Below are 72,089 nucleotides of genomic sequence, written 5' to 3'. Positions count from 1 at the left end.
CTGATCTGCTGATTCCTCTATTGGTGACCAGCTTAAAAACCACTCAGCTGAATGCATCAAGACATCATGCTCCTGGAATTGTCAGTATTTTTGGTGTAAAATTCGTGTATAGCTTCAGTTTTCCAGCATGAATCCATTTTACATTACATTAATGTAATGTGTGGAGACATACCCAATCTCCTTTAGGAAAAAAAAGAAAGCTCTGTTTTCCTTGTCAAGGCAGACCTGACCTGTTATCTGGGCAGTGCATCTCAGCCAGCCTATTAGGTGTCTGAGACTGCAGGGAGGTAACAGCACTTCCAGTGTCATCAGTCAGGGGAGGATTTGGGATGATCCACTGTTCTGGTAATTCAGAATTTGAGGACAGGATGGGGGATTTTTCCCTCTGTCAGATTCTTAGACATATCAAGAATCAAGTTTGAGGGGTTGGGACTTCCAGAAAGGCGGAGTAAAGAGCTTGGCAGACCTTCTCTCTGGCAAACAACAATTTGGTGAAAAATTAGTCTCTGAGAATTGTCCTAAGGGCATACTGCAAATGAAGAAACATTCATTCAGTAAGAACAGGGAGGGGCTATGGCATTTGAGACATGGACAAGCTCCTTTACCCCTGCTCCCTGCTTCATGTTCTGGAAATTCTACCCCAGGCATATTATACAAGTACAGCCAAGAAGACAGGGGCTCCTCCCCAGAATCCCCCAATCTGGGATTACAGTTTAACCCCAGGAGGGACAGGCTGCTAGTTTTCTCACGCCTCTACCATAGCCCCTTGTTGCAAAAGCTCTATAGCAGGCAAACACAGCAGAGAGGACCGGGTCTCCTTTCCCCCATCCAGGCTTCACTCATAGAAACTGGATCACTCATACATTGCTGGAAGGAATGTCAAATGGTACAGCCACTCTGGAAATCAGTTTGGCAGTTCCTTAAAAACCTAAACATACAACTACCATACAACACAGCAATTGCAATCCTGGGCATTTATCCCAGAGAAATGAAGACATATGTTCAAACCAAAACCTGTACACATATGTTTATAGCAGCTTTATTTATAATAGCTCAGAACTGGAAACAACCCAAATGTCCTTCAACAGGTGAATGGTTAAACAAACTGATACATCCATACAATGGAATACTCTTCAGCAATAAAAAGAAACTATTGATCATGAAATAACCTGCATGAATCTCCAGAGAATTATGCTGAATGGAAAAAAAATCCCAAAAGGTTATATACCATATTATTTTATTTACATAACATTCTCTAAATGGAAAAATTATAGAAATGAGGAAGAGATTAGTGGTTGCCAGGGATAAGGAGGGGTGGGGGCAGGAGGAAATTGGGTGTGGCTATAAAAGGGTAACATAAGGGATCTTAGTGGTGATAGAAATGTTCTGTATCTTGACGGTATCAGTGTCAATATCCTGACTGTGATGTTGTAGTATAGTTTCGCAATATGTTACATGGGAAAAACCGAGTAAAGGGTTTTTGTATATCTCTATATTATTTCTTACAGGTATATGTAAATCTACAATTAAATCAAAATAAAAAGCTTAATTTTTTAAAAAAATTGGAAAGGATTTGAATAGACATTTGTCCAAAGATGTACAGATGGCTAATAAGTACATGCAAAGATGCTCAACATGATGAGTCATTAGAGAAATGCAAATCGAAATCACAATGAGATAGTATAGCTATAACCAAAAGCCAGACAATAACAAGTGTTGGGGAAGATGTAGAGAAATTAAAATCCTTATACATCGCTAGTGGGAATGTAAAATGGTGCAGTCACTTTTGAAAACACTTTTGTACCACATGGATGATCCTTGAAAACATTTTAAGTGAAAGAAGTCAATCACAAAGACCACATATTACATTTACATTTACACTTATTATATTTACAATTATATTTATATCAATTGTCCAGAATAGGCAAATCTATAGAGACAAAATAGATTAATGGTTGCCTGGGGGCAACCTCTGTGACTGCTAGTGGGTATAGGATTTCCTTGGGGGAGAATGAAAATGTCTAAAATTAGATTGTGCTGATGGTTGCTCAAACCTGTGAACTTACTCACAGGTAAGAACATTGCCTTTTACCCTCTAAATGGGCAAATACTGGGTTGGCCAAAAAGTTCATTTGGGTTTTCCATAGGTGCTTACGGAAAAACCGGAATGAAATTTTTGGCCAACCCAGTAGTATGGTATGTGAATTATATCTCAATAAAGCTAAAAAAAAAAAAAAAAAAAAAAGCTTGAATTCAAGCTATCTTTTTTTTAAATAAATAAATTTATTTATTTTGGCTGTGTTGGGTCTTCGGTGCTATGCATGGGCTTTCTCCAGTTGCGGCGAGTGGGGGCTACTCTTCGTTGCAGTGTGCGGGCTTCTCATTGCAGTGGCTTCTCTTATTGCGGAGCACGGGCACTAGGCGCGTGGGCTTCAGTAGCTGTGGCACTTGGGCTCAATAGTTGTGGCTCGAGGGTGGTAGAGCGCAGGCTCAGTAGTTGTGGCACACGGGCTTAGTTGCTCCATGTCATGTGGGATCTTCCCAGACCAGGGATCAAACCCGTGTCCCCTGCATTGGCAGGCAAATTCTTAACCACTGCGCCACCAGGGAAGTCCCTCAAGCTGTCTCTTTCACACTCTTTTTAAAACTTTTTATTTGGAAAAAATTTAAAGTCACAAAAAGTTGCAAGATTTACCAATCACTGACATTTTGCCTATTTTTAAGGTTAAATATCATTGGCTTCAGGCTGGTGTATTCATTAGTTTTTTCTGTAGGCCTGGGTTTCAGATTGTGTTGCTTACTCTACTCCAGTGGTTTGCAGTAGGGCCATTTGGCGATGTTTGGAGACATTTTGGAGGCAGCTGCTACTGGCATCTAGTGCACAGAGGCCAGGGAGGCTGTTAAACATCCGACAGCACAGGGCAGCTCTCCCAACAAAAACCTATCTGGACCAAAATGCTAATAGTGCCAAGATTGAGAAACCTGTTGTACTCAGTGTATTTATCAAAAAGAGAAATATTATGGTCTGGTTAAACAGTGTGGGGATTTTATTCTCAGATGAGAGCTTTGGAGTGTGGAATGTGTGTATCTCATATGATTTATCAGTTGGTCTTTCAGTTGGTTCTCTCACCCTAAACATTTGCCTGTTGCCTAAGAGGGTAGGAGCCAGACAGAAAGTGCTACAGCATCTGAGCAACACTATAAACTAATAGCCACTTAAGTATTTGGAAAAGATGATAGGGCAGCAACTGGGAAGTCAGGTGACAGCATTAACAGGGCCCAGGGGGACAGTAAATCCTGTGGAGTGGGAGGTCTGGTCCTAGTTTGAGGCAGCCTTGTCATGGCACTGGGATAAACCACAGCCATAGAACTTCAAGGATCCAAGAGGTCATTTCACACATGACTTTGTGCTATTAGCATTGGGGGGAAACTGGGTAAACAGTATACAGATCTCTCTGTATTCTTTCTTACAACTGCATGTGAATCCACACTTAATAAAATTTCAACAGCCGTTCATGATTAAAAAAAAAAAAACTCAGCAAACTGGGAATAGAGGGGAACTTCCTCAGTATGACAAAGACCACCCACAAAAATCCTTGTCCTCCCCAGTAGTGGGCTTTTTTTTTTTAAGCCATTCTCATAGGTATATAGTGGTATCATGTTGTTGTAATTTGCAATTCCCTAATGACAAATAATACAGAGCATCTTTTCATATGCTTAATAATCATTTGTGGATCTTCTTTGGGGAGGTATCTGTTCAGATCTTTTGTTCATTTTTTAATTGGGTTGTTTATTATCTTATCGTTGAGTTCTAAGAGTTTGTATAATTTATATACAAGTCCTGTATCAGATATATGTTTTGCAAATATTTTCTCCAAGTCTTTCGCTTGTCTTTTCATTATTTTAATGGTGTCTCTTGCAAACAGATTTAATTTTAATAAGGTCAAACTTATTAATGTTTCTTTCCTGGATCATGCTTTTGGTGTTATATTTAAAAACTCGTTACCAGACCCAAGGTCTTGCAGATTTTCTCCTTTGTTTCCTTCAAGCAGTTTTGTAGTTTTGCGTTTTACATTTAGGTCTATGGTCCATTTTGAGTTACTTTTTATCAATATATAAGGTGTAAGATCTGTGTCTAGGTTCATTTTTTTGCATGTGGACATCCATCACCATTTGTTCAATCACCATTTATTGACAAGACTACCTTTTCTCCATTGAGTCACTTCTGCCCCTTTGCCAAAGATCAGTTGGTTATACTTGTGTAGGTTTATTTTTGGACTCTCTCTTCTGTTTCATTGATCTACATGTCTGTTTCTTCACAAGTACCATGTTGTCTTGATTATTGAAGACATACTGTAGTAAGTCTTGAAATTAGGTAGTGTGAGTCTGGAAACTTTGTTCTTTTTCTTCAGTATTGTGTTGGCTATTCTAGGTCCTTTGCCTTTACATATAAACTTTAGAATCAGCTTGTTATTATCTACAAAATAGCTTGCTGAGATTTTGATCTTGATTATATTGAATCTACAGATTAAGTTGGGAAGAACTGACATCTTAACAATATTGAGTCTTCCAATCCATGAAAATGAAAGTTTTATTTATTTAAACCTTCTTTGCATCAGTGTTTTTCTAATTTTCCCCATAGAGTCCTGCACATATTTTATTAGCCTTATTCCTAAATTTTTCATTTATTGAGTGCTATTTTTTAAATTAAATGAAATTAAATTTTATTATTTTATTTTTTTATTTTGGCTGTGTTGGGTCCTCGTTGCTGCGTGCGGACTTTCTCTAGTTGTGGCGAGCAGGGGCTACTATTCATTGTGGTGCAGGGGCTTCTCATTGTGGTGGTTTCTCTTGTGGTGGAGCACCGGCTTTAGGCATGCGGGCTTCAGTAGTTGCGGCATGTGGGCTCAGTAGCTGTGGCACACAGGCTTTGTTGCTCCACAGCATGTGGGATCTTCCCGGACCAGGGATCAAACCTGTGTCCCCTGCATTGGCAGGCAGATTCTTAACCACTGTGCCACCAGGGAAGTCCCTACTGAGTGCTATTTTAAGTGGAATTGCTTTTTGAAATTTTAGATTCTAATAGTTCATTGTTATTATATAGGAAAGTAATTGACTTTTGTGTATTAACATTGTATCCTGAGACTTTGCTATACTCACTTTTTAGTTCCAGGAGGGTTTTTTTTTTGCCTTAAAGCGCTAGCTAGGAATTCCAGTACAATGTTGAAAAAGAGTGGTGTGAGAGGACATCATTGCCTTGCTCCTAATAATAGGGGAAAGCATCAGTTTCTCACAACTAAGTATGATGTTAGAGCTGAACAGATACCTCACCAAAGAAGATCTATAAATGGTTAATAAGCATATGAAGAGATGCTCAGTATCATTTGTCATTAGGGAATCGCAGATTACAACAATGTGATACCACTATATACCTATGAGAATGGCTTAAAAAAAAACTGCTGGAGAGGACAAGGAGCAACAAGAACTCTCATTCATTGCTGTTGGAAATCCAAAGTGGTAGAGCCACTTTGGAAACAGTTTAGTAGTTTCTTACAAAACTAAACGTAATCTTACCATATAATCCAGCAATCATGCTCCTGATTTGAAAACTGATGTCCCAACTGGCAACACAAAAACCTGCATGTGAATGTGTATAACAGCTTGATTCATAATCTCCATCAATAGGTGAACGACTAAACAAAGTATACATCCATACAGTAGAATGCTATACAGCAATAAAAAGAAGCTGTTCAAGACGTGATGAATCTTAAATGCATACCACTAAGTGAAAGAAGCCAGTCTGAAAAAAAACAACATATGTATGAGTCCAATTACAAGACATTCTGGAAAAGACAAAGCTATAGAGATGGTGAGCAGATCAGTGGCTGCCAGGGGTTCAGGGTTGGAGAGGCTTGAAAAGGTGAAACACAGGGGATATTTTTAGGGCAATGAAACTATTCTGTATGATACTGTAATGGTGAATACAGCATTAAGCATTTTTCAAAGCCATTGAGCTTTGCATTACAAAGAATGAATCTTGATGTATGCAAATTAAAAGAAGTAATTTAAAGGGTCAGAGATCCCATGATGGAATACAAGATGTGACTGAAGAATATAAATATATTCCAAATGTGTGAAACAACCTCACTGAAATAGGAAGGGGAAATAACATGCTGACCTAAGTGCTTTGGAAATGAGCGGAGTCTATATGACTAAAAGCAAGAAGAATTGTATATAAGTACCATTTTCCATGGGGGTGTATGTTAGGAATTCTGAAACTACTATACATGTATATTGGAATTGAAGAATTAAATAAATGAATGATGGGTGACGGGAGCAAGGTTGTTAGAGTGGGAGGTTATAGATAAGCAAGCGGAAGAAGCTAGAATAATACATGTCCTAATGGATTAGAGTTGGAAATATCAGTATGAACTCATGTTTAGCTTAATATAGGTACAAGTGGTTACAAATAGAAATATTTAAGACGTGTGTATATATATATGGGTTAGTATACACATCTATGTTTATTTGTTCTGTCAACTAAGAGCACCTAAAAGTTATGACACCCCAGTAACAATGAACACACCTAGAGCCCAGATCTTGGTTTCTAATACCATTCTCCAACAAAAGGAAGCAAGCCTCCTTGGAGAAAAAGCTGATTCTAGGAATGGGGCAGGCTAGCTACAATTGGAGCCTAGAACATTTTGTAGTGCCAGGAAGTTAAAAAAATAAATGCTCACAAAACCAAAAATCAAAAACCCCTACAGTGATGGTCATATGTCAAAGGGATATCAGAGCCAATGGAATAGAGCTAGCTCTTAATGGCCAAAGCTGGAACAATTTGAGCAACAAAATTAATAAAGTAGTATTGTATTATAACTCTAAGTATAAAATTCATGATTCCATACTGGTATAAATAAATGACCGAATAAATAAGTAAATTGGGGAGACTAGATATATCTCTCATGCAAGTAATTGATGTAGATATTCTGCCCTTAAGAGGATGGAACATTATTTTCCACTCCTTAAATGTGGGTTGTATGTGGTGACTTTCTTCCAAAGAGTACAGTATGGAAAGAGAGAGGAAAAAAGGAGTAAGTTTACAGTAGAGAAGCCTGACAAACACTATCAGCCAGGTGATCAAGGGTAACATCAGCAGTGATAAGTCGTATTGTTAATATGTTCCCTTGATATGATGTGATGAGGATGGCACTTTACCTCTGTGGTCTTCCTCCCCAAAACACATTACCCCAGTCTAACCATGAGAAAAACATCAGACAAATCACAACTGACAGATATTCTACAAAATATTAGACCAGAACCCCTCAAAACTCTTAAGGGTCATAAAAAAAAAAACACCAAGAAAAGTCCAAGAAACAGTCACAGCCAAGAGGAGCCTAAGGAGATATAACTGCGAATGTAGTATTGTATCCTGGATGGGATATTGATGCAGAAAAAAGACATTAAGGGAAAATTGAGGAAACCTCAAGTATGAGCTTTAGTTAACAAGAATGTATCAAGATTGACCCATTAATTGTGAAATGCTAATGATAGGGGAAACAGGATGTGGAGTATATGAGAACTCTCTGTACTATCTTCACAATAATTCTGTAAATCTAAAACTGTTCTAAGAACCTAGGGGCAGGACAGGAATAAAGATGCAGACATAGAGAATGGACTTGAGGACACGGGGAGGGAGAAGGGTAAGCTGGGACGAAGTGAGAGAGTGGCATGGACTTATATATACTACCAAATCTAAAATAGCTAGTGGGAAGCAGCCGCATAGCACAGCAAGATCAGTTCAGTGCTTTGTGACCACCTAGAGGGGTGGGATAGGGAGAGTGGGAGGGAGATGCAAGAGGGAGGGGATATATGTATACATATAGCTGATTCACTTTGTTATACAGCAGAAACTAACACAACATTGTAAAGCAATTATACTCCAATAAAGATGTTTAAAAAAATAAGATAAAAAAGAAAAATAAAACTGTTCTAAAAAAAAATTTATTTTGAAATAAAAGGAATGGGCGTGGTCCCTGTGCCACCTGAAGGGGGTCCCACTGCACCTGTGCCCAGACTGGGGGCACCATCGCCCCTTGGTCTTTCCTTCAATTTTTCCTCTCTATCCATCTCCCTCTGCTGTGCTTGTTTGTGCAGAGGGCTCAGTTCTGAGACTGTCTAAAACCACTGGGAAAATGGTGGAAAATTCACCATCATCATTGCCAGAAAAAGCGATTTATGCCTTTGTTCTTAAGCTCCCAGTTTGGCTTCACACTCCATCTCCTGTGGGTTTTTATTCCTGAATCTTGGCTTAACTCCTCAGGCTTAAGCTTTCGGCCTCAAAAATATTGGACAGTTGCATTATCTGTCCACCTCCTATTTCTTTTTTTTCTGTCCATCTCCTATTTCTATAGTAAGTGGCTACAATAACCAGATATGTACTCTTATTTGGAGTTCATACAGTCACAGATAACTATGCTAAAAATCAACAGGAGAAGAAATACCAAGAGAAGTCATCCCAGCATTAAGAGATATTCCTCTTGGTGAAGTAAATCAAGTGTTCTTTCTTGCAGCCAAAGAACTTTATACCCCAAACTGAGTTATATGTAGACATAGTAACACAAAGCATTTATGTTTTTGAAATAGTAATTTTGACCACAATTATCTTCACTCTTCTCTTATTAATACCCAGTATTCAGATGTAAAAAAAAAAGTAAGTTGAACTTCTTTTAGATTAAGTTCTATTAATAATGTAAATGTTCTTAAATATTAGTTATTATGAATAGAATAAGTAAAATACTGCATTACCAAAAAATTTAAAAATAAATAAAAGGAATGAACTATTGATACACACAACAACTTGGATGGATCTCAAATTACGTTGAGTGAAAAAAGTCAAACACAAAATATTACATTTATATAACACTGACATATAGCAATTTATATTAAAAAATTTAAATAACAAAATTACAGAGATAAAGAATAGATTAGTGTTTGCTAGGGGTTAGAGATAGAGAGAGAAGGAGGGCATGAGTACAAACGGAGCAGGAAGGATCCTTGTGATGATGAAACAATTCTGTGTCTTGACTGTGGTGGTGGTCACATGAACATACATGTGATAAAATTGCATAGAACTACTTGCACACACGTGCACACACATACACACAAGGGCATGTAAAGCTGGTGAAATTGGAATAAGCTTTGTGGATTGTACTGAAGTCATCTGCCTGGTTGTAATATGGTACTATAGTTATGCAAGATGTTACCATTGGGGTAAATGAGTAAAGAGTAAATGAGTAAAGGGTAAATGGAATCTCTCATTACATTTTTAAAGGCATTAGCTATTGCTTTTACTCATTCTTTTTTAAAAATTGACATATAATTTTTTTTGCGGTATGCGGGCCTCTCACTGTTGTGGCCTCTCCTGTTGTGGAGCACAGGCTCTGGACGCACAGGCTCAGTGGCCATGGCTCATGGGCCCAGCCGCTCCACGGCATGTGGGATCTTCCTGGACCGGGGCATGAACCCGTGTCCCCTGCATCGGCAGGCGGACTCTCAGTCACTGTGCCACCAGGGAATCCCTGACATATAATTTTTATGCCATAAAATTCACCCTTTAAAGCTTATAATTCTGTCGTTTTTAGTATATTCACAGTTATGCAGCTATCACCATTAATTCCAGAACATTTTCATCCCTCCAGAAGAAACCCTGTATGCATTAGTAGTCGCTCCCCATTCTCCCCTCCCCCTTCCTCTAGAAACTGTTAACCTACTTTCTGTATCTGTGGATTTGCCTATTCTTGATATTTCCTATAAGTGGAATTATACAATATGTGTTCTGTTGTGTCTGGCTTCTTTCATCTAGCATGTTTTCAAGATTCACCCATCTTGTAGCATGTATCAGTACTTTATTCCTTTCTGTGGTTGAATAATATTCCATGATATAGATATGCCACATTTTGTTTATTCATTCGTAATTGATAGACATCTAGATTGTTTCTACTTTTTGACTGTTATGAATAATGCTGCTAAGAATATTTATGTGCAAGGGTTTGAAAGTAGTTTTTCAATTTTCTTGGGGACATACCTACAAGCGGAATTTGGGGGCCATGTGGTAACTCTATGTTTAATTTTTTGAAGGACTGAAACAGTTTTCTAAGATGCTGTGCCATTTTACATTCCCACCATCAGTGTATGAAAGTTCCAATTTCTCCACATCCTCACTAACACATGTTATTGTCTATCTTTTTTTTTTAAATTAATTTATTTTATTTTATTTTTGGCTGCGTTGGGTCTTTGCTTCTGCTCACAGGCTCTTCTCTGGTTGTGGCCAGCAGGGGCCACCCCTCGCCGCAGTGCGCAGGCCTCTCACTGTGGTGGCCTCTCCTGTTGTGGAGCACAGGCTCCAGGCATATGGGCCTCAGCAGTTGTGGCACACAGGCTCGGCAGTCATGGCTCATGGGCTCCTGAGCGCAGCCCCAGTAGCTGTGGCGCACGGGCCCAGCTACTCTGCAGCACGTGGGATCTTCCCGGACTAGGGCCCGAACCTGTGTCGCTTGCACTGGCAGGTGGATACCACTGCACCACCAGGGAAGCCCTGTCTGTCTTTTTGATTATTGCCATAGAAGTGGGTGTAAAGTGATGTCTTATCGTGGTTTTGATTTTCTATTTCTTATTGACTCAGTTTTAGTAGCTTTTGTCTTTCTAGGAATTTGTCTGTTTCATCTCTATTATCTAATTTGTTGGCATATAATTATTCATAGTTTTCCCTATAGTCCTTTTTATTTTTGTAAGGTTGATAGTCATGTTCTCTCTTTCATTGCTGATTTTACTCATTTGAGTCTTTTCTCCTTTTATCTTTTTCAGTCTAGCTAAAAGTTTGTCAATTTTGTTGATCTTTACAAAGAACCAACTTTTGGTTTTATTGATTTTCTCTATTGTTTTTCTAGTCTGTATTTCATTTATTTCCTTTCTAATCTTTTTTTCCTCCTTTCCTTTACTTGCTTTGGATCTAGTTTGCTCTTCTTTTTCTAGTTACTTCAGGTGAAAAGTTAGGTTATTGATTTAAGACTTTTCTTTCTTTTTAAATATAGGCATTTATAGCTTCTCTTTATATTCTTTTGCAACTTCATGTGAATCTATAATTATTTCAAGTTTTTATTTTAAATAAAAACATAAGAAAAAAAGTATGTACTTATGCTATGCCAGGGGAGCTGTGTGTAGTGATGGCTCAGTCATTGCACATACCCTCAAGGAGCTTAGCCTAGTGGAGAAAGATAGATACAGAGTGATTTGAAAGATGAGGAGATGGCTGCAGAGAGGAAAAAACACGGAAGGATGTCCAGGGAAGCCATGAAGGCACAATTGAGGGCTTACATGAATTGAAGAGTGATGCTTTCATCATGGAAGTTCCGTACTCAGAGAGACCAGTCCCTAAGGAGGTTGAGATTTCTGAGATTTTTAGGGACCACAGCTAAAGCCATTTGGGACAGGGATGGAACCACACTCTGATTAAGGCTAATGTTCCTAGCTGAGGTCTTTTCTCTGCAGCTCAAATGCTCAAAGATATCCCCATCTCCTACCAAGTCACTCAGAATGTTCAATATATGCAGATTGACTGCGTCTGAAGGATAACAAGAATGGTGTTTGAACAGGAAGGAAAGGCTAGAAAATTTGTTGGAGTTGCTAATATTTTTTAAAATTTCTTTTAAATTTAATTTTGAAATAATTCCAGACTCACCAAAAAGTTGCAAAAATAGTACAAAAAGCTCCGAATACTCTTCACCCAACTTTCCTAACTCTCCCAAACATTAACAACTTGCACTGAATTGCTAACACTTTTTAATATTTATTCAAAAAAGTTTGTTTTGGACTAAGTAACACATTATTTTAGTTTATAAAGCAAAACAATATAAAGAGGTACACAGGTGAAAAATCTTGTTTTCGCCTCTGCCCTCTACCTCATCATTCTCACCCCTCACAAACACTAGTAATCATCCTTTTTTTTTTTTTTTTTGGCTACACCATGCAGCTTGTTGGATCTTAGTTCCCCGATCAGGGATTGAACCCCAGCCCTCAGCAGTGAAAGCGTGGAGTTCTAACCACTCGACCACCAGGGAATGCCCATCCATATATTTTTCTTTATGCAAAAATAAACAAAATGTTCTTATACCTCCCCTTCTCTTTCCCACCCAAAAAACTGTTCTGGACCTCACATTTATCATTTGACAATAGAGCTTAGGAAGATTTCCAAACCAGAACATAGTAATGCTTTTTTTTTTTTAATTAAAAAAGACTTGAAGGACTTCCCTCGTGGCTCAGTGGTTAAGAATCCGCCTGCCAATGCAGGGGACAAGGGTTCGAGCCCTGGTCCGGGAAGATCCCACATGCCGCGGAGCAACCAAGCCCATGTGCCACAACTACTGTGCCCACATGCCACAACTACTGAAGCCCGCATGTCTAGAGCCGGTGCTCTGCAACAAGAGAAGCTACCACAATGAGAAGCCCTCTCACCGCAGCGAAGAGTAGCCCCCACTCGCCACAACTAGAGAAAGCCCGTGCAGCAACAAAGACCCAACAGAGCCAAAAGTAAATAAATAAATATTTTTTTAAAAATAGACTTCGGTATTTATCCCATTAGTATTTACCCCATCTCTGCCCCACCGTCCTCCAGCATCGCTTTAGACATAGCTCATGCTTCCTCACTCTCTTTCCTGTCTAACCTCTATTGTTTAAATCCCCAATTCCCGAAGCATAGTTCATTCTCTGTGCTGACAAGCTCAGAGCTTTTACAGACCCCAGCCAGTATGACTGGAGCAAAGCCACCAACCCCCTGTGCCATCAGGACCATAGGGACACATTCAGAAGGGACAGCAACAGGATGATGATTGCCTTAGCATGAGCAACGCCCCAAAGAGATCACTCTGGGCCAAGAATAAAAGATGATCTGGAACAAGGCCTTGTTGCCAAGCAACCCCAGAGGGGATGAAATTAACGCAGTCTGTTTTTCATGTAACTGCATCTCAGATGAAAGCTGAGGCCAGAGTTGATCCCATGCAAAATTAATAATTACCGTGTGATTCTTTCTTTTAAATGGCTGCTGCCAAAAGGCTGAGAACTGAAGAAACCAGTCCTTTTTTAAAAGGGGTGTGGGGGAGGGAAAAAAAAAACCAGAACAAGTAAATTCAGATGCTGTGTTTTTCCATTTGAGTCTTAGGTAGGAAATCAGGCATTTCTATCTTAGACTGCTGTTGAATCTGCCTGGTGGGAAACCTGCATTAATAGTAGATCCCAAGTTGACAAGATAATATGCACCAGAGAGCTGTGGAAAGATTTTTTTTAGAGGCTAGAGAAAGCTTCAGATCACCTGAGACCCTTTTAATCTTTTCAGAAAATTTAAAATGTACTTTTCCCTGTTAGTATGTTCAGAGAGGATAAATTACCATAAAAATAAAAGATCCCACTACTTCCACCCACTGTCCCTAACTCCACACTAAAGGCTGAAGGAAGAGCACAGCTTGATACACTTAGTAACCCTTGCTTTTTGAGAGCTTATCAATATTAAAAAGACATAAATGACATAGAAAAGAAGATTCCACACCCACTCAACTTCTGCTGCATTAATTTGGGTAAATTAAATGTGTGGTTAGAGCAGAGCAATGGTCTTCTTACCAAAAGAACCTTTTTGATTATTATTTTGTGGTTGTACAATAAAACGTAACTCAAAAAAAGCATTTTTAGCTAAAGAAACTAATTTTATCAGAGAAGGAAAACTAGCTTCCTGAATGGGAGGTCTGACCCTAACTTCATGCTGCGAAGGTAGGAACCAAATTAGGTGTCTTCCTCACTAAGTGTTTATGCAGTATATTTATTATTAGCATTGAGGCAGGACACTCTGTTGCTTCCCTTCTGCCACCCACCCCCTCACCTCAAACTGGTCCAGTTTGGGCAGATACCCTCCCAACCAGCTTGCCTCTGTGAAGCAATGAGTGTTTGCTGATAGAGCTGAGCAGAATGTACTAGAACATGGAGAAAACCAGATAGCAAAAAGCATACACTTGATTTTTGGAACCTCTGTCATTTGCAGTCTCAGCAGGAAACAGATGCTACATTCAAACTGTGTGCTTTGGGCTTCTCTGGTGGCGCAGTGGTTGAGAGTCCGCCTGCCGATGCAGGGGACGTGGGTTTGTGCCCCGGTCCGGGAAGATCCCACATGCCGCGGAGCGGCTGGGCCCGTGAGCCATGGCCGCTGAGCCTGCGCATCCGGAGCCTGTGCTCCGCAACGGGAGAGGCCACAACAGTGAGAGGCCCGCGTACCGCAAAAAAAAAAAAGACAAACTGTGTGCTTTGAGGAGCATTTAATAAAGGCATTATTTACAAGGGTTGGTGGGGGAACCATAAAGGATTGATGTTTTCTTGGGCAGGTAACATTGGATTGGGAGTCATTATATGTCTAAGGCCTGAAGAAGTGAGAGAATTGGGAGGCAGAAGGGTAGTATGGAGGGGGCCTCCTTGTAAGAATGTAGGCTTCATGGGGGCATGTATACCCTGGTATCACCTGCCTCCTTGTCTCTGATCTCTGGCTAGGGTTCCTCATTTGGCTGAACCCCCCTGGAAGTCAGGGGATAAAGAAGCCTTTGAATGTAGTCAGTGTAGGTGAGCCTCCCAGGCATGGAGCATCGGGGAGAGAGGTTGTGACACACGAAAGACAGCCAATGCTAAACCTCAGTTAATCTCTCTGGTTCCCAGTCTACTCAGTCACTCATTCAGCCAGCATTACTGATCACCAACTTTGTGCAGGCACTGTGCCAGGAGATACAGCAGCAAACAAGGCAGCCCTCCTGGATCTTACAATCCCTGTGGCTGTGTCAGCTGGGTGAGGCTCAAACTACAGCTCGACTGAAGGTTTAAGATCACACAAGCCCTCCACCTCCTAGCATGGTGATCGCATGACTTCTCTTACTCCTCTTCCCTCTTGGTCAGGAATAGAAATTCTCTTGTTGCTATAAGTAGTGGTGGTAATGGGGGTGTGTATGTGTAGGTGTGTGTGCTAAGGCATGGGTTTTGAAAGCTACATAAGAGGAGCCCAGAAAAAAGAAAAAAGTTGGACATTAGGAAAGGCAGGAACAGTGGTAAAGCCAAGTCAAAGGCTCTTCACTCCAGGGCGTGGCCTTTAAGGACCCAGCTTCTACCTATGCATATGAGCTCTGCTTCCTCCACATATACCCAGCTCCCATAGGTTTTGCCATTTTTCCATGCCAGTCCACTCAAGGCCACTACATTGCCTGTTGGGGGTGACATATGGGGTAGGCCCCTGGTCCTGGACAATCAGTGGCCATTCCTGGACATAGAACAGCTTGGTGCTATTTCTCTGAGCAGGGGGCTCTGGGTAAGGGAGGCTCCCCCTTTGTAGGAGACATTGGGTGTGGCAGAGCCCACAGCTGACATGCTCAGGGCCCCTTACTACCACACGATAAGCTCCTGGAGGTCAGAGGTCAGGGACCTGGTCTTACATTGGTTTTCCAGTAGCAAAGGCATTGTTTCTTTTAAGTCAGCCACTTAGTCAATATTTACTGAATCAGACTGGGCAAATAGCCCTTAAGTTACAACTGGATACCTCAACCACATCCGTTATTGGGGATCTTTTAACACACAAAGACATTTGACATTTGTTGAGAAGGACTTTGCTGATCCACAGGCAGAGAAGCTGACCTGTGTTAGGCTGATGAAGAGACATGCTGGCAAAACATGCATCCTGTTGGGAACAATGGCTCCCTTTTTCCTGAAATGCCTCCCAGCTGTGTGTGGCCAAGCCAGGGCTAGGCTCAGATCCTTGCACTAAGGAGTGTCTCACAGTAGCAGGAGAGCAAGTGAGGCACTGCCTTCCTGCTATGGTAACCCTCTTATTTCGTTTCAGTGATACAAGTTATTGACATTGTGCAGAGAGACTGATGCCATCGATTCTTCCCAGAGCGAAGTTGGCCTTTCTGATGATAAGCATAGGACTCAAAGCTGTGTATCATGGAGGTGTTTTCTTCCTGGGTGGATTTGAGGGGTAGAATTCCTTTGGCTGAAAAATGGGGGTATGAACCATAGTAAAAGCTGCTAGCAGAAACGTCTTTGCGCTCTCCTTACATTTCTGGCCTAGAACCTCTGAGGCAGAAAACAACTGTTCTCCTTGCAGGAACAGCTGGCCTGTTCTGCAGGACACAGCTTTCCAGATCAAACTCTCAAGTCCTTGGGAGACCTGCTTATCTGGAGACTAAGCTAGACAACAACTTGAGAGTTATCCATAAACAGCAGGATTTGACCCTTGGGGCAGAGGAAGGTTTTAATTAACTTCATCTGAGAAGTTTCCAAGGCCTTTCCAGCTGTTTTGGAATGTTGTGTTCCAGGCTTTAGAGGTTAAAACTTCCATTTTCTGGAATCCAAAAGTGACTTTTGGAAGCAAAATAAGAATAGCTTTTAGACCCCAATATCACAGCACATCAGCCAAGCCTGGATCTTGCCACTAAATGGGGAGAAACTGTCCCTGGGGTCTCCTTAGGGACAGAACGGCATGTTTGACCTTAGACGTGAGGACTTGGCAGTCTTGGAGCAGACTCTGCTAACGTCTGGGTCTTCTCCCAATATCTGCGACTCTGAGGGGCAGCTGGCAAAATTAATGGCCAGCCAGGCAGTGTTGAATTCCAAGAGAGGAGAAATGTTGGCCCATCAGTACCCTGAGGCCTGGTTTTCCTGACATCTTGAAGGAGAGGGTACCTGTTGGGACTAGTGGATCCAAAAAAGTCAAGGAAAATGGTATGGGATTTTTTTTTCTACCTAAAAGGATGTGCTGCATCTTTTCATGAGTGGACATCTGATTCTTTCATTCAGGGGGTGTTGATTGAGCCCCTTTTGCCCATCAGGTACTGTCAGTGCTGGTGGTTGAAGGCTAGAGCAGTAAACAGTCACACATTTTAAGGGCAAAGACCATGTTTCATCCTCCTCCATCTTGCTTATAACAGACATTCACATAGTATTTCACTGAAATGGTTCCCCCAAATTCATAGCTTCTCCCATTCTCCAGTGTCCATTTTCTTTCCCTTCCCCCCTTTAACTGCTCTCCTATCTCACCAAGTCAAGAAAATACATTCATAGTCTTCCCTATGCAAGTTGCTGACTTGCACAACAGTTCACCTTACAAACCAAACCAGAAGAGAAAAAGAGGGAAAGGAAAGTAAAATTGGTTTCCCTTGAGCCCTGCCTGGTTTTCATCTGGCACAACCTGATTCTAAGAGGTTGCTGGTCACACTGGCAAAAAGCCTGTTTCACCCTAACTCTTTCTCCCCAACTGCCTACTCTCTCATTGAAAAAAAAAAGTTTTTTTTTAATGAATGTTTTCTGATTATGAAAGTAATAAATACCATTTGGAAAAGAGAATAAACTCTTCTCCACACCCAATACATTTAAAAAATGATTTTCCAGGGTGAATTTCTGAAGCCATGCTTGGCTCTTCCCTCCCAGGGTTTTCTGGAAGAGGCAGATGAGTAAATCCCTCCATCTCTGGCCCTTGAATCCATCATGGTACCTGTTGCCCATTGAGAGTGCTTTAGCCCCAGTGCCTGTGATTTTATGCAGATGATCATAGCTGCCCAGATGTTCATTTTACCCAGATTTTTACTAGTAAAAGTGTGGGAAGACAGGCAGGAAGTGGAAAGAGGGGCCCAGAGGTGAGATTTTATGTTTATAGTGGAATTAGCACTGGACTGGGGCTGAGCCCTCAGTTTGAGTCCAGGCTTTGCGGGTAACTAGCTATTTCCTTAAGAGCGTCTCTCAGCCTCTCTGAGTGTTTATCATTTATGAAATAATAGTTGATTTGGTTATCTCTAAGGTTCTATAAATTGCCCTGACCCATAGTTTAAGAATAAACATTTATTTGGTTAATCTACTTTCTCTTTCCACCATGGTTCTTACTCTTTTCATTTCAAAGACCTACCAGTTTTACTGTTTCTTATTACCCAGCCCCACCGCTCTTCCATGTAGTAAGAAGCGAAATGTTCTCCTTTCCAACTCTTCATGTCAGTGAGCAAACTCATCTCACTTCTTAGTCATTTCCTTGCTCTTTCTCTGTGCTCTTTCTGTTGTGTTCCCAGCCTTTTATCCCAAATGAGACCTCACAAAAGCAGGTTTGCCCCTCTGATCAAGGGCTTTAATTGACACATTCAATTAATTAACAAGTCTTTAATGTGCACCTACAATAAACAAAGCAGAGTTCAGCACTCTTAAAAAACACAAAATACGTTTAGGATGTGTTCTTAGCCTCCTAGGAGACAAGACCTCTAAGACTGCAAACCCCCTTGCTACCTTCTTGTCCTCCACTGACTTCCATGCAGCCAACACTGATAACCATCTGTCATGCTGAAACCTTTTCTTCCCTGGTCTGCTGCATCTCCACATCCTGTTTTCCACCTTCTGTTACTGAACTCAGGTTCGGCTGCTGGCTGCTCAAAAGCCAATACTCAAGAGACGAGTGTTGGTTGGAAAAGGAAAGGTGGTTTATTCAGGAGGCTGGCAACCTACAGAGAAGGCGGACTCATGACCCAGAACCAACTCTCAAGATTCTGCTTGGCCATGAAAGTTTTTAAAGGGAAAAAAGGGAAGCTAGTCTCACTTAATCATTTGGGGAGGGGGTCACTGTCTTCGTCATCTTTCACTGAGTGCAGACTTGCTGACTCCTCGTGATCTTTCTTTAGATGCTATCTTGTTCACACACTTTGCTCGCAGGATTACCGAAGGGGAAGCTGGGGAAAAGATCTAGCCATCCATTAATTACTTATTCTTCATTTCTACTTCTTTAATTTAAGAAAAGAATCTACATGTTAAGCCAGGCATTGTGTGATCAAGGACTTGCAAAAGCTATCCAATTAGTGAAGCATGGGACATAAGCTACAGGGGTTAGGTTAAATATTGCCTAGTAATCTCACATCTGTAATTAAGTTTTAAAGTTTGAGGGAAACAGAAATGGATAAAAAAAGGGCAAAAGAGCTGATTACACTTCCTCTCTCACTTCTTCCTGGCTTCCTGATCCTCCTTCAGGCCCATTCACTAAATTTGGTCCTCGGCCCTCTTCTCTTCTCAGTCTCTTTTCATTCCCTGGACCATGTCAACCATTCCCATGACTTCAGATACCATCTATATGCTGATAATTCCCTGAAATATATATCTTCATTCAGATATATTAATATGCCTGGAACAGCACCTGTGATCAAACACATTAACATATTTGTAGTGAAATATGGGATAAATGAAAACTATAACTACCCCCCCCCATAAATTCCAATCAGGTTTTACTGCCAAAATAACCAAGTTAGTTATAGTGCCGCTATGAAAAAAATTTTTTCATTTTCCAGAGATTTATGGACTTCAGAATTGCAAAAACAAACAAACAAAAAAAACCAAAAACAGAATTGCAGAGAAGATTATGGACCTATATGAAGAGGGGTGGCCTTTGTTAGTCCAGAGGGGGAAAAGGATAACAAAAACTGCTCTGCATTTCCCTTTCCACAGAACAATGAGTATCCACAAGACTTGAGGTCTCTCCTGCTGGAATGAGAGTGTAAACTTGTAAACAGTTTTTCTTGTTAAAAGTAATAATAAGATAATAAAGTCCTATCATATCTGGCTCCTGCCACTACAATAGTGGCATTATTAGATTCAAGTCCCTTACTCTACCTAGAATTTCTCACTTAGCTGAAATGCTTGGGGTTTCTGTAACCCATAGTCTCTGTACTTCCTGAATATACACACAAACACTCCTGTGTATGGCTTTAATTCTTGGGCATTTAACTAGATACATAACAATTAACGAAGTAAATTATCCAGCTCCTTTCAATGACAACTGTTTTCATACCCTAGCTTAACACTTCTCTGTGAGTTGGCCCTACAGCCTGATTATTAACAGACCTAGAGAATGTTCAAGAGGCTAGGGTGGGGGGACAGGGCAGCATGGAGAGGCTGGATAAAATGTTATTTTAGTATTTTCAGTGAGACAGAGAAAAAATTCATGCAAATATCTCTACTCCCACCCCACCCCCCTTTTTGTTTTATAAAGCCTTTCTTTGTCCAAATCTCAATTTTTGGATTAGACCCTTGTTGACTGTGTCTGCTTAAGTCCTAGATAAAGGCTTATTTGTTTGACCTGTCGTATCCGTAATTGGTCTAACTGCTCGTTTTGATTTTCCCATTGTGTAGACTGTGCTAGGAAGCTTGGCAGGAAGCACACTATAGAAATGTGGAACTGAACAGCTTAATGTGTGTAATTTGGGAAGTTCAGCAGATGCCAGGGCTTAGCAGGCTCCCGGCTTGTTCAAGACTGTTCCTGTGGATTTTCATTCTTGTGGGCATCACGTTCCTTAAGTCTGAGGGCTTGGGTCCCACCCAAACGCAGTCCACATAGCCATCTCCCAGCTGTCCCACTTTTAAAAGCCAGGATGGTAGCTGAAACTTGGAGGCTCTCCTGTCATCTCTTCCTAAGGAAGTGGAAAGGTAATGAGGTAATTGGGTTCCAGAGATGGTTCCAGTAAAGGCTGACATATAATGCTTTCTCTAGACATGAGTGTGGACTCCTAGTTGGGTTCTAGGAGATCTGAGGGATTGTCCATGCAACATCCATCACTCCTACAGTGGATGACATGTTGAGCCACCCAGATCCCCCCTCCAAGACTGAAGCACTCATTTCCCCATCTCCTGGGAAGGTTGACAGCAGCAGTCATCAGCTGAGTCCCTCTCTGAGATTTTTCCTCAGCCAAAAAGAGCCACCTTGCCCCAGGTAATGCTCCCTTCCCAGGGGCAGCGCACATCTAATGTCTGATTGATACAGGAGTAAGAAGACCTAGCTCTCTCACCTCAATTTGGGACAACTCTGAGCCAGCCCAGCACCAGAGCTCCCTGAAAGATCAGCTAATGTTTTTATTGTGATTTCACTGCAGCTCAACTTCTCCCTTTGTCCATTCCTGCTTACTTCACTTCTTTCAGGTGTTGATGCTGAGAGTACTCCCCAATAAACTTCCTACATGCAGGGCCAGGGAAACCCTACCTGTAACACCCCCTTTGTCCTGGTTGGTAGCACTGTGTTTTGGGGTCCATAACTTCTTCATGTGAAGATTCAGGAGTAAACCTTAATTAGTCTAAGCTAGTCAAGGTGGTTCCATTCACTTAGCCAGTGATTAGCTTAGGAAGGGTCATGTGACTCCATCCCAGCAAATGAGTTGCAAAGGGGAATCTCATAGGAAAATTTTCCTGAATCGTAAAAAGAGACAAGGGGAAGAAGAGACCCTTTTCTATCTGAATGAGATGCTTGTAGAAAGGAACAGAGCTGGGAAGAAGGTAGAGCCAAGAGAACAGCAGAGAAATCAAACTGAAGCAGAGGCCACCCTGCTTATGATCTTTTTGTCATCTGCGAAAAATCCCCTTTGACAGCACAGGAGGGATTTGTCACATAAGGACTTGATGATGGAGTTGGCTCTACAATCTGTGAGTTTTGTTCCAGTTCCAACTGCCCATTCCATTTTCCCACCCTTTGGGGGCCTCTGCTTTTTGAAATGTTTGTTTGTCAGGATTCTTTCTCTTGGAAGTTTCTTGATGACCCAAACTCTCTTTTTTCTGACTTCTGATGATCATTAATTTGACTTTTGTTGATCAATTAAACTGTTTCCTTCTTCTATGGCATTATGGGCATGGAGTTTATAGAGTTAATGTTATGCAATAATGTGTATGTGCAGCTGCGGGTGGAGGGAGGGTGACTTCTAAAGGAGGCTGATTCTGGAAAACCATGTTCTGGGATGGCTTTAGATGAGAAAAGAAGGAAATGGTGACGGAAAGGTTTTCAAATTGTAGAGGAATAAGGGCTTGAACCTAATGTTTGGCCCAGAATAGGGTATTCATTTTTAGAAAAGTGCATCCTCTCCTATCTGTAGTTTATTTTGACAAGTCAGTTCATAGCTGCCCCAGAGTCTGGTGCTGGAGAAATTGCCCAGCACAGCCCTCTTCTTTCTCCCACTTGCCTATACGCCCCTCTGCCTAAACACTGCTGCTTCCCTTTTTGTTTTGTTTTGCTAGTTGAGGTCTAATTCATAACCAATAAAATTCACAAATGCAAAGTGTTCAGTGTGATGAGTTTTGACAGTGGCATGCTCCCATGAAATCATCATTCCAGTCAACAGATGGAACATTTCTTTCATCTCAGAAAGTTCCTTCAAGCCTCTTTCCAGTTAATTCTCTCCTTATCCCCAAGGCAACTAGTGTTCTGATTTCTACCACCATAGATTAGTTTTCATGTCTTCTTGAATGTCATATATATTCTTTGGTGCATGAATTCTTTCATTCAACATGAAAGATGTGGTTTTGAGATTCACCCACGTTGTTCCATGTAGACTGCTTCCCTTTGAAGACTATCCATGAGGTCCATTGCTCTCAGATTTCTCTGTCATGTTTAAGGAGGAGGCCCTGCCCCTCCTGGTGGTGGTTTTATTGTGAGACAATTTGCCACGTGAGCTTCATAAGTCACTGATTCCTAAAGACAAATCAGGTGGCTCCTTTCAGGGACAGCCAATTGATCTTTCCATTCTACATGGTGATAATGATTGATGATGTCTGAACTTTTGGGAGTGAAGACAGACAGTAATTTCTCCTATGGGCTCCCAGGACAAAGATTGATAATCCCCAGGATTCTATGCCAAGATACTACCTGAACTTCGTCCTGGTGAGGACTTGGTCTCACTGCCAAGGCCAAGGGAGAAACAAACAGTTATTAAGCACAAAGTGTCTGCAGGCACTTGGTCATAAGTGACTTAATTTCCCTTCCTGGAAATTCTTTGAGATAGGTGTTACAATACCCATGAGGACACACAGGGCTTGATCTGAAAGTAGGATTTGAACCTGGGTTTGTTGGCTTCCATACCATGATTTTTTACCAGCAGCAGCCAAAACTTAATCTCCTATGTCCATTTAAGGTGCCACATGCATATCTCCAGGTGACAGGTACACCTATGACTGAATTGCTGCAGGGCTGGAGAGGACTCAGGGCTAGATGTATTTCCTTTCTCAATAACTCCTAGAGTTGGCAGGTGAGTTTTCATTTTCAGAAATGTTCTCCGTTCTTCTTAGCCAGGCAACTTTGACTTTTGGTGAAGGCCAGCAGATCTTTGTTATGCCCCTTGGAAATCACTGTTGTGTAACAGTTGTGTTTACAACTGAGAGAGTTTCCAGACCCAGGGAAGCTTTACAAAGGATGATGCCAGCAAAGAGGCATTAAGTTCTCTAATAGGTTATGCCCTGATAATCGTATTAATGGCACTCTCTCATGCTTGATGCTGCAATTATGGGCCTCTCCTCTTGAATGTAATTTTGGAGTTTGATAATAATTGAGAATATGATTTTGCATTTCTCTTTAACAAGAGTTCCGTTCCCTAAACAACATGATGCCCTTAATAGAGATGACTCTTTGTGCCCCTTCAAACTGCTGACCTTATACATCACCACAATGTCATGAACAAGCTAGACTTTACTCACCTGGGAATTCGGAGTTTTTCCTGCATCAGGACTCTGTGGGCTGTGGAACAAATCCCCTGGGAATCATGACATTGGTTTCTAGCATCTGCATCTGATAATGAGGTTTTATGTTTTTCTGCTGTTGCAAAGTCAAAGTAACCTTGGGAGAAAGGGTCTGCTTTAGGAGTCAGGTGATTTTTAACATGTGACTTAATTGTCAACATTTAAGATATTATCTCTAGTATCAGGTGTTTGGCCTCCAGAAAACTACTTTTGGGGCCTTCTTTTTCTCAGTTGCAAGTTCCAAGGGATTTGGACTAGAATTCTAAGAATTTCACCCTTTCCATCAGAAATTAATATTTTAGCTATTGACAGAAGGTGGCTATTGTTTTCATGGCCCCAACTGGAACTGATTAACAGACTAGCCAATCACTGCGATCCTTTTGAAGAAACCTGCGTCCACAGCATCTATAAGATTTGGGGATTTTTGCTTCTGATGCTACCCCTGTGCGCTTGGTTCTGTGGCATGCTGGGATCTTTTCCAGGCCTGTGGTAAAGGGAGGAGGGAGGTCCAGGGCAGAGGCACCAACCAGGCCATGGGGGCTAGCCACTGAGGAGGAAGGCCCTCATTCTGAACAGTGTCCAGAGGGCTGCAGGAGTTGGCTTCAATATAACAAAGGAGGTGGAAGCCAGCTCTGGCGTTGCAGGTCTTGGGTTTTCGGGGGGCAGCTCTGTGGGGCCTGTATCTGAACGGCAGGTTGCTGGGTGCTTCTGGACAATGAGGCAAAGGCAGTAAAAAGCAAAGGAGGCAGGTGTGGGAACTGGCTCAGGGCTTTTGTTCTATGGACATGCAGGTGCCCTAGGCTGACCAGGTGCCATGAGGCAGATGGCAGAAGGAGGGGCATCCAGGACTCCTTGCTCAAAAGCCCGCAGTCTGGCTGGGCAAAAATACCAGGTGTGTGCTGGCACCAAACAGGGCACAGGAAACTTGCTGAAGATCAACCTCTGTTTCACCAGGAAATGGGTGGTGACATGAGAGACCCAAACATGAAAGGCCCAGGGCAAAGCACATAGGATCCATCGTGTAGCCCAGGCTGCCCAACCAGCTAGGGGGAGCACAGGTCTGTGACTGAGAGGGGAGCAGGGCTATAGGAGTGACAACAGAAGCAGGGGCACCAAGACAAAACGCTTGACCTGGAAACTTTTCGTAGACCCATGTCAGACTGACAACTTTGCAGCCACAAAGGAATGGGCATATTTGCAAATATTCTCAGGACAAGTGATCAGTCTGGGCCCCTTCCACCCCACCTTCTCCAGGAAGCCTCCCAGACTTTCCCAACTCTGGCAAATTGTTCCCTTGTCTGAGCTCAGAGCTCTTATTGTCTGCACCTTACAATTTAGCACTTAATCAGACACAGCTGTGCATTCCTCTCTAATTGTTTTGTGTGTGTTTGTCCTGTCTCCGGGGCAAGATTACAGCTTCCTCTGGAGCAGGGACTCACAATCTTTTGGGAAGGGCTCCTGGGAGAGATGTGGGTGTATGTGAGGGGCTTCTGAACAAGGGAAATCACTCACATTCCTACAGTGCTTTACAGATTAGAAAGTGTTTTTACTTAAGTTATCTCCTCTATTCCTTACAGTTGCCCTGAGAGGGGTGAGTATTTTAGCGTCCTCATTTTACAGACAATGAAGCTGAGACAGAAGGGGTCAACAGCCCACCTGAGGAAGACAGAAGGTGTGTAGCAGAGGTGAGACAAGCCTGAGATTCCTGATTGACAGCCAATCAGCCAGTGCCCTGTAGGGGTTCATTTGGTGGACAAAAAAGCCCCCAGTGGAAAAGAGGGGGAGGAGGAAGGGAGGCCTCCACATGCCTTTCTCCCTGATGGGAATCTTGGGGAGGAGAAGTTAGTCAGGGGGATGTGGCCCTGGCTTGCAGAGCTCCTGGGTCAGGCTTCATAGAGACAACTGGGGCAAAACCGACTGGGCCACTGGTTCCTGCTTTCAGTGTCATTCCCTCACGCATCCTCTATCCTGCCATCAGCCCACAGTGCCCTCCCCTTCCTAGGAGTTCCTATCTTCTGAACTCCTGGTCACGCCCTCTTCCTCACTCTCTTAAGACTTTAGCTCTTGGTGCCATGGCCTTCACACCATGACCCTGACCCCAATTCTTGCCCACATGCTCCTGGATGGCTTCACTAACCACACAGATGACCCACCCAGTACCCTGCCTCTCCATCTCTGACCTTATATTCTCCAGTGACTTTCTCCTCTACTCTCCCCCATCACATCCTGGCTTTGTCATTGTCCTAAATTTCTCCACCTCCTGAACCACAAACTTAAGCATCCAAAATCTCTGACTCAACCCCCTCTCCTTCCAGCATGACTGAGCTTTGACCCCTTTGACCCTTCCAGCCCACTGACTTCTGTCCTTTCTCTCTGATCACGCATCATGTCAACCCCACTTTTGCCAAGGTTCTCAATTCCTTGGCAAAAGGCATTTGCTCCTCTGCCCTAGCAATTCCTTCATCTGAGCCTGCACCAGAGCAGACAGCTGAGCTCTGCTGGAGGAAATCACAGAGGAGGACCAAAGGGCACCTTACAAGTTCAAGCCACCAACCTTAGGAGGGTTGCCAGCCTGCCTTGCCATCCTGCCGTACCTCTGGTCATCTCAACCTTCTCACCTTCTGCAATGACTGTGTCAAACGTTCTCCATTCTCTTCAAATCCCTCACCTCTCTTGCCCCACTCCCAGTCTCCTCCCCAGAGTAAGAGGAAGTCAATGTCCCATACCAAACCTGCCTGGTTCAGTTGACCTCCAACCGCGCCCTGGCTGTTATAATAGAGGAGGTGACCTCCTGCATGAGGTCAGCCTTTCCACCCAGATTCTGGTTCCATCCTCTCCCATGGTCACAGGACCCACCTTTATTGTCCATTATCCTTCCCCTGCTGTACCTTTCTCTTCCTCTTCTCTATAAGGTCTTCCCCATTGGCATTTAAACACATTCAATTTATTCCACCCTAAAATAAATAAATATAAACTAAGATAAACCCACTGCTGACAAAACATTCTTTTCCAGCTATTTCTATCTCTGACCCTTCACAGTCAACCCTTTCAAGATTTGCCTGTAGTCAGTACCTTTCTTCATTTCTCCACTTCTCACGCACTTTTCAATACACTCCAGTTTATCTTTCATCCCTTCACTCCACCAGTCACTGCTCTGTAAAAGTCCCAATGACACCAAGGTCACCCAGTCTGGTGGATATATTCAGGCCTCATTTCCCTTGGTCTCTCAGCCATTTTGAGTGTTGTTGGCTACTGCCTCTTTACGACATATCCTTTCCCTGGCTCCATGACCCCACTTCCCGAACTCCTAGGTTTTTTTTTTCCTGCCTCTCTGGCTGCTCCTTCACCTCTGCCAGATAGTTTGCCTCTGGCCAGCCTTTAGATAAGGGTTCATCAGGCTCAGTCCTAGGCCCTCTTCTGATAGAACTCTATACTCTCCTAGGACACCATCTCACTCTCGGGACTTTATTGCTGCCTCTATACCAGCTACTTCATCCCCAGCCTCTCCACAGAGAACCAGACCCTACAGCCAAACATCTACTCAACATCTCCACTTGGACATCTTACATCTCAAACCCACCTTGACCAAATGTGAACCTTGGCAAGGTTTTCTCAATCCTCTTTCCCTGAGGGTCCCCCAACTAAGAAAACGGCACCACCATCCATCTGGTTGAAGAAGCAGAGACCTGGGACTTCTCCTTGATTCCTCCCTAGCCAAGCAATCACCAGGTTTTGTTGGTATCTACTTCTCTCCATTTGCTCAACTGCTTAGACAAACAGCCCTTTCCCTTATATTACAGCAGCAGCTTCCTAACTATCCCTCCACCCCCTCCTCCCCCTTCCCTATTCATTCTTTACATTGCAGTCAGGGTGATCTTACACCCTGGATGATCTAGTCTCTGCCTACCTCTCCAACCTCCTCCTCAACCACACCCCCCTTCGTAGTGTGAACCTGCCAGGAACTCTTTTCCACTCGCCTCTCCTCTTTGCCTGAGTAAATCCTGCTCACCCTTCAGAGCTCAATGTCACCTCCCCTTGGACTCCCCAGACAAATGGTCCCTCTACCTTGCACTCCCTTTGGCCAATATCACAACTGTAATTATACAATTGATAGTGCATTTAATTGCTAAGCTCCTTTCTCTCCAGCTAGACTGTGAGCTCCAAGAGGGAAGAGTGTGTCTGCTACGTTCACCACTTCAGTGCCTAGCCCTGTGCCATGCACCTAGTAGGTGGTCAACACATATTTGTTAAATAAATGAACAATACCTCTTTACCTACTCATGATGGTCCAAGAGCAGAGACTGCAGCCAAATGTGCATTTCGCATGGAGTAATTTAGCGGAATAGTGGAATTCAGCATTGAGTAATTCCCCCAAAGACACAGTGTAACATTTACAGATACACTCCCAGCTGCATTAATTAATGGCACTATGAAGAGAATGCCCTTATTTTTAAATTTCAGGGCCTGGGCAGCTTTTGGCAGCTGCAGAGGACACAGCTTAATTTCCTTGTTGGTTGCCAGCTGACATTATAGCAGTTCCTTTACTAAAACCCCTTGGCTGGCAGTCCCTGAAAGTATGTCTGTGGCTAGTGGGAGTGCATTTAAAGGGAAGGCATATGTGTAGAAACAATATACTGATCTGATGGCAGAAAAAAATCTTCAGATGTCAGTCTTGTCCCCTCACAGCATTTAAAGATCAGAAGAGCTGCCAGAGATATTTTTATTTAAACCAAGGAACACGGACTCAGGATTAATTATTTTGACACAGAATGAAAGACTCAGGCTTCATTTGTTTATTAATTTATACACTCTGAAGAGTTCTTAAAAGAATTTCTAATATCTTTATTTCTTTAAAAATGTTTCATTAGTTTTCTAAATTATGAGAGTTAATATAACTGGAAAAAAACAAAACTCAAAGTCAATAAGGGTATAAAACTCATCTCCCCTCCTTCTGAAACCCCAATCCCACATCTGGGGTAATGGTGGTTAACAGCCTGTCTGTATCCTTCCAGATGTTTTTCTATGAGTACACAAATATCTGACTGTTTGGACTTTACATCCCAGTCTTAGGAGAATCATGTGATCAACATAAAAGCAAAAAGGACTGAAGGCTGCAAATCAAAACTTTCCCAGATGTGACTCAGAATTCCTGTTTCTAGAGGACCTTACCCACGTGGCTCAGTGCATCCAGCAGTGCGTCCACCTGCTCTTCTTTTTCACTCTGAGTTTGGATTAAGAGTAAGGGCCCATAGTTGAGTAGGCTGAGCTCAAAGGTGCCTGAAATTACTACTTTAGCAATTCCTTCTCTTTCAACTAATTCCACCTCAGAAAGCCTTCTGAAAAATGCAAATAATTGAGGGTGTGGTGTTCTTAATTCCTTAGTCTGATTATCTAAAGGGGATTGCTTTCTTCGTGGAGAGATAAATAAATACCAAGAGACGGGAGTTTTCAAGTGCGCCTCTGGCCAGGCTTACCTCCCGGCGGAGAGCAAGGGAAAGGAGCTGACTGCACTGCACTGGGCCTTTCAAGCCAGGGCAACCTCTCCATCCGGTCGCGCCGGGCTTACCTGGGGCCCTCAAAGTTGTGTCAGCAGCAACTTGGACTCATCTAAGAATGCAGTGCCCTGGCGAGCCGGCGGGGGCGCTGGGATAGGAGGGTGCGTCGTGGTCCCCGGAATTCCAGCGGCTGGGTGTGGTTAGCGCCAAGTCCCCATCCTGCGGGGGAAATGTATGTCACTGTTCAACCATTAAGGCTGCACCTAGGTATCTGCCCAAGGGTCCGCCCTGTCCCTTGGGCCGCGACGCGGGTTCGAGGCCCAGCGTCTGGGCACCTTGCATTTCTGGCTTCCGGATACTCGCTTGGAACCTCGAGGAAACCCTCTACAGGACACCACAAAGAGAACTAAAACTCCTCTCTCCCCATGTTCTGGGCGGCTTCATAAAACCGAAGATGGCATGGCAGTGTCAAGTAGGTGTCATTTGGGCACCTAAGAGGTGGCGGCAGCTACTGGATGGGCAGAGAGCAATGGTCAAGTCCCATTTTGGCTCTGGTTCCCCCTAGCTACCCCCATCTTCCATGGTGGAACCCTGGGTTTTGCGGGGACACATCTGCCCAAGCACTTGGCGGCCGGGGTTCGGTCTAGGACCCGTCACAAACTGACTCCGGCCAGAAGACGCCACTGGAGTCCTCACCAGGCCATGTGCTTATTTTCCCAACATCAGATGTACTGAAAGAGGGGCGACAACAAGAGGGATTTAGGTTAGACTGGAGTTGGAAAATAGTTCTTTTGAACTTCGAGCCGCTCTTTTTCCCCGACGGTCTAGTTCTTGGGGTCCCCTTCCCCCAGTTTAAGCCTTTGCTTTCCAGGTGAGGGCCCGGAGGGTCCCCGGATGCCAAGAGGAGAACCAGCCTACGCGGGTCCCGCGCATCCACCGCCGGACAAACTCGAGCTGTGCCTTCCCCAAACTCGGGGCGCGGGGCGGCGGGCCTGGCGGGGGCGGTGACGTAAGGGGCGGTGCCGGACCTGATTGGCCCGTGAGGCGGGGGCGGGGGCGGGACCGGGCCGGGGAGCCCTGAGGCGGCGACGGCGGCGCCGGGAGCCGAAGCCGGAGCCGGGAGTGAGGCGCTGTGGCGGCGGTGGCAACAAGTGCCGGAGCTGAGCCGAGCCGGGGCCAGGCCGAGGCGGAGCCGTCCCACCGCGGACACCACCCGACCGCCCATCGCGGGCGCAACGCATGGAGCGAGAGCGGCGGCGGTCGCCGGGCTGAGCCGCGCGGAGCGGCCGGGTCGTGGATGCAGCCGCGATCTCCCGCCCCCGCCCCGCTGAGCAGGAGCTGCTCCCGGACAAGGTAGGGCCGGGCGGGTGTGCACTCCCGCCGCCTCCCTCCTCCCCAGGCCGGCTCTGCGCCCTCCTAGCTCTCTGGTCCCCGGCTCCCCCTCCACTGGCCCATCCTCGCTCCCTCCACAGCCCCGTTCCTCGCCGGTTCCGGCTTCGTACTGGCGCCCCAGAGCAGGAAGCAGTCTCTAGGTGGCTCCTACGGCGTTTAGGTGTCCCGGTCCTCCCCCTCGGCCCCCCGCCACCTTCCTTACCCTAGAGGAAGAGGATAACGCAACCCGCGGCAGCCTGTTTTTTGAGCTTCCTGCCCCACTCCACACACACACACACACACCCCGGGACCCGGGAACATCTCCGCCTCCCCACTGCACCCCAACTTCCGGGGAAGCGCGCGCCGGGGTGATGCAGGCGTTGGGAAGGGGCGTCTGAGGCCTGGCGTCCTCATCTGGGTTGCACAGGCGTTTTGGGGAGGGGGCCCTGCTGGATTTCGCGCTACACCCCCGCACCCCACCCTCGCACTGCGCTGCCTGCCGTGCCGCATGGGGAGATCAGGTGTTCTGTGAGCTACAGGGCCGCCAGCAGTCGCTCCCCAACCCCATCCGCCTGCCACTGTTACCTCAGGGTCCCTAAAGGCTGGTTTCTGTGAAACTTAGGAAGAACCTTTTGCTTTGACCTCTACAAAAATATTCCACAGCGCCCGCGTTGAATGATTAACCCGGCTACTTGACCGAAACCTGGGGAGGGGGAAGGGTGGGTGCTGCGGGAGCGTGTCTAGCCGGCCTCTGAGAAACACCTGGAGTGGAGGGTGGACGTGGGGCTGCTCGGGGCGGACTCCTCGAGGGCTGCGGGCGCGGGTTCTGACGGCTGCCCCGGGACGGCAGGCGGACCCTTCTGGAGGCAATAAAACTGAGTCACCTTAATTTCTAGGCCACAGTGCTTTCCACTCAGGGCTGGGGAGCCCCAGAACCTACTGGCTCCCCATCAAGTGGGGAGGAGCAGCCGAGATACTCCCCACAAGTGTCACAGCGTGAAAGCTCATCTCTGAAAATAATATATACGTTTTAAACCTAGGTTGTCGAGGAGGCTCCCTCTCCTTCTTAAAACGTAGGGGTGGTATGTTTGTCTTTTCTCCCCTGCCCCCCCATGGCCTCCTGAACTTCCCCAACTTCGTAGAACGGTAGTTTGGAACAATTATACCATATTCTCTTGCCGCTCCCCTGTTGGAGCCTTGCTGTAGATTTCAGATTGCAAAGCCAGTTGGTGAATATGGGCTTCTACTTGTTATAACAGATCCTTCCGGTGTAATTTTGCTCCAGGGAGGTAATGGGTTGGTTAAAGAGGTGGCCGACAGGGCCAAGAATGGGACTAGAAAGGCGGCGACCCAGCCCAGTCCTAGGGCTCTCAACCCAAGCCATTGCGTGGTCTCCCCCATGTGTTATCTGACAGCTGCCCCAGAGGAAGGATAGGGCTGGGCGGTCACTTCTTCCCACTGCCCTAGTTCCCTCTTCTGTTTTCTTTTTATTTATTTTAAAAATTTATTTATTTATATTTTTGGCTGCGTTGGGTCTTTGTTGGGGTGCGCCGGCTTCACATTGAGGTGACTTCTCTTGTTTCGGAGCACGAGCTCTAGGCTTGTGGGCTCAGTAGTTGTGCGCTCAGGAGTTGTGGCTCGCGGGCTCTAGAGCGCAGGCTCAGTTGCTCCGCGGCATGTGGGCTCCTTCCGGACCAGGGCTCGAACCCAAGTTCCCCGCACTGGCGGGTGGACTCCCATCCACTGCACCACCAGGGAAGTCCTTTCTGTTTCTTTTGAATAGAGGTTATTAAGACTGGTGGAATTTGGGAGAATGTTGCGCAGAGTCCCTGTGCTCTTAAGTCAGATTGGATTTTAAGACCGGGGAAGTTCGGGAGCCCTATAGCACTCTACTTGAGTAAACCTTTTCCTACTGCCAAGCCTTTACAAATGTCTTTATCTTTATTATTATTATTATTTTTTTTTTGTGGTATGCGGGCCTCTCACTGTTGTGGCCTCTCCCGTTGCGGAGCACAGGCTCCGGACGCGCAGGCTCAGCAGCCATGGCTCACGGGCCCAGCCGCTCCGCGGCATATGGGATCCTCCCAGACCGGGGCACGAACCCGTATCCCCTGCATCGGCAGGCGGACTCTCAACCACTGCGCCACCAGGGAGGCCCAACAAATGTCTTTATCTTTAGATCTGCCATTCGGAAGTACTTTTTCGGTTTGGGCTACTGCTTTTTCCCTTGGGAATCTTCCTGCAGTAGGGGCTCACTGCTCTTCATTTAGTTTTTGTGCAGATGGCATGTGTATGATGCAGGCCTAATTCTCCATAAGAGTTCTGAGTTCCCACCTTCACTGTTCACTGGTCTTGATTCCGCCACATACTGTTCTGTGACCTTGGACAAGTTGTTTATCATCCCTGCCTCATTTTCCATGTCTGGTTTTGGGATGGTAGTGTCTGCTCTACAGGATTGTTTTTGAGGACAAATAGGATAATGTTTGCCAAACTCCTAGCTCTGCATCATGGCGTGGGGGGGGGGGTGTTAAGAAGTGCTTAATAAGTGATGGTCATTGTGTAATCAATAGAGAAGTTCCTCCAGGCACCAACTTCCCCTTACCAAAAACAGTAACCATTTAGATTTGTTGGAGACTGAAATCAGCCAAATTTGGCAGATGGCAGATAGTTTTTAAAATCCAGGGAATGAGGTAATCTTTTGAGGAAAATAAACATAATATGCTTGTAAAAAATATGAATTTTTTTCCCTGGGTTTCCTGGATGGAGAGTTGAGTATATATAGGTGGCTTGTAATTTTGAAAATTTCCTTGTTTTAAAAAAAAGCCCACAATTTAGATTCCTCTAATTCTAAGATACTAAAGGTTTGCTAAAAATAGGAAAGTGGAACTGATAATTCGTGGTGGATTTTTCACTGTACAGTTTGCCCAGATGCATGGCTTAAAAAAAAAAAAAGTTACATTAGGAAATGAATGAGAACCCAAAAAAGTTAATCATTTTGCTTTACCCGGTGCATTGTTGGTATAAAGCTAAGATGTTCTGGATACAAATGTGTGGGGCTTTTTCAGCTGATGCAGGGATAAGTGAATCCTTTGTTTCTCAAACTTTGAAACTGTAGGAGAGGAAAACTTTTCTCTTTTTCCCCTCCAAGTTCTTTGGCTGATCTAATAATTAAATTGACATAAGACAGATTAATTGGAGAAAAACAAATTTCATATGTACAAGGATAAAAATATGCGACTCAAAGAAGTGACCAAAGCAGGCAGCTTTCATACCTTTTAAAGAGACAAAGAAACAAATACATTTGTGAAGAACTGACAAAACAAAGGGGTTTGGGTTTAGGGTGACTGATGAGTGAAGAAGTAACAAGGTTTGTGCAGGCTTCTCAGCCCTGAATTCCCTATCTCTGGTGATAAGAATGCCTTCTACCCTCCTGGTGCAGGGGAGGGTACCTTCCTACGGAAGATTTATCTCCTGTTTTCAGGGGGACAAAGGGGGATCAGAATGTCCTTACACTGGCTGTTTTCTCAAGTAACTTTAATTCAAAATAGTCATTGTGTCAAAGTGACATATCTTGGGGTGGCATATTTTGCTCCCCTTCAAAACTTTTAAGTTTTAATGTTTTCCGACAATGCTGGGGTTTTTTGTTTGTTTGTTTTGTTTTGTTTTCCCCTCCAACCATAATTTAGGAATGCTGAACCAGAGCTGTGAATGTACTTAAAGCACACTCTGTTCTTAACATACTGGGTCAGTGCTTTTCATTCATTCTAGCTTGCTTAATAGCTACAATATTTGACTCTACTTAGGTTTTTTTTTTTTTGACAGTTTTATTGAGCAGTTTGTTAAGGACTTTAAAAATTAATAAATATAAATGGTTACTTTTATAAACATTGAAATTATTGCATCTGGGATAATATTTGGTTATGTAATCTTGCACATGCCCCATAGTGGTGCATAAGTTATCAATACTGAAAAATTCTCATAAATGCCTTTTGGTCTTATATGCAAATGCTCAGGAGAAACTAAAATCATTTCAGTCAATTGCCTGGTACTTTTTGTTGTTGTTGTTGTTGTTGGGGGTAGGAGTTTATTAATTAATTAATTTATTTTTGCTGTGTTGGGTCTTCGTTTCTGTGTGAGGGCTTTCTCTAGTTGTGGCAAGCAGGGTCCACTCTTCATCGCGGTGCGCGGGCCTTTCACCATCGCAGCCTCCCTTGTTGTGGAGCACAGGCTCCAGACCCGCAGGCTCAGTAGTTGTGGCTCACGGGCCTAGCTGCTCCGCGGCATGTGGGATCCTCCCACACCAGGGCTCGAACCCATGTCCCCTGCATTAGCAGGCAGACTCTCAACCACTGCACCACCAGGGAAGCCCTGCCTGGCACTTTTGGTGTGTACAGAATGTTAAAACATGAATTAAACTCGGCTCTGAATTTGAAGGTTGGGTTTCTTGGCTTGCATACTCAAAAGCACCCAGTAAAGACCATACACTCAGCAGGTGTGGATCCAGCTGTCCCTCCCCACTTCCCCAAAGGTGGTAAAACTGTAACTAGGTGCTTGCCAAATATGTCTCCAAATTGTGGATGAATAAATTCCTCTCTCAGGAGAGACAATTACCACTAAGAGATATATGTATGTGTGGGGTGAGGCTTTGAGCGAAATGATGTAATGATTTCATCATCACCAGCTGATGATGAGGCTTTTGCTAGTCTGAACAAAGCTTTGGTGGGAAGAACTTGCTACTCGATGGAGAATTAGTTATTAGGGCATATGTGGCACAATCACCTTACTGCTGGGAAAAGTTATTTGAGTTTTCTGTTTGTTATAACTCTGCTTTGAGATTCTTACACTCACTGTGTTGTCTCTACTGTGAGATTTATGCACTTTGCCCACCAGCTTTGTCTTCTTGCCTTGTCTTAGTTTTTGTAACAAAATTCAAACTTCCTTTGAGGGTCAACATTGTTAATAAAGTTATAATGTATGTCTTGAAATATTTTGTGTAGTTTTATTTAGGTACTTCCATAGATAACTCTTAAGAATTTTTTATTTTATTTTTTTATTTTTTTGCGGTATGCGGGCCTCTCACTGTTGCGGCCTCTCTTGTTGCTGAGCACAGGCTCTGGGCACACAGGCTCAGTGGCCATGGCTCAGGGCCCAGCCGCTCCGCGGCACGTGAGATCTTCCCGGACCGGGGCACGAACCCGTGTCCCCTGCATCGGCCGGCGGATCCTCAACCACTGCACCACCAGGGAAGCCCATTAAGAATTTTGTTACAAATTATTTTCTGTGCATCTATGAACATTCCTTTAGAGCAAGGTTTAAAATTATTTTTATTCTGATGTGGCTACAGACAGGAAATTCCCAGTAGGAAGGAAATTGATACTTTCTACTGTTCATTCTGTGGCATTTAAAAATAAGCTTATTGTTCATATGCCTTCACTCTGATGTGATTAGGATGTACTTCACTTAACCAGAATGTTTTATAAAACTGATTATCCAAGAGAATCAATTCTAGAGTGTGGTCAGGTTCTGTCAAATAGTGGTATGATGGTTTAGTGGTTAAAGAACATGAACTTGGAGTCAATCAAATGAGGATTTTTTTTTTAAACTTGAGGCGTAGCATACAGTAAAGTGTGTAAAGTGCACTAATATTAAGCGTGCAGCTCATGAATGTGTGTCCACCACCAGATCAAGAAGAAAACGTTTTCAGTACCCCAGAAGGTCCCTGTGCCCCTTTGCAGTCAGTCTCCAGCCCCTAAAGGGAACCATTATTCTGACTTGTTATATCATCTTAGATGTGCTGCATATCGTCATAGATAGGTTTTGCCTGTTCTTGAACTTCATGTAAGTGGCATTTCCAGAATTATAGAGTGTGTAATCTTTTGTGAAACAGACCTGGATTTGAGTTCCACTTTTGCCACTTACTGTGTGACGGTGGCTACCGTGTGATAAATTACTCTAAGCCCCAGTTTCCTCATTAGTGAAATAGGGGAGATAATCTAGCTCAGATTTGCTAAGAAAATTAATTTGATCATGCACCTAAAATACCTAGCATTGTGCCTGACATACACACAGTGCCTTTGTCCCCCTTTTATTTCTTTAAAAAGATGGTAACTAAAACAACTGTATCTTCTGTGTTTTAATATGCTATTTCACTATAAAAGTTGTGTAGGTCTTTTATGGAAAGTTAGAAGCCAGGGGGCTTCCCTGGTGGCACAGTGGTTGAGAGTCCGCCTGCCGATGCAGGGGACGCGGGTTCGTGCCCCGGTCCGGGAAGATCCTACATGCCGCGGAGCGGCTGGGTCCGTGAGCATGGCCGCTGAGCCTGTGCGTCCGGAGCCTGTGCTCCGCAACGGGAGATGGCACAACAGTGAGAGGCCCGCGTACTGCGCAAAAAAAAAAAAAAGAAGAAAGTTAGAAGCCAAATCTTTGTTGAGTCAACACTTTGTTGATGTAGCATCAGCTTAAATAAGACATATTATTTGTTGATAGTTGATCCCCTATTATTATTATTTTTTTTTGCGGTACACGGGCCTCTCAGTGTTGTGGCCTCTCCCGCTGCGCGGCATGTGGGATCCTCCCGGACCAGGGCACGAACCCGTGTCTCCTGCATCGGCAGGCAGACTCTCAACCACTGCGCCACCAGGGAAGCCCCCTCCTATTGTTTTTAATTGACATTTCCTCTGTAAGTCATAAAGTGACAGTCATTGAAATGTTCCATTTAGAGCTGATTGGTCACCTGTGTGATGTGAGCTAAGGTGCAGTGATGACAGCTAGTTTACACGTGTTTATGAAACCCATGGAAGAGTTTAATTTAGATAAGAGGCATCAGTAAGTGCCCAGGATGCCCAGAACAATGTTTTACTACTTTATGTTTTGTAAAATAATTATTTCAGAAGTGAAAACACAGGGTCAGTTGTTAATTGCATGCTTCATACAACCCATTTAAAATGTCTTCAGTTTTTACAGTCTTCCTCTGTAAGTGGTATTGTATATTCAGTGGTCTCATGTCTCCAGTGTGTGTGGTTTTTGTTTTCTTTTTTTAAAAACTTTTTATTTTTGGAACCATTTTTTAAATGTAACTTTATGGTACTATGGCATTCTAAGAGACTTTTTTCTTATGTTTATTTAGGGAAAAAGTCAAGATAAAGTAAAAGAAAATAAAGTTAATTCCATCTCTTAATACTGTAATTACTGTTAACTGGGTTGAGATCCTTCTAGGTGCTTTTGTCTACATCTGTATACTTCTAGAATGAGACTAGGAAAAACATGTTGCCAATGCTTTGGGCAAATGTAAAGCAAATTGTATGGGCCTTCCTAGAGATACCTGGCTGAGAGGACAGAAGACTTTGAACGTCTGGGTTCAGATCCATCCCCACATCCCTACTTGTGATTGTACCATGGAGTCCCCAGGGACTCCATCAGAGGGACCCCTGTCCTCCAGATTACAGTAGCCAAGGGGGAAAACCTGTCCTTGGACAACTCTGCCCACCCCTCCACCCGACAAGACCTCAAGAAGATATATAACAAAAGGGCCAGTTTGTCCATTTAGCCAGCATGTGTTGATTGAGCATTTAGTGGAAGCCTTGCACTGTGCTTGGCCCCTTGTGTATTCCTAGATGAGTCAGGCACAGTTCTTGCTGTCAAGGAGTTAGCAATCTGGTGGGAACTCTAACCAGGAACTGATGAAAGAGCTGTCTGGTAGAGGTGCAAGAAGAGTGCAGTGTTGGGGTCAGCCAGGAAAGGCTCCTGAGGAAGTTGTGTTTGGGCTTAGCCCTGATGGATGAATAAATAACTTTTAGAGGCAGAGAAAGGAGGGCAGAGGCAGTTGGGGATTGCAGGCTTGTAGCAATGTGTCAGGGGAACAGCAGGTGATCCTGTGGGTTTGGAGGGCATGGTGCTTAGGGAGGGGTAATAGGACACAGTGCAGCCTTGATGACCATGTGAAGAAGTGACACTTGATAGTTACGGAGGTGATGGGGAGCCATGGAAAGTTCTTGTGGAGAGGATGTGGTGACATATCATGGTCAGGCTTGTGTTTAGGAGGATGACTTGAGCCAGAGAGGTGGACGTGAGGTGGGTGTGAACATGGCTCCAGGTCATTTTACGGCCTCCTAATGGGGCTCTCTGCTTCCTATTTGCCCCACAGCAGTCTATTCTCAGAAGGAAGCTGGGGGGATATTTAAAATCTGAAATTGCTTTACATACTTCTCTACTCAGAGTCCTCCACTGGCCCCTAGTCTCCCTCGTGGTAAAGCCAAAGTTCTCTGTCACCTGTCAGGCCCTTGGCTCAGTTCACTGGCTCTCCTACCTCTCCCCCAGCTCAAGTCTCTGCAGCCACACTGGCCTTTGAGCTATCCAGCCTCTGGCCTTTACACTGGCTGTTCCCTCTTCCTGGAATTGTCTCGCCCCCTTCCCTCCACCTTCCCTCTGAGAAGAGAGGCTTTCTCTGACTGTCCCCATCCTTATCCCCTGTACTGTGCTTTATATTTCGTCTAAGCCCTTAGCAACCTTATGATAATTGGCCATATAACTTCATTATTTGTGGTCTGTTTGAAACATCGCTTGGTTTAAGTAGGTACTTGATATTTGTTGAATTAGGTCACTTCATCAGTCTTGCTGGGGGAAAACTGAGGGCCCAAACCAGGTCAAGGACGGTACAGGATTAAAATGGAATCTTAAAAAAAAAAAAAAAAGGTTCTGAAGAACCTAGGGGCAGTACAGGAATAAAGATGCAGACGTAGAGAATGGACTTGAGGACACGAGGAGTGGGAAGGGTAAGCTGGGACAAAGTGAGAGAGTGGCATGGACATATATACACTACCAAATGTAAAATAGCTAGCTAGTGGGAAGCAGCCGCATAGCACAGGGAGATCAGCTCGGTGCTTTGTGACCACCTAGAGGGGTGGGATAGGGAGGGTGGGAGGCAGGGAGATGCAAGAGGGAGGAGATTGGGGATATATGTATATGTATAGCTGATTCACTTTGTTATACAGCAGAAACTAACACACCATTGTAAAGCAATTATACTCCAATAAAGATGTTAAAAAAAATAAAAGAGGATGTGGTACATAAAAAAAATAAAGTGTGTGTGTGATTTATTTGCAGGGGAGTGAGAGAGAAAAAGATAGTGGATGGGATGAGATTTGGAAACCAATTCAGGGAGGTGTGAAGTAAGTGAGCTACAGATAGGGGTACGTTGGAACATTTCTTAACCTCGGGACTTGGAGGCTGTAGTGGTGTGGAAGGAGGGTCCAGAAGACAGGAGTGTAGGGTGAAGGAAGACCCACCATAGGCTTGAACCCAGAACTGTGGAGAGTGCCCATTTTGGGGGATGAGGCCAGGAGCAAAGGCTGCCAAGATGCAAGAGAACCAGTAGAGAATTGGGGTTAGGGGATGGATGGTCTTGAACTTGGGGTGGGAGTAAGGATGGTGGCCACCAGTGTTAGGTGCTCTGGGAAGTCAGGAGAGGCAGCGGACTGTGAAGGCTCTAGAGGGGTGAAGGGGATTGGGAAGGTCAAGGCACAACAAAGGGGCGTGACAAGACATGGAACCTTTTCAGGAAGTTGTCGGAGAGGGAAAGAGCAGCCTGTGCCTGGAGCTACTGCAGAGGGAGAGCTTTGAGGTGGACGATGACATTGATACAGGACCCCAGGGGAGCAGCAGCAAGGACTGTCCCAGGGGACAGTAATCTTGTGGGGGCTGGGGATTGACTTACTGAAAAGGGAGACTGGTCCATGTGGAGAACTTGAAGTAGATTTTGGTCCCTGAGCTGACATTAAATATCTTTGTAACCATGGCAACCCACTTAGCTTGTTCCCTCCTCATCCCCACCCCCTGCATAATAGGAAAAAACCTGCACAGCAAAGCTCATATGTTGATTGTTTGAATCCACTGCAGTCATGAATATGGACCATATTTATGGTCCATGGACCATTAACCTGCTAAGGCTTATAATTTGTGCTTTAGAATTCTGTTGTTGTTTATTTTCTTTGAAAAGCACTTAACATCCAAGTGCTTCTTTTTTTTTTTTTTTTGCGGTATGTGGGCCTCTCACTGTTGTGGCCTCTCCCGTTGCGGTGCTCCGGACGCGCAGGCTCAACGGCCATGGCTCATGGGCCCAGCCGCTCCGCGGCATGTGGGATCTTCCTGGACCGGGGCACGAACCCGTGTCCCCTGCATCGGCAGGCGGACCCTCAACCACTGCGCTACCAGGGAAGCCCCCAAGTGCTTCTTGAAGTGCTTCTTGTGTTTTTGAGTCCTGATCAGGGAGTAACACAGTTGTTTTAAAAAAACAAAAACCAACTTCAAGTCTGGGTCTAGATTGTTCAGTGAAAAGCCTGGTGATGTTTTCAGAATCAAATCTGTTTGTCTTAACAGTGAAAGGATCAAAGTGGGTTTGTTACAAATACCATCCTCTATAAATATTTAACCTTTGGGACTAATGACATGTATTTTACATTTATTATTTTATGGCTAAATTTGATGCTTGTTTATAAGGAACTTATGTAGCTTTTATTCTTTAAGTAAATGAGATGCAACCCTTTTATTTTTCTTCTCCCTTCACCACAAAAGGAATTATTTCCTTCAGATGAACTTAAAATATCTCTCATGAATACTCCTATTTTTAACTGACTGTTTCTCTCTTTTGAATTTTTTTTCCTCAAGGTTCTGATGGATCCTCTTTAGAAAAAAAAGCCTCTTTATAATGGAAATTTTTAAACAAGTGCAGATAACAGAGGGTGATATAATGAAGCCTCAGGCAGCCATCTCTGGTTTCAGCATGATGGCCTCTCTTTTTTTTTTTTTTTTGTCCCTGCCCGACATGTGACTAAGATGCTATGTGAGCACCACCCAGAGTGGGAGGGCAAGGTCATGCTGGACCTCCAGGTGTGGGTGTGGGAGTCATCAGTGTAGAGGTGGCAGAAGTTCTGGGAGTGATTGGACCCCCCGAGGGAGGAAGGAGTGGGCATAGCTTGCAAATGACACTGAGAGACACAGAGATTGCTGTGGTCCCCGATGTTTCCAAGGAGGTGATAATCTATGACATATGAAATGACACTGAGAGACACAGAGATTGCTGTGGTCCCCGATGTTTCCAAGGAGGTGATAATCTATGACATATGAAATGACACTGAGAGACACAGAGATTGTTGTGGTCCCCGATGTTTCCAAGGAGGTGATAATCTATGATATATGAAATGACACTGAGAGACACAGAGATTGCTGTGGTCCCCGATGTTTCCAAGGAGGTGATAATCTATGATATATGAAATGACACTGAGAGACACAGAGATTGCTGTGGTCCCCGATGTTTCCAAGGAGGTGATAATCTATGATATATGAAATGACACTGAGAGACACAGATTGCTGTGGTCCCCGATGTTTCCAAGGAGGTGATAATCTATGATATATGAAGGTAACATTCACAGAGACACTTAAAATTAGGTGATTTAAGAAAACAAATTTAGGGTTACCGGGGGTAAGGGGGAGGAGGGATAAATTGGGAGATTGGGACTGACTCATACACACTACTATATATAAAATAGATAACAAATAAGGACCTACCGTATAGCACAGGGAACTCTACTCAGTACTCTGTAATGGCCTATATGGGAAAAGAATCTAAAAAAGGAGCGGGTATATGTATAACTGATTCTCTTTGCTGTACACCTGAAATGTAACACAACATTGTAAATCAACTATACTCTGATAAAAATTTTTAAAAGTAAATAAAATTAGATGATTTAAACTGCTTGGTAAAAGAGGCCCAGTTTCTAAGCTGCTCAGCAGTGTGCTCATATATTGAGCAAACAACATGTTCTCTTTTATTTTGACAACATAAATTTTTCTTGGCAGGTGGCCAGAGAAAGCGATGTTACTATTTCATCCCTTCTTTAAATATGTAGACATAAGTCTTGGTTCAACAGCTTCCCCTTTAATAGAACATTTGGACAAAAAGCCAAAATGTCACTGTTTTGAGGATGTATATTTTAAATCCATGTGATTAATTTTGATATTTTAAAAAAAATCTAAGAACAGTCCTCAAGCACCCATCGGTAACTTGGTGAAATTTAACAACATTTGAGAAAGGGAGAAGAAGCAGGAAAGGAATCTGGGAGATGGAAGCTGGGAGAGAGGGGAGCCACTCTGCTTGTTTGGTACCCCGTCCTGAAGTTGCCACCCCAGGGTCACTTGTCACTAGAGAGGTTGTCTTCTGGGAGGAGGATGGCCTCTGTCTCTGGAGAAGAGGTCATCTCCCAGGGGCATGTATTTTCATTGGATACTCTGTGTGTGAAGAGCAGAGACTGGCGCTCAGCAGTTGGGGTGCTTTCACCTCACAGTTACAGCCTGTGGGCTGGGGAGCCTCTTGGTCCTGCCTCCCTCCAGGGTGAGGAGAGTGGATCTCACCTCACCTGGAACTATTCAGGCTGGGAAGCATTGCTGGGGGTAGGGGGGGGTCTGGGTAACTAGCTCTTGGCAGTCCTTTTGAGGGGCTTCAGTTTGGGGAGTCCCAGGTGCTAGGAGGAGAGGATTAGATACAGTGCACTAGGGGAACCGAGGGTGTCCTTATGGAGAAGGCAGCGGGATTTGAACCTGTACCTTTAAGTGTGGGGGCAGGATTGAGAAGCAAGAGAATGGATGTCTCAGGCTGGGAGAGCCAGCATGAGCGATGGTGTGAGTGAGGACAGCAGTTGTTCTTAAGGGCTGCTGGGTCCCAGGAGGGGGTTTTGAGGGTGGCATACTTGGATCTAGGATGGGGTCTTTGTGGGAGCACTTAATGAGGACAGGGTGCCAAGTGCTCCTCCATCCCAGCTGTGCCGTCCATGCAGCTCTCTGCCTGTCTTCAAGTTTGGCAGCAGCTGAGATGGACTTGCAGGCCAGGAGCTGCCCATTTGGGTTCCCAGTTCCTGCCCCCTCCCTCCACTCTCCATCTTGGGAACCTCAGACAAGTTTCTGGAAGCAGTTCACTTATCTGTAAAATGAGGATACCTCAGTAACCACTGTGTATTCCCTTGGGCCTTTGGCACAATTCCTGGCACATGGACAAATGTTACCGAGTCCAAGCTTGGACAGCTCACTGCATGACAGGCCAGTAAATCGAGAGATGAATTGTTGGATCAAGGAGTAGGGGCTATATTCGGAAAGCCAGCAGACTGAGAAGATGGTGGACTGGCATCCAAAAGAACTGTCTTACCTGGGTTAGGATTCAGGCTGCTTTTATGCTAGAAGGGGAGGGGATGTGGCTGGTTGTTGCAGACTTCTTGGTGTCAGAATCCTTTGTTCTTGCAGCTGTCCATGTAGGTGTCTAAAGGTCATGATGCTCCTGTAAACCTCCAACAAGACAAACGTTATTCTCTGTTCTGCAGCTTTTTATATGAATGGGAAAGTGTTATACCTTTAAAGGTCAGAGCCTTGAGAATGGACTGTCCTGTATATTGCAGGCTATAGGCAACGTTCTTAACTTGTAGCAAAAACAATAGAACGCAAAGGTTAAAGTAAAAGAAACAGATTCAGTATGGAGTCAGATTTCTTCTTCCCTATTACAAAAGCTGCTGGTGAATGGGTAGAGGCTGGTGTGCAGTTGTTAATTTTTCTTGTTGTAGGGAGTGTCCCTGGTACCTCCACCCCATTTCTTCATTTCATTTCTTTTTTCCTCCTCTCTCAAGATGTCACACCTGTTGATTTCTTTTATTTTAATACAGCATTATTTACATCTCAGCACATGTCAATTCTGTACAACTCTGTGATTTTCATGCATGTTTTTGAAAGAGTGAGTCAGGCAGTTATCTCAAAGCTGCTTCTCTAAGAGACTCCAAATGGCTAAGCAGGAAGTCCTGGAGCCCGAGGCATGGCACTTTATGCTCCTTGGTGTCCCCTTGTGTCCCCTTTGTTGTACCCTTTGTTGTACCCAAGGGCAAATGCTCTTTAAGGAAATTTGTCACTGGAAACCTTCATCCAAATAGCCAAGAAATTGAGACTTCCCAAGGCAATTTATTAAATTATTTAAGAAAAACACAATGAATGTCACTGGTATTAATGCAGTCTCAACTTGCAGCATGTTCAAACAATGTTTATTTTGGAGATATATTTTTATTTTGGAAATAAATGTAAACAAACAAACTTTTATTTTGCAAGAGTTGATGGAGGTGCTCTCAAACCCTACATTTCATGGGGACAAGGATTACCAAATTTAATAGAATTGGGAAGAATATTGGTGATGTGAAGGAGTTTGTAGAGTACCTTTCGGAAGTGACATAGATGAATCTCTGTTGGGGAAAATGGCAGATTGAATTTAGCTGCCCAAGAGCTTAACATTAAAGTGATTGTTTTAAAATCTAAAAAATTTTACTTCTCTTTATGGTCATTTATTATAGCCCATGGAATTAAGTGGTGAGGAATGATGTGATTTTGAAAGTCAATCCTAAAACTTTGAGGAGAGTCAACTTTTGATTTTGTTAAATTAGTCTTTTTCTTAAATAGATTTATTTATTTATTTAATTTTGGCTGCATTGGGTCTTCATTGCTGCGCACGGACTTTCTCTAGTTGCGGTGAGTGGAGGCTACTCTTTGTTGCCGTGTGTGGACTTCTCATTGCAGTGGCTTCTCTTGTTGTGCCGTGCGGGCTTCAGTGGTTGCAGCACATGGGCTTGGTAGTTGTGGCTCGCGGGGTCTAGAGTGCAGGCTCAGTAGCTGTGGTGCACGGACTTCGTTTCTCCACGGTACATGGGATCTTCCCAGACCAGGGCTTGAACCCATGTCCCCTGCATTGGCAGGTGGATTCTTAACCACGGCGCCACCAGGGAAGTCCCATTAAATTAGTCTTTGATTGAGTATTTCATGCATTTTACTGTGTAAAATGACAATAATCTCTTTTCCAGTACCTATGTGAAAATATTCTTTCTTAATTGGTTTCACCAGCTTTTCTCTATGTGTGACTGTAGACAGAAGTAGCCCACATAGCAAGCCCCGAGTTATCTCCTCCCCGCCCCATCTCTGTCCACCAAGATTGCCAAGCCATGGCTGATGGCCTGCTTGTTTCCAGAAGCACTTATACAAGGTCAGTTTGATAACTTAGTTTATGTAATATAGTTTATATTATATAATGATAACTTAGTTTCTAGTCCAGTACTGTAATTTATGCTTGAGCATTTTTATTAATTTTTAATTGCCTTCTTCCTCCACTCCTCCCATCCCTTGGGCCTTAGTTTGTTTACAGATTTGTTTAATCATATGAGACTCTTTCCTGGGATTTTTTTAGATGATGTCCTGCACTGAGATGACACCCAGTGATGCTGTGCTGATGGGTGAGGGTGAGGCATGGAGGGGAAAGCACAGGAATTGGAAAAGGCTTATGACAGTTGTGAAGAGGAGTGACCTGGCCTGACACATAGACAGCCAGGGGCCAGGGAGGGTCTCTGGGGGGCCCGGAAATGCAGGGCCTGTGTGTGTAATTATTCAACAATGATTTGTGTGGAGCAAAAGATGAAGAAGGTCAAGGAATAGAAATTTTCCTTTATTTAATCCTCATTCCTTTACTGCCGCTCCCCGTTCATGTCCTTCTTGTCCTCAAATGTATTGACTGTCAATATGTTGTCAGAGTGGCAAACTAGAGAGACTGAAATGAAATGGCCCAGCCCCTGCTCTTGATGGCCACATGCCCTGTCGAGTGTGTAAGACTTGTTACCGGAGAGGTGTGGTAAGTCAGATAAGTATGTGTGAAGTGTTAAAGACAGCAAAAAGGAAGTAATAAAACCACTGTCTGGGGGCGGGGCGGGTTCATGGTGGTGCTGCTGCAGTCCGCCTTGCTGGCCTTGTTTTTTATGTTGTTGGCTCAGAATTGAAGCTATGACTATGAGAATGTGACTTTGTCCCTGATGATGATTCTCACTGCGCGACTCCTCCCTACGCTGACCCTGGGCAAGCCTCTGTGCCTCTCTGCATCTTGGTTTCTTCTTCTGTATGGGAGGTGGTTGGAGTAGAGCTATAAGGCCCTGGAAAAGAAATTCTTGTAGCTTCTCTTTGGTAATGAACTCGGGATATGATCTGTGTGTGGAATGCATGTGCATGTTCTGGAGAAAACAAGTAAAAGGGTGAGAGGGTACAGTTTGTGGCCAACACTTGCTCTTCCATCACCTTTTCTGACATGGCCAGTGTCCCTTCCTCTCAGAGCCTGGAGAGCTGGGCTGCAATGCAGGCCCACTCGGATCTAACCTCTAGCAGGTGGGAGGACCGTTCTGGGATCCCTTCAGCCTCAGACTGTGGTGCCCCCAGGAAGGGAGGGGGAGAGGAGAGGCAGGGCTTTTTCTGTGTAAAAGCTCTTGCCAAAAAGGTTTGCCCAACAGGTTTGTTAGATTGGGCTGGTTGAAGCTGCTGCCAGTCTCTCATTCCTCTGTGGATTAGCACCTACCACAGAGTTGCAGGGACTCCACCAAAGCAGGGGCGGGGCCCGCCTTACCAGACCAGGACCTCTGGGCACCTTAAGACTACTGACTGGTTCCCTTCTGGAGATTTGTCTACATTATTCCTTTCTCATGCTGCTTAAAAACAAAACGCAACCGCATGGCTTTCTTTGAAACTGCCTACATCTTCTGGGTATCCACAGATGCAATGATTTTACTTCCTAAGTAATTTTTTTTTAAAGTGCAACTTTACTTGAGGATTCTTGAAATCTTCTTTGAGCAACGAGGTTGTGTGGTAGAAAGAGTTTAGACTTGGGGTCAGGGTCCAGGGTCCAAGTGCTGGCTCCACCCAGATTAGCTTTGTGACCTCAGAGTAATTGCTTCACATTTTTGAGTTTGTAAAGATTAAATGAGGGCTTCCCTGGTGGCGCAGTGGTTAAGAATCTGCCTGCCAATGCAGGAGACGTGGGTTCGAGCCCTGGTTTGGGAAGATTCCACATGCTGCGGAGCAACTAAGCCCGTGCGCCACAACTACTGAGCCCGCGTGCCACAACTACTGAAGCCTGCGTGCCTAGAGCCCGTGCCCCGCAACAAGAGAAGCCACTGCAATGAGAAGCCCGTGCACTGCAACAAAGAGTAGCCCCCCCTCGCCACAACTAGAGAAAGCCTGTGCACAGCAACGAAGACCTAATGCGGCCAGAAATAAATTAAAAAAAAAAAAAAAAAGATTAAATGAGGTGAGAATATCCCGGTGTGGAAAATGGGCAAAGGACATGAGGAGTGGGAAGTCAGGAAGGAAGCACATGAATGACGATGGGTCAGTTAAAACAAGCAGAGGTCCTTTTTTTGTGAAGATTAAAAAGGACAGTGTCCACAGTCAACGTGGAGAGTGCTGTGCTCTTGGGTGTGTACAGTGAAAGGATAAATCAATCTGGCTTTTGTTTTTGGTGGGGGATGGGTGGGACAGGGAGTAATTTGATTATATTCTAAATGACTTTAAAAATGTATGTTCTCTTTGTAATTTTTCCAAAGGAAATAATAAGACGATGGACAAAGATGCACATATGAGGTTGTTCATCAGTTTTTCTTTTTCGATTATAGGGAAAATCAGAAACAACTCATGTTTGTTTGTTTGTTTTTAGTATTAGGCTGCGCTGGGTCTTAGTTGAGGCACGTGGGCTCTTAGTTGCAGCACACAAACTCTTAGTTGCGGCATGCGGAATCTAGTTCCCCAACCAGGGATCAACCCAGGCCCGCTGCATTGGGAGTGCAGGGTCTTATCCACTGGACCACCAGGGAAGTCCCCGACTCGTGGGTTAGTGATTAGTAAGCCAGGCCAAATGCCTGTACTCTGTCAGAGGTGCATTAGAGATCTGATGATAGAAGATGAACCCCTCAGATCATGCTGTCTTCCGCTTGTGAACCTAATCTGCTTTATAGAAGTTAAATCTCTGAACACAGTAGCCAACTGTATTTGTAATCAACATGGACATCCAATTTAGAAGTTCTTCATTTTTCCCTATTTCATATTCTTATGTGATTTAGTCAGTCTTCTGTTTGTTTGTTTTTTTTTTAATAGAGGGGCTGTGAAAGAAAACATGTTCCTATAATCCCTCTGGCAGCAGCATTTGTTACATTAGATGTAGGCATGGTGCACTCCCATCCCGTGGAGAGCCCTTGGGCTCAGTAGCGCTTATCTGTTCTCTCCAGTGGCCTCAGCATCCATCTGCCCACAAACTGGCTGTGTTGGTCTCTGCATGCAGACACCCTGTACCCCCACCCCCACTCTTGCCTGCCCTGCTTCTCCTCACATCTCTGAAATCTACCCTGTTTCAAGCCCCACTCAGGTCCCTGCCTCGTCCTCTGATGTCGACAAATGGACTGTCTCGTATTTATTGCTTGTCTATCAATTCACTGTACAGTTTTATACATGTTTTATACACTTTTCCCCTAACTCCAGACTTGAGTAACGGTGTTCATGGTTGGAATATGACTTCAGGTTGGTGATATAGAGATCTCTAACTTGTATCAGTTTTTAACTATTGCCTGTCAGCTCCAAATTCACCCGTTGTTGCCTGATCTGTGAAAATGGATCAAAGCCTTCAAATATTTTTCCTTTGCCTTCTCTAAGTTGAGGACTCTGAAGAGGATGTTGCAGGAAAAAGAGATTTTCCTTCCTGGTTCCCAGAGTCTAGAACCAGGCTTCCTGTAGAGCCTGCTGTTTTCCTGCGGGTCTGCAGGCCACAGCTCTCTCCAGCATGTGGCTGCTGTGTCCTCTCTCCAGCTCTGGCAGCCGTGGTAGAAGGGGGAGCCTGTGCCCAGCCCAGGTCGCTGCATCTCTTCAGCCCCCACATGTATACACACTGGGAGCCCCGTGATCCTGGCCGTCTAGTGAGCTGGCCACCTGATCTTTGTCCTGAGCAGTGGCCCTGAGCTGTGCCTGTCCGAGTCATGCATTGACGTGCTAAGCTTCTGCAGAGGGCGGCCTCTCCAGTTCCTGTCCCAGCCGGACTCCCTGTGTGTGCATGACTCCTTCCGCACCCTCGTTCTCTCTGCACACCGTCCCAGCAGTCTGCAAGGTTTGTTTCCTGAAACCCTCCTGATGGGGACTCTTGCGTGTTCCAGGCTTTGTGCCTGCATCCCAGAGGGTTGTTCATGCTCTCCTGGTGACTGGACCATCTCTGGCCTGGGCACCCAGGAACTGCCATGTATGCCTACTTCAACAAGCTCTGAACTTTTCTTCCACGCCTGTCCTTTCTTGGGTACTTTTCGTCTGGTACAGGGCATTAGAGTTCTATTCCATCTTTATAGTTACTCAATTATTATATTTTTAAACTTCCCCTGCTTGAATTACTGTGTGGTTTCTGCCTCCTGATTGGACCCAGACTGAAATACATTCCATGTAAGCCAACTAAGCAAACGGAAGGATGAATCAAAGAGAAATCTTCTAGGGATTTCTCTGAGGGCTTGTTGAGAGCCTGCCAGACTCTACTGGTTTGTACATAGGTCCTGGAGCTTGGAGGGGAAACACTTACCAAACCATAGCCATGTACAGGCTCTTAACAAGGGCTTCCAAAGCACATGAAGCTCCCCAAGAAGTGACTGCCTGCATTGCAGCATTTCTTTTCTAAAATGGTTTCCCACCTAGGTAAATAGATGCCTCCAAGCTTCCAGTCTGTACTGGGGCCTGCCTTCCTTTACGCACGTTCACCCTGTCCCTCTGCTGTCATGGCCTTGGTGGGGGTAACACTTGCTGGAGGTCCTTCCCTCACCAGGAAGGAATGTGGAGGCTCCTCTGGGGATGGGATAAAGGAGAGTTGGCTTGGGTGTGCTGCCAGAGGAGGGATGGAGCTCTCACCTAGAAGCACTGCTGAATCCCATGCTTCTGCATTCCCACACTGGAGGGCCTGGGCCGCCTGTGGGAAATGAGGGGCTGTGCTGGGCTTTTCACCACAGTTTACCTCTTCAAATCTTGCCCACACCCACCCAGGTGAGACAGATTTCTATAAATACATATGTGTCGTTGACCAACACACATATAGGTGATTTTTCCTGTGTCATCTCTTTGGAGAAAGGGTATGTATATTTAATTAATCTAATTTCTACTGAACATCTGTATTCAGTGAACTTAACCAGATGACCCAAATACCTTTCTATTCAGCAAATGCTGAATGACTCTCAGATGCCATGTGCTGGGGTAATGGTGGTGCAGGGTGAAGACCTTGATCACAGAGGATACCCTAACTCCTGGGAGGTGGGCTCTTCAGGAGTGACACTTGACCTAATTTAGGAGTAGAAGCTCTTCAGGAAGGCATGGCAGACAGAGGGCACTCCTCAGGTGGCAGAGTGAAGCTGGGATTTTTCTGGAAGAGAAATGTGTTTGCGGTGGTGGAGGTTCAAGTGTATATGGTGTAGAGATGGAGGATGTTGGCAGGAGGTGGTGTGAAAGGAAGCACAAATCATCATAAAGGGACCAGAAGGGCATGTGAGTGAGAAGATTGGAGGAATGAGGCTGGTACTTAGGCTGGGGCATATCCTTGGTCAGGAGAACTCACAGAAGAAGGGAAGAGGTCATGAGGCCCTAAGCTCCAAGATTGGAGCAGAGAGGAGTTTTAGAAGACAACACAGTTACAGTTAGGCTATGAGGGAGCGGTGCCATGTTGGTGGTGGTGACCAAACCAGGGAACAGCATGAGAGGGAATGTATGTACAGGGGCTGAAGACTGAGTAGCTGGGGGAACAGGGCATATTTGGGAGCTGGGGGAAGTAAGGCATTGGGTTCCTCCAGTAGCCAGTGGCAGAGCCTGAATGGGATAGAGGACAGGTGAGGAGGAGGTGCAAGTGATGTTACAGAGGTGGGAACACAGATGTGCTGGATGTGGAAAGCAGGGGGAAGAAGCAATTCAAGGTCCTGCTGGGGAGTGCACATGGGAAGTTGATCCATTGCAGATGGGGGGCCCAGGAAGAGAAACTCCACACGGCATTTACTATCTGGAGTTAGCTGGGTCAACTTGTGATACTTCTTCTGGAGGTAATGTTTAAGACGATGGATAGATGGGTTTCTAGAGAGAGAATATTTGTAAAAGAGGCAATGAATGACAAAACTTGATAAGTATGCTTAGTGTTTGGAGGAAGAATCAGAGCCTGTGAAGGAAAACTATTGAAAGCCCAATGCACAGTAGACAACACCCTGGTGTGGTAGGTTATATCATCCCCATTTTACAAATGAGGAAACTGGGGCTCAGAGAAGTCAAGCAACTTGCATAAGGTCACACAGCTAGTAGTAGGTAGCATAACCAGAATTTAATTCTGGGCTCTCTGACTCCAGGTACCAGACTAACTATGGATCTGGAACATTTCCATCCTCAAAACATCTACGAGCCTTGTTTTATAATGACATAATCTTATACACTGAAGATCTAAAATTCTTACCAGTTTTACTAAAGGCAGGGGCAGGATGGCCTCTGGGAGGGTTAATCCCTGTCATTGTTTACTAAATTTTCCTCTTTCTCCTTTTCTGAAAATTCTATGCACATTTATTTAAAGAATGAACTTAGTGATTGATTTTATTTTAAATGATAAATACCATTTGAGAAAATTAGCCACATTGGGTTTTGGGGGAACTATAATCAATGGGGACCAAAACACGTCCTATAGACACTTTGATGTATAATGTCACCTGTGGGGGCATGTAGGTAAATAGATTCATCATATGTACTTTTCCCTTTAAATTTTGAACATGAAGGGTACTGCTAATGACTATGAAACAAATTCCTTGAATTTAGCTGATAGTTGTTCTAGGACTTACAGACCAGAAAGCAGTCAGACACATGTTCTCGCTTCATGCCAGCTTCTAGGTGAGATTGTGGGGGGAATCCTGGGGCTCCCCAGCACCAGCCCAGGCAAGAACCGAGGCCAGGCTTCTTGCTCCCATTAAGGAATGAGCTCTAGGTATGGCCCAGCTCCTCTGGTCCCACTGAGCTGCTGCACTCACACCCTTATCACCACCCCACTGTCTGCCCTGAGTGCTGGGAGGTGGCCCCACTTAGCTGCAAGCTCTCTGTGTCTCTTTATCTGAGCAGAATCTGGAAAAGTCTGGCAAGGACCAGGCAACAGATGTTAGAAGCCTGGGAAGTAAGGATTTAGCCACTCTCACCAGGCTTCTGGAGGGAGGATGGGGGAGGTTGGGCAGGCAGAATGACGTACACGTCCCCTGCTCCCGTGGTATGGCAGCGGGCTTGGGCTCTTTATCTCCTGGAGGATTTGTGGGTCCCGTTTGTGCAGGAGAGTGAGCAGAAAGCAGGACGCCCCTAGACACGGAGGCCGTCTGCTCAGACTCCCGTGACCGAATCAGGAACTTGGATTTCTCGCCTCCAAGCCTCAGCCTGACTAGATGGGGTGGCTGGTCATTTCATTTCCTGATTACAGGAAGGTGCTGCCTTTCTTTTATCTTTCACTTTGGTACTGGGGGTGCGGGCAGCAAAGGCAGTCCTGGGCACAGGTTTTGGACTGGGTCCGGGTGTGGTTGCTGTTCTGTCCCTGACCAGCTACTTGTGGCTGCCTGCCTAGCATGCCGGAGCCCCTTGGGGTGGAGGAGTCAGGCTCTGACTCAGAGCTTTGTGAGAATGGGTCTTTGTAGCTGTCAGTGGCCACATTCAAATGTCTTCTGGCCAGCGCTTCGCTTTCAGAACTGGAGGGAACCTTTTAGGACCATCCTCTTTAGTGGTTCCCAGTCTAGTGTCCAGGAATGGAACATTGGGATTGTTATAGACTGCGTATTGGGAAGCGAAATGACTACAGAATAGTCATTCAGTAAATGTTACTTATGACCCCGCCCTACCTCTCATATCTGACTTTGACTGATGGTAGTTTTGAGGGTTCAGATGTATAAATATAAAGCTTTAAAAATTTTAAATAAAAACAGTTTTTAAAATAATCTTTTAAGAAGATTAACCATTGAAAATCAGACCATCATCCTTTTAGTTCCTTACGTCCTAAGCCTGTGCTGCAGTGTTCACTTGTATCATGGTTTAAAACTCAGATGCTGGAGTTTTAGGAGGAGCCACTTAGGTTTGAATCCCGGCTCTGCCATCTGCCAGCTGTGTGACCTGGGACAAGTTAAATCTCCTCTCTGAGTATCTGCCTCATAGCATCACTGGTGCCTGGCACATAGCCAGTGGTACCTAAATATTTATTAAAATAAAGCATAAGTGTTCATATTTTACTATTATTTTGAGGAGTCCTCTCTAATAGAAGGCTTCAGGCAGAGAGCACGGGCCCACGGAAAGGTGTGCAGTGATCTAGGGATGGATGTTGTGACAGAGCCTGTGCTGAACACCGCAGGGTCCAGTACAGGGCTGGAGTGTCTGGGACTGGGAAGCCATGGCCCAAGCTAGTGATGTGGGCTCTAGAAATGGGGACCTGGCATTAGGATTTGTGTGTGACGTACCCCAGCCCCCATCCCAGGCAGTCTAGATGTGAGTGGTAGAGGCTGCTGAAGGGGGAAGATGGTGTGGCAGCATTAAAGAATATGAAAATAACCTATAATCCTACCACCCTGATTAATCTGGTTTTGTTTTTGTGTGGTATCTTATCTGGATTTTCACATAGTTTAAGCATGGCATCTGTACTATTTTATAATCCATTTTCAGCTAACACAAATTTTTGTGTGTGTGTCTCTACCTTTCTAAATATTTTAATTGCAAAATAAAGAAGGAAGTTGTTGTTAAACAAAATCAACTGAAGTGTTTTAGAAATTTTAAGACTGTTCAGTCTCTGTTGGGGAGAGTCTACTCCCAAGTACAAAGTGAAAGCTAAGGTTGTTCTTTGTCTGCATATGGGATTTTCTATTTCTGTTACAGTAAAAATTCTCTGTTTCACAGTGAGGGTTGTATAACATCTTCCCTAGCTTCAGGGTAGGTTTTCTTACTCAAAATTCTTTTTGAGCAATGTAACTTCCTGCTCAAAAAAGGACACGGAATTGGTTTTATGTCTGTAATGGGAATATTTAGTCAAATATTCAGAGAGCTTTTTCCCACAGATATTTTTATGGAGGTCACTGCTTTATCCTCCTTTCCATGAACTTTGGTTTATTGTAAGAGTCTAGTTCTCATGCGAGGGACTGTGCCTTGGTCACAAATGAAAGTTGACATTTACACTCGATGGAAATGTATAATTGAGAATCTGGATGGTTTTCCCACCCTTCCTTCTCAGGTTGGTTTGGAAGAAATGCCCTTTAGAAATAGTGGTAAGAGTTAGCCCAAGCTGCACGTTTGGGAATTTAGAAAAGGAAGGCTGGCCCCTTGTCAGAAGTGGGGCTGGGAGCTTCTAGGCTCCAATTTCCCTTTCTTTGGAAAGTCTTTGTAACAACCAAATGTACCATGACCCAGTGATTTGGGTCTTTTCAGCCTTGAGCCAGCCCTTGAGACTTCACTGTTGACCTGGACCAGGTTACAAGAATGTGGCCATGCCTTGTAGAAAAAGGAGGAGATCCCAAAAGTCCTGGATTAGGAGCCAGAAGACTGTGTCATCTTGGCCTTACCTCTTAACACTGTGGTGACATTTAGGCAGCCCAGTTATAACCCTCTTGGAGCCTTTGTTTTTTTCCCTGGTAAAGTGGTATCCTCTCAGCTTCCCTGAGGGTGCACAAATGAGAAATGGACAGGAAATGTTCTGGAATCCTTGAATCAAGGACTCGAATCCTTGAAACAAGGGGAGGATGGTGTCCCTTTGAGAGCCACAAAGCCCTGTCTTGGCTGAGAATATGGGAGGTCCTGGCTGGGTCTTGATGGCAGAAATAAACGCCTGAATTGCCGTGATAAAGCTGGAAACCTTGGCCAGGGTCAGCAAGCTTAATGCACTCTTCAAAGTATTCCTGAAAGAAGGATTGGTGCTTTTCGTGATACGAAACTTCACACCATCATTTCAGATGGTTCTGGCTGGATTGCAGGTATCCATAGGTCTGGATGCATAACTGGCTCATTTATCTGGAATTATATTATCCACCCTGAATCTTTTCCTAGGAAAATTAACTTATAGTTTCACGACCTGCTATGTAAAAGTACTGTGCTTCTCTTTTTTTCTCCCTTAAGCTGTCCTGTTTTACTGTAGAAATTTCAGGAATAGTCTACTGATATCCATACTCCTTTTGTGAGTTGAAAATTTCTGCCAAGTAGTTAGCTGTTCATAGCGTGTGCTGTTTTTCCTTCCAGATCTTCTTGCTCGTTGTAGTCTTTCTCTGTTCACCCTCATACTTTTCCTTGTCCTCCTTTCAGCCTGTTCACATGAAGGGCAAGACCAGTGATACTGGGTCAAGTGCTACTTCAGCTTTAGGAAAATTATCCTAATTTAGAGAGAATTTTTTTTTTTTTTTTGAAAGTGTTTTGTCTCAAATTTGGAGGCCAAAAAAAACCCAACTTAAAACTATCCATGATTTATTTGCTAATAAGATGACTAATTCTTTAATTGTATCAGATACCCACACAAATACATTCCAAGTGTCCACTTGAGCTCTCCTGTCCTGGCAAGTTAGGCCCATAACAAAGAGGTTTAGGGTGCCGAAGATGTACTGGCCTTCAGTTTGCATAAAAGTTGCGCTCAGAGGCTCACTTGAAAGGAGCTGACCTAAGGAGGGCATGGACCATAGACTTATGAATTATTCAGGTTGTGTGTGACTCGGGACCCTTTAAAACTATAATTAAGGAGTAGGGAATATCTTGTGGGTTTTTTTTTTTTTTTACCGCCATCTTTGGAGGAAGTTTAAGAAGGCCCTTTCTTGGTACCTCAGTAGTGGGATTCTTGAGGGGTGGAGGGTGGGTAGTGGTTGAGAAGTGAGGGGAGAATGGAGTGGTGATGGGAGGCTGCTTACCTGGGTGAGCTGAGAGCACCCACATAACTTTATCATCTGCCATGTTCTCTAGCTGTGTACAGGCTTTGAGGAGTGGAAGGTATGGTGTAGGGACTGGTTTTATAAAAACATCTTTTACTTATATATCCTTAACCGAAACTATTTAGCAGTGATAAATACAAGCAACTAGATTTGGATCTACTGGACAGATTTTAAGAGACGCAAAACAGTTTGTGAATTCCCATTGATCTAATCTGGGCTGTTCAACATAGTGATAACTTCACAGCATTCTCAGTGTGACAGATACTTCTGCCTTGAGACTATTTGTTAGAACCCAGTGAATTTTTAAATCTTATAGTAACAAATAAATAAATAAACACTACCCTTGATTAAAATACATCATCAATAAGTTACAAGGATGTAATGGACAGCACAGGGAATATAGTCAATATTTTATCATAACTTTGTATGGAGTATAATCTATAAAAGTAGCAAATCACAATGTTGTATACCTAAAACTAATATAATGTTGTAAGTCAACTATGCTTCAATTTTAAAAAAACAAACAGGGCTTCCCTGGTGGCGCAGTGGTTGGGAGTCCGCCTGCCAATGCGGGGGATGCGGGTTTGAGCCCTGATCTGGAAGGATCCCACATGCTGCAGAGCAGCTAAGCCCGTGCGCCACAACTACTGAGCCTGCGCTCTAGAGCCTGCTAGCCACGACTGCTGAGCCCGCGTGCCGCAACTACTGAGGCCCATGTGCCTAGAGCCCGTGCTGCACGGCAGGAGAAGCCACTGCAATGAGAAACCTGTGCACCACAACAAAGAGTGGACCCCGCTCACTGCAACCAGAGAAAGCCCGCGCGCAGCAACGAAGACCCAATGCAGCCAAAAATAAATAAATAAAATAAATTTTTAAAAAAACAAATAAACAAAATCGCATGCTCCTCCAGTGATACCAAACTCTTTCCTTTACACCATCCTTTTTGAACTTTCACATTTTGTATTGAAATTTTAGAAGAATCAATGTTTATTAACTGCAGCCCCCCCCAATAAAAAAACCCATTTTGTTCTAGAGGTCAGAGAAGAGTGGCTACCATTTGACATGGTGGTCTTAGAACCCCCATCACCTTGGCTAGGATTCCAGCTCTGCCCTTAACACAGTTACTTCTTTAAATCTGTTTCTTCAGGTATAAAATAGGAATAAAAGTAACAATACCTACTTCAGAGGCTCCTTGTATCAAGATAATGCACCGTGCCTGAGAAGCAATACTTCTTTGGGATTCTTTTCTGAGGATGAATTCTCAGCTGTAGAATTAACCTGATAAGAAAATTCTTTTTTTTTTAATTTGTTCTTGGCTGCATTGGGTCTTTGTTGCTGTGCACGGGTTTTTCTCTAGTTGTGGCGAGCGGGGGCTACTCTTCATTGCAGTGCACGGGCTTCTCATTGCGGTGGCTTCTCTTGCTGCGGAGCACGGGCTCTAGGCGCCTGGGCTTCAGCAGTTGCAGCACGTGGGCTCAGTAGTTGCGGCACGTGGACCCTAGAGCTCGCGGGCTTCAGTAGTTGTGGCACGTGGGCTCAGGAGTTGTGGCACACGGGCATAGTTGCTCTGCGGCATGTGGGATCTTCCCAGACCAGGGCTCAAACTCGTGTCCCCTGCATTGGCAGGCGGATTCTTAACAACTGTGCCACCAGGGAGGTCCCAACCTGATAAGAAAATTCTTTACCGTGTATTGCCATTCCACTTTTTGGGGTTGTCTTTTAATGTCAAGCTTATCTAACTGGTTGTTCTTGGGCCATCTGTCTCACTAGTGTTAGAACTCTGCAGTTACAACCCCAGCAAACCATCTCATTACTCTTTCTTTGTTCTGTTGCCCACAGCCTGAAATCTATTCTTGGCCTTTGATATTTCACTAAAATGTCATTTTCCTTTCTCTTTTCCTTCTTGCTATAAACAGCAGGGATCTTAAGAATACAGTTTGACTTTTGACAAATGTATACACCCATGAAACCTCATCCAAATCAAGACATACACAGTATATGTCTATACCCAGGAAGGCCCCTCCTGACTCTCTCCATTCAAAACCCCTACCCCTATCACTTTCAGATTTCTACGGCCTAGATTAATTTTGCCTTCTTGAACCTAACATAAATGGAGTTTGAGGTCTCTCTCTCCCTCACTGTTGTTGCTCATGGCAGTAGTTTTCCTCTTTATTGCTAGGGGTTGTTCCAGTGTATGAATATAGCACAGTTTCATAATCCATTCTTCTGTTGATGACATTTTGGTTCGTCTCAGTTGTGGGCGATTTGGATGAAGTTGGTGTGAAGCTGGTTTCATCTCTCTGAACACAGTGTGGTTAGTGTCTCCTCCACCTCCTAACCCTGCAGCCCTGGGCAAGTGTCTTAATCTTTCTGCCTTGGTTTCCTCATCTGTAAAATGAAAAGTCAGGAAGCAATTCAAGGTTGTGGCCACCATTTAAAAAAAAATAGAGTAAAATAGGGGATCAAAGTGAATGACATGGACCTGCACATGTTGCAACTCACATAAATACAGTTATGTGTGTGTGCAGGTATGTACATAATAACAAATATAAACTGTATTTGTTATTATGAATTGTGAGTACATCCGTTTGCAGCACACTGATTTGTATATGTCCTTGTGTAAGCAAGGAAGTTGAAGCACCTGTGAATTATCTAGTTAATGCGTATCTTTGCCCTCCGGTGTCCAAAACAGCCACAATGTTAAGGGTCATTTATACACAGCTCGCTATAGGCCAGCCAGTGTTTTAAAAGCTTACATATAAAGGCATATAGCTCTCACAACCATCCTATGAAGTGGGTTATTATTCCCATTTTATAGATGGAGAAGCTGAGACATTGGTTATACAACTTGCCCAAGGTCACAGAGCTTGAATCTAGGATGATAGGGCCATGATTTGAACCCAGGCAGTGCAAGTCTGGAATCTGTGCTCTAAACCGCTATTTCCTGGGGACATAAAAGAGGCAAGTGACATGTGAGCAAACGCAATTAATAATAATCTAATCAATACAATGCTCCTCTCTTTTATTTCAGATATGAGAAATGAGTGTTGGACGTCGAAGAATAAAGTTGTTGGGAATCCTGATGATGGTAAATGTCTTCATTTATTTGATTGTGGAAGTCTCCAAAAGCAGTAGCCAAGAAAAAAATGGAAAAGGGGAAGTAATAATACCCAAAGAAAAGTTCTGGAAGATATCTGACCCTCCCAAGGCATATTGGAACAGGGAACAAGAAAAGCTGAACAGGAAGTACAATCCCATTTTGAACATGTTAGCCAACCAGACAGGGGAAGCATACGGATTTTCCAACATAAGCCATCTGAATTATTGTGAACCTGACCTGAGGGTCACGTCAGTAGTTTCAGGTTTCGACAGTTTGCCAGACAGATTTAAAGACTTTCTCTTGTATTTGAGATGTCGAAATTATTCACTGCTTATAGATCAACCTGATAAGTGTGCAAAGAAGCCCTTCTTATTGCTGGCGATTAAGTCCCTTACTTCACATTTCGACAGAAGGCAAGCGATTCGGGAATCTTGGGGCAAAGAAACCAATGTGGGGAACCAAACAGTGGTGCGAGTCTTTTTACTGGGCCAGACCTCCCCAGAGGACAACCATCCTGACCTTTCAGATATGCTGAAATTTGAGAGTGAGAAGCACCAAGACATTCTTATGTGGAACTACAGAGACACCTTCTTCAACTTATCTCTGAAAGAAGTACTCTTTCTCAGGTGGGTGAGCACTTCCTGCCCAAATGCTGAGTTCGTGTTCAAGGGTGATGATGATGTTTTTGTGAACACCCATCACATCCTGAATTACTTGAATAGCTTATCCAAGAACAAAGCCAAAGATTTGTTTATAGGTGATGTGATTCACAATGCTGGACCTCATCGGGATAAGAAACTCAAGTACTACATCCCGGAAGTTGTTTACACTGGTGTCTACCCACCTTATGCAGGGGGAGGTGGATTCCTGTACTCCGGCCACCTGGCCCTGAGGCTATACAATGTAACTGACCAGGTCCTTCTCTACCCCATCGATGATGTTTATACTGGAATGTGCCTTCAGAAACTTGGCCTCGTTCCAGAGAAACACAAAGGCTTCAGGACATTTGATATAGAAGAGAAAAACAGGAATAACATTTGTTCCTATGTAGGTTTGATGTTGGTACATAGTAGGAAACCTCAAGAGATGATTGATATTTGGTCTCGGTTGCAAAATGCTCATTTAAGTTGCTAAATTATGTACAAAACTAAATTTTGCATAGAAAGATGTATCTCAAATAGTTCCCATGTTGTGTTCTCTCACATTAGAGGTAATTTCTATGTAAAACCATCAAAACTGCCTTTATGAGTAGTATCCATATGAGGGCCTCTAAACCTTTCAATGTAGTACTTTCTGAAGAGGGAAAGCAGAAGATCCTAATTTTTATGTAGGATATGACAGGATGAATGGTTCTGACCCTTCCTGCTGGCTAGTGGTCATTGTTTTCTAACTTGTCCCCCTTGTCATCTGAAATCATGTTTCTGGAATCTGATCGTGTTAAGTTATTTTTGTTTTGCCCTCATATGATGGTAATCCTATTTCCCATTATAATGAGTGAATTATCTGCAATTTAGGTATTCATAAACCTATTGGCTACAAAGACACTGTTATATATGACTCAATGCTTTTTGTGAAATGGAATTACATTTATTTTCATGAAATTTGGATGAATTTTTTAAATAGTCAGGAAAAATTAACTTCTGTTGAAATTTCCTGCTGCCCCAACATTTCCTTGGGTTAATCTAATCAATCAGTTTTGCAAAATGGGAATCACCGTGTGACATTCATCCAGTTTATCTAGTATGGTCTTTTGGTCATAATAAGGAGAAAGCTTAACTATCTTGTATTTCGTTTGCTGGGTGGTATCGTGATAGTTCTCTCTTTTTTAGTATTTGAAAATAATGAGTATGATTCCATAATCTTCAAACTGAAGATTGAATTGACCCTGGTAACCATATTGTGTTTATGATTTTTCATTGTGGACCAGGAAAGCATATGTAACTTTTGAACTTTAAGTGAAAAGATCGAAGTTGCAGACCTTTTTATCAGTGGTTTTTCAGTTTAAAGCTGCACAATTCTATTCTTGCCACATGATTACATGTTGCTTATACAAAATTATTATCCTGAGTAGTGACTGCTTTCCTGTCTCAGTGTAGAAGTGCCTGTGTTTTTATTTATTGTTCAGATCAAATACCAAAACATTTTCTTAAATATATTTTGTGTAATATTTTATTTGTATACAGTGTTGGTGATTAATTATTTAACTAGAGCATGGTATTTTAAGTAGTAAGTATAACATATGTTAAATAAAGTTAATTGTTATTTTTGAATTAAAAATTTGGGGGGGGTATGAACTAGAATTCTGCCAAACTATTGCTTATATATACTGTCTTGTAACATGCTTTCTTGAGACATTTTTGTGTTATAGATATGAAGATTCTTACCAGATGTGATACTGGGGACTGTAAGCAGATGGAAATAAAGTCACCATATTTTTAATTGTCACGTGTATTGTGTAATCTATAATCTCTGTTTCCAGCATTTAATTACATTTTCCCCAAAGATGCCATTTTTCCCCCCAGAAACTATTACAGTAATATTGAACTATACCTTTTCATCTGTCTTTGTATTTAAAATTCTTAAAAGTGCTTTCCCATGTAGTCTTTAGAGAGGAGTATGAATACTTATTTACGCTTCCACTTTCAGTGAGTATAAAGGATTTAACTCTTTATACTCACTGAAAATGGAGTGAGTGGGGCTTCCCTGGTGGTGCAGTGGTTGGGAGTCTGCCTGCCGATGCAGGGGACACGGGTTCGTGCCCCGGTCCGGGAGGATCCCACATGCCGCGGAGCGGCTAGGCCCGTGAGCGATGGCCGCTGAGCCTGCGCGTCCGGAGCCTGTGCTCCGCAACGGGAGAGGCCACAGCAGTGAGAGGCCTGTGTACCACAAAAAAAAAAAAAAAAAAAAAAAAAATGGAGTGAGTGGAATGGAGCAGTGTCTTAAAGATTGTATCATCCTAAGCCATGTCCATTTTGGGGTTTGTATCCACGGTGATGAAACATAGAGCAGCTTCGACCACTTAAGTTTCTTTCCTAGACTTTTGTTGAGAAGAAACTGCTAACGCTCAATTAAAAACAAGTAGGCATTGGATGAAACTCAAAAAACAGAACTGTGAGAACATGTAGCACACTGTCCTCTCCTAGTGGGAATGTTGAGGCCATACATGTGAGCGAGTATGGGGGCACAGACACTCGATATGGGTTTGAAGATTTTTAAGCTTGGTCCTTCTAAAGGGTTCATGTGCCTGCATCCGACCTCTCTGCTCCAGTGGTTGCGAGTAGAGGGTGGTGGCCACATCACCACATCAGGTTTAGAGAAGAGTAATGAAGCTCTCAGAGCATTCATAGGCATTTGGTTCACAAATTGCTTGTGTCCATGTAACTTGACCATGTGTTCTTAAGTAATAGATTTCTCCTCTGAGGAAGATTTAATTTTTTTCTTTTAGGGAGTCTCCTTCACTGAGATTTCAAGTCTACAGAGAAAGAAGAGATGTAGCAGGTTTTGAAACATGTTTGGAGGACCACTGAGGGCCTTTGGTGAGCCTCTTCTTGACATGTGCCATTATTCGAACATCAGTCCTTGGTGCTGACAATGTCTGGTGGGTGAGATGCTCTCTGGCTCTTCTTTATTAGACAGAAGCTCTCATGCAGTTGTTACCTGAGCCCACAACACTGGTCATCGGCCTCATGGGATGACCCTTTTCAGCAAAGGGATACTAGATGTTACAGCTTTCCACATGCTTGGGCTCAGTGTTGGTACTGACTGATCCCGTGCAAGCGCTGTTGGTGCCCATGAGCTGGATTCTCACCTGAGCTTCCATCTCTTGGATGTAAGCATTACAGCCTAATTCACTTTTGGAGAACTGTTCAATAACTGAGGCCTCAGTGGAAACTTCTTTTTGGACCTTTTTTCATGGTTACTCCTAAGTCATGTTGTTTTTGAGTTTGAGGGTTTTTGAGTTTGAGGGTCAAAAAGGCTAAATGAGCATTGCCAGAGTTTGGACTTTTCATAAACCCAACCACACCTTAAGAGGAAAAGGGTGAAAGAGACCAGAATGGCTCATTTCCATCCCTGACCCTGGTTTCCTTTCTTGAGTTGGTTGAGAGAGAATGGAAAAGAAGAGCAGGAAGTTTGAGTCTCACTTGAAGTTGAATCCAGAATTAAAGGCACCCAAAGTGTGACCACCTCCTACTTTTCTACTCCTGATTGGTATGGCCTGGAAGTCTGATGTTCTGGGTTATCTTGTTTCCCTTAGATGCAGGAAGGGAGAATGCATTTATGAAGGTAAAGGGTGGCTTATTTTCACTTCCAGGAAAGCTGAAATGAAAGAAGCCATTACTTGGGCCAAAAGTTAACTTTTCTGTGATTTGCCTTAAGAAAAATGTCAGATGAAGTAAAAATTCTTGTTTAGAACAGGAAAGTAAATACTTCATGTGCAGGGCTGTCTAGATTATAGGATAAATTAGTTTTTCCTTTATGTTAATTCTATATTAGTTTTATTTTTTAAATGCTAGGGTCACCTGCCAAGTAATTTTGAAACTGAGCTTTACCTAATTAAGGTTAACAATCTGAAAATATTTATCATGATTTATTTAGGTCTCAATACACTTGAAAGTTTTTTTGCCCTTAATATCTTTTTTTAAAATAAATGTATTTATTTATTTATTTATTTATTTATGGCTGCGTTGGGTCTTCACTGCTGTGCGTGGGCTTTCTCTGGTTGCAGCGAGTGGGGGCTACTCTTCACTGCGGTGCGCGGGCTTCTCATTGCGGTGGCTTCTCTTGTTGCGGAGCACAAGCTCTAGGCGCGCGGGCTTCAGTAGTTGTAGCTCGCAGGCTCCGTAGTTGTGGCTCGCAGGATCTGGAGCACAGGCTCAGTAGTTGCGGCGCACGGGCTTAGTTGCTCCATGGCATGTGGGATCTTCCTGGACCAGAGCTCGAACCCGTGTCCACTGCATTGGCAGGCGGATTCTTAACCACTGCGCCACCAGGGAAGCCTGCCCTTAATATCTTGAAAGATAGAGGCCAAGAATGAGGAACTTTTGTCTTTAAGGAGGCCCTAAAATCTTGTTTGTTCACATCACATATGAAATTCCATATTTATTAATTGTAAGACTCAGTACTTTTTATATACCACTAAAAAGCCCAATATGATTTGTGTCAATTGTACAATATGTCTCAATTGCGGGGCTGTTAAAAAATGAACTATTACATCTTAGAATAATTGAAGTACTGCATTAATGTGTGTATATGTGTGTGTGTGTGTGTGTGTGTGTGTATGCCCTTAAATTGAAAGATGAAGCCTCATTTAGGTTTATTTGAAAGATGGAGACCTGTTTAGGTTTATTTCCTGCTTCTCTCACTTTAATCTGTGTTTAGGAATTTTCACCCAAGCAACCATTGTAGTGGCTTCTGAGCTTTGGCAGTTGTTTTCTTCCTGTCTGTTGTGCATTGTGAAAGGGAATTATTGATTGCGCTGAAGCAGCAGAAGTAGAGTTTTTAATTTGATTGTAATCCAAGGGCTTATTTCGAAGTCAGGGGCCAGGCGGTTGAACAATGGTGCTTGCAGCTTCCCGACAGCTGCCCTGTATCAGGGAAATGCTCTTTCATCCTACGCAAGCAGTAAGCCGGCCACATGAAGAACTTGCATCCTCATTGTCAGCATGGGCTCACTCATTGCTCTGGAATCCTACCATCCTGTGTACAGCCCATTGCTAGCCTGTCTTCAACTAACACTCTCTTCTAGCTCATCATCCAAGCCCTTCCCCCAATTGGCTTTCCTAACCATTCTATTGAAAGGCCATCAGTAACTCTGATCCTGGTACCAACTTCAACCACCTCTTCTTTTAAAATAATTATATCAAAATAAGATATTATCCTACCCTTGGTTGGGGTTCTTCCAGAAACATCTTAAAGAGGAGGATTCTAGCTCAAGTTAGTGTTTTGGGAAGTGCAGGTGCATGGTCCATGGTGAAGTGATGTTGGGAAGGCAGACAGCCAATAGGAGTATGTGTTAAGCCAACGGGCACCATGGAACTGGATCTCAGCCCCTGGGGCATCTCTGAAGAACAGTCCAGAAAACTTGCGTCAGAAGGATCCCTCCTCCAGCCCGGGGGGGTGGGGTGGGCAGGGGGCTGGGCTATTTTTTGTAACAGTTCTATTGAGACATTCAAGTGTGCTATGATTTTGAGTAGATTAGGGTTGTGCTGTAACTATCATTACAGTCCATGACAGAAACAATTTAGTTTTCAGTCATAACTGTTCTATTACTTAGCCCTTTACAGAAATTATTTATTTTGGCTATGTCTTTTACTTTTTAAAAAAATTTCCAAAGCAATATCTTGTTCTCTGAATACTCCTCTTTCCATAGCCGCCTGTTCTTTATGGATGCAATGACTTCCTATAAGAAAATAAATTAGACATTTATTTTGATAATCCACAGATTTTCTAAGGGCTTGGTTATGAAGAGAGTATTAAGTGATTATTTGCCATTTTTGTGAATGAAGGATTGAACTGACTTTATAAGTTCCTGAGAAGGATTTCTTTTTCAAGGCTATTCACCCAAAAGGTCACTTCCCTGCATTTGGAGTGAGGGTTTGTATGCGTGTGTGTCTTGGTTTAGGCCGATGTCCTGTCAGGGGCTGAGCAGGTGGGGAACAGGTAGATTTGACCCCAGAAGCTGGAGCTGCCTTTCCTTTTTTTTGCTCTGGGCTTGTTTGGGGTGTTCTGCTTAGCTTCTCCCAACCCACATACTGCATCTCTCTGCTCAGTTTAGGGAACATTTCCTAGCATGTAAGCATCTGAACTCATGCTCACCCAACTTGTGTATATATGTGTGTGCATGTGCGTGCGTGTGTGTGTGTGTATGTTTGGTGGGGGGCAGTGCTGGTCCAGATGGTGTGCAGCCAGGCACCCCCATTGCTTCCTCGAACCTGGGAACTTCTGTGGGGCTCCCATGGGAAGGCCGGCCGCGTATCCCCTGCAGCCTTTTCTTGTTCATGTTCTGGACTGTGCTTTCCTTCTGGTTTGTCCATTAATACAATTCCGTGTGTTTTCCATCTTTCCGAGAGGAAATCTTTCTGTTGCTGGTACCATGTTCGTTGCCAGTGCTGCCTTGGGTTTCTTTATTTTTGTCTCCCTTATTGTCATTTCAAGGTGATTTTAGTAGTGGGAGGAGGCCAGCACTTCTGACCGCGCTCTATTCTGAACCGGAGTCCCCAGGCTGTTCCTCCTAGCCCCTGCCCTCTGCGGCGTTTCACCCCATGCTCTCCCGCCCGCCCTGTGCGACAGGCACTCCTCACCCATCTGCGCCCCCATCCTCTGCTCCTTCATCCTGTCAGCTCCCTGGTTCTGAGCTGCCCACGCTGCTCCCACAGCCTCCTGCCGGGCCTCTCCCTTAGGGTCCTCCTGCTGCACCGCTCCCCAGTATTCCCACCACTGAACCCCACTCTTCAGTCTACCTCCAGTGAAGAAACCAGTGGGAAACCTTCCAAGTTCATTTCTCGGCCCACCCCTCCTCCTCTACCGCCCTCCTGTCCTTCACTCAGTTCCTCCTCTGCAGGACCTGCCTACCTGGCTTCTCCCTGTAGGGACAGATCTGCCTTGAAGCCCAGCACACTCTCGGGGTCACACTTGTCCACTTTATAGACTTAGGGTCACAGTCAGACCCCCCAGATGTCCCCCCTGCCCCCACCCCCCATCCTGGGGAAATGGGTCTCTGAGGCCCCAGGTCTGGGGGAGGCCTTACGAAGTGGGAGGGGTTCCATTTTATGGTTTCTACAGTAAATTTTCCCCTGACTTAAAAGGACTGTCCCTTGGCTCCTGGTCTCTTTGAATGCTTTTACCTCTGGGACAGGTAGGGGTCGGGTGCAGACCTTCAGTTCCCCTCCAAGCGGCTCTGGGTTGCCCAGGAGCGTGGTGGATGTGTGAATGCCCCTCTGATCAAGGAAGAAGATTAGTATTCAAGGTCAGTTCCTTTGTTGTCGGGGTCAGAGCACTTGCTACCTTGCCTTGTCCTTGTTGATATCTGCCCTGTGCTCCCCCTCAAAGCACCCTCAACCCTCCTCTGACTGCCTTGGCACGAGGCCTCTCCTTCCCTCCCTTGTTTGTCTTTATTATCCTGGTGGTGACAATGGGAATTGGCCTGAAAGGGCCTGGGCCAAAGCTGTCTCCCCCTGCCCTGTCCTCCACGCTGTCCCCTGTGCTGCAGCTACTGACGGGTGGGGTGGGAGTGAGGGCTGGCCCAGGGAAGGGGGCTCTGGGGCTTGTTCACAGACACCCGGCCCTGCCCAGGCAGCACCCCTTCAGCTGCCCAAAATTCCTGAGTGGGTGGGAGGTGGCCAGGCCTTCCTCGCCTCGGTCTGGTCCTATCCAAGCTCTCCCTGGATAAAGGCCTGGCGCTTGCCTCCTTTGAATCAGTGGCCCTCTGGACTCTTCCTCCTCTCGTTCAAGGGTTCAAGGCACTGGGCTCAGAATGCCTTTTCCCACTTGTCCCACCTCATTGCAAAATGGGATACAGTCATGAGATGTTAACCAATCATTGGATGATTTATTTCTAGTCTGTGGGTAGAGAAGAGGATGGAAACACAGAATTTTGTTGGCCCATCGCCAAGTTAGCCAAGGGGCAGGCTTGGAGGGGCCTAGCAGGAAACCTCACTGTGCAGAGACCCAGGGTCAGACAACAGGTGCCATGGGCCAGAATGGCAACAAGGCTCAAGTCCTGTCTGTTCTGCCCGTTGGAACCTTGAGGCCCAACACACCGGAGCGGCAGTGAGTCAGGAGCCAGAGTTGCAGATTGTGCAGCCTCTGGTCTGCTCTTATCCCCCTGGCTGGTGAGATGGGAGAACCCCAGAGAGGCACAAGGAGAGAAGAACCAAGAAAATGATCAAACCTGGGCAATCCCGAACCTCTTAAATAGCAGTAATCTCACATGTATTTTTTCTCTTGTGGGATGTAAGAAATGAGTATTGAGGGCTAAAGTTGTCGGGCTTAGAGTTGGTGGGAAATGCCTTTATTTATTTGATTTCGAAAGCCTCCCAGAGTGAGTCACTGTGGAAGGAATGAAGAAGGAGGGGCTGTGATGCATGGTCAGAAAAGCTAGAGAAACTTCTCACTCATGGAGTCCTGCTGGATTGGAGAACAAGATGAACAGAAGATGCAGCACAACCCCATGGAGAGCCCGCTGGCCCATGAGGCGGGGGAGGAGCATTTCATGGCCTGTCTTGCTGGTCACACTTACAGAAATCGCAGAGGTGCTTATTGGAATGAGCTGGCACGGTCCCTGCAACTGAGTACCTGCTCAACAAATAGGAGCTATTTTAACAATTTAAAAAACTCGGCTGTGGCAGAGTTTTAATAATATGGCAAACAAAATATTTTCTGCTTTACTCAAAGTCTGGGCATTTTTCATTGCTGGTAGACCAACCCTGTAAGTTATTCTTCTGAGATGGGATTGATTTGTTTGGGGAATCTTGCACTTAGAAAACTTGAAGTTCAAAAATAATTTTAAAATTTTAATTTTGAATTAATTTTTTGTTTCCAGAAAAGTTGTAGAACAGAGAGTACCCATATACGTCCACCCAACTTTCCCTAACATTAACATCTTACATAACCACATCATAATGATCAAAATGAACATCAACCAACCAACAACAGGAAATCAGTACTGCTCTAATTCTATTACCTACACTACAGACCTTATGGGATTTTACTAATTTTTTCCACTAATGTCCATTAGGCTGCTGTTCAAGGTCCCACATTACATGTAGTTATTTTTCCTTGGCCTTCTGCAGTCTTAGTTTCTAAACCTTTCCTTGCCTTTCCTGACTTTAATCTTTTTGAAGTGTACTCGTTATTTGAACAATATCCTTCAACTTGGGCTTGTCTGATGTTTTCTCAGGATTTGCGTGAGGTTTTGTATTTTTGGCAAGAATACCACAGAGGCGGTGTTTTGCCCTCAGTGCATCCTGTTGGGGACTCCCGGTGTCACTATGTCCCATTCCTGGCAATTTTAACCTTTGTTTAACCTGGTTTCTCCTCTGTAAGGTACTTTCTCTTTGTAGTTAAGAAATATCTTGGAGGGTATTTGTACATTTAAAACTAACAAGTAACTGAGTTAATGCATCTAAAGCACTTAAGGCCTGGCGTGTAGTAAGTGCTCAAGGAATATAGCTGTTGTTTTTTTCATCATCACTTTTATTGCTGCCTCCGTCCCAGTTCTGTCCCTGGTTTTCCTCTGGTGTTGGCTACCTTTACTGTTCCCTTCATTATGCTCTGCATACCCTGCCGATCCAACCTGCACTGGTCACTTCCTCACGTTGGGGTTGGCTTTCTCATTCAAACCGTCTGTGGCCTCAGGAAGGGCACAGAAGAGCTGGAGGCGTCTCGGCACATGGGGGTTGGGGTGGGGCAAGAGCCTACTGTTACTCCAGGGTGAGGGAAAAGCCTGCTAACAGGAGGAGTGCTCATGTCTCTTTGTGGGATGTGCTTACTTTAGAGGGGGCCTTGGCTGGGGAGGCCAGCTGGCCCATATCATTCACGGTGGAAGTCTGGACCAGACCCCGAGGACCCACGGTCACATTCCTTGTAGACCTGCAGGGACAGGATGAAGGAGAGCCCACCTGGCTGAGGCCTTGAAGCAGGAATGAGCCAGAGGCAGACCTCCTTCTGTAGAAGGTGGTGGAGTTTTCTCCAGCGAGGTGGTGGGTTGCTGCTCTAAGCTACCTTCAGGGGTCACTCTAAGCGGGAGGGTCAGGGGTGGAGGGAGCCTTGAGCCCTCCCTCCCTGCACAATGCCCAAGTAAAGCGACCCTGGCTCCGCCTCGATGAGAGCAGGGGCTCCTCAGCCAAGGTCAGGAGATGCCAGTGCTCTCAAGGAAGCCTGCTACAAACTGCTTTCCAGGAGGTTCCTTGTCCTAACACACACAGTTTTGTTTGCAGAATGGCTTTTCTTGGCAGCCTTCTCAGCCTCCCAGACTCTTCCCGTACTTTAGAGCACTCGGGCTCTATTTTGACACACAGATGAAGTTTCCCATGTTTGAAAATAGCTGCCATGCAGAGGACTGTTGTAGCTACTGTTTTTGCCTGCAGCACACTTTCCTTCATCCTCCTCCTTCTGGAAGCAGACTGAGCCCCGGGACTGGAGGGTTGGGCACGTGGCCGACCAGGACCCACGGGAGTCCTCCCTGCTCTGGGAGAGGGGTGCTCTTCTTCGGGGCTGATGGAATTGCCCGGCCAGCTCCCAGACTCTCTTCAGGAAGCTTCCCATCGGCAGAGGAAACAAACAAGGGCGACTCGTGTGGAAGCAGGAAGGGGGGGTGGAGAGGGCGATGGTGACACATGGGAGCGTTTGAGCCCTGGGTCCACGTCCACCGTTGGCCCTTCCCAGCTATGTGAGTCAACGCGTTCCTTTCCTCTCAAGCTCGCCGGCTATGTGAGTCAATGTGTTCCTTTCCTCTCAAGCTCGCCGGGGTTGGGTTTCTTGGTCCTGGCTGACGCCATGAAGCCTAGTTCCTTCCCTGAGTTCTAGGTTGAGCCCAGCTGTGGATACCTCCAGATTCCTACACCAAGGCACCCAATTTCAGGTCGATTTCTCCCAGGAGGCAGCTGGGGATGGGAGTTGATGTACTTGTCTTAGGCCAAAGAATCTGGGTGGAAAGATCTAGGAAGCAGGAAGTAGGAAGTAATCTCCTTTCTCCCAGCGTGTGTTCAGCGCCGGTCTGGAGATCCCCGGATGAGAGAGTTTACAGCTTCTCTTTCAGGGTCAAGTTTATAGGCTCAGTTTATAAGTGTTAGCTCTGGTTGACATGTGAAGAGCCAAAAAAAGAAAAGGAAGAGGCGTGTGTGTGCTCACGTGAGTGTGTGCGTGTGTAAAATCCAGTTCCTTGGGAGAAGAAGATGCTGGTGGGCTGGGAGAAGATTGGGGAGGGGGAGGTGCTTAGCTGCGCCTACACCCAGTGTGTGTGGTGCGGGTACCCCCAAGGGGCCTCACAGTCAGGTGAGGGAGACCCTGGCAGCTCCAGTGGGGTAACGAGCAGCTGGTACCAGCTGTGAGGGGAAGGTGGGTGGGTGCTCATTAGAAGGTTCTGTGCTCCAAGCTGCACAGGGCTCTCGGGGGCCTGAGCGAGCTGGGGCCGGGCAGCATACAGCTGCGGAGGTTGGAACGATCCCCTGCTTTCATAATCGATGTGACCATTCCTGAAAGTGTGCTTGGTGTTGGCAGGCGTGGGGAGGCGAGACCTCTGGTCCGGTTGGAGGGAGTGACTGCGTTGCCGCTGGGTGCAAAGCTCTCTGGCTGCTGGGAGGGGAGTTCAGTGCATCGTGAGATGTGATCCATTGAGCCCAGTCCCGGTTTCCTCCTTCAGTTCACAGATGAGGCAGGCGAGGCTTAAGAAGTTATGTCACCTCAAGTTCACACAACCAGCAAGTCAGGACCCAGAACTTATACTTGGGATGTCTGACTCCAAAGTATAAGGGCTTTACCTCGCTGTGGGACTGTCTCCCTGGGCCTGCCAGAGGAGGACGTGCAAGGCCATCACCGCCCCAGGAAGTGCCACTAGCGCTGTGGCATCTCTGCCCAGGTCCCCGGCCCTGAGCTTGTATTTGCCCTTTGGCCTCTGACCCCACTGTTCAGAGATTTTTTTCCCTCCATCGGCCACCTAACTCAGGTTTTGTCTTCCGAGAGTCTGACCCCAGCCCCACCCTGGTGCCCCACTGTGCAGAGCCTGGGGTTCTACTCACAGACCCACAG

At 44.6% G+C, this 72,089-nt stretch overlaps 1 protein-coding gene and 1 pseudogene across 2 annotated transcripts; both read left to right on the top strand.

Annotated features, from left to right (window-relative positions):
* Positions 1-8,043: 8,043 nt before the first annotated feature.
* Positions 8,044-8,599, top strand: LOC307064802 (phosphatidylinositol N-acetylglucosaminyltransferase subunit P-like; annotated as a pseudogene). The gene has a single exon. The product of its transcript is annotated as a phosphatidylinositol N-acetylglucosaminyltransferase subunit P-like (transcript).
* Positions 8,600-30,216: 21,617 nt separating this feature from the next.
* B3GNT2 (UDP-GlcNAc:betaGal beta-1,3-N-acetylglucosaminyltransferase 2) lies at positions 30,217-60,476 on the top strand (the record flags this gene model as incomplete). The annotated part of the gene is made up of 2 exons (XM_079721464.1): positions 30,217-30,440; positions 59,274-60,476. The coding sequence occupies exon 2, from the start codon at positions 59,283-59,285 to the stop codon at positions 60,474-60,476; it is 1,194 nt and encodes a 397-aa protein (XP_079577590.1). The 5' UTR covers positions 30,217-30,440; positions 59,274-59,282.
* Between the last annotated feature and the right edge of the window lie 11,613 nt (positions 60,477-72,089).

Source organism: Hyperoodon ampullatus, assembly GCF_949752795.1.
Source record: "Hyperoodon ampullatus genome assembly, chromosome: 15".
NCBI lineage: Eukaryota > Metazoa > Chordata > Mammalia > Artiodactyla > Ziphiidae > Hyperoodon > Hyperoodon ampullatus.
The sequence above is the reverse complement of the archived record's forward strand: the minus strand, read 5'-3'. Positions and strand labels throughout refer to the sequence as shown.